At 32.9% G+C, this 72089-nt stretch overlaps 5 protein-coding genes and 1 long non-coding RNA gene across 6 annotated transcripts; 2 read left to right on the top strand and 4 right to left on the bottom strand.

Moving 5' to 3' along the window:
- Window positions 1-15665: 15665 nt before the first annotated feature.
- On the top strand, window positions 15666-17082 carry LOC139492321 (uncharacterized). The gene is made up of 2 exons (XR_011656792.1): window positions 15666-16328; window positions 16980-17082. It is a non-coding gene; the product is annotated as an uncharacterized lncRNA (long non-coding RNA).
- A 2825-nt stretch (window positions 17083-19907) lies between these two features.
- LOC139492206 (uncharacterized) lies at window positions 19908-20666 on the top strand. The gene has a single exon (XM_071280389.1). It carries the CDS (start codon window positions 19908-19910, stop codon window positions 20664-20666), a length of 759 nt encoding a protein of 252 aa, XP_071136490.1.
- Window positions 20667-33754: 13088 nt separating this feature from the next.
- LOC139492205 (uncharacterized) lies at window positions 33755-34546 on the bottom strand. Its single transcript, XM_071280388.1, has one exon. It carries the CDS (start codon window positions 34544-34546, stop codon window positions 33755-33757), a length of 792 nt encoding a protein of 263 aa, XP_071136489.1.
- A 120-nt stretch (window positions 34547-34666) lies between these two features.
- On the bottom strand, window positions 34667-36269 carry LOC139492204 (uncharacterized). Its single transcript, XM_071280387.1, has 2 exons — window positions 35531-36269; window positions 34667-35466 (listed from the first exon to the last, which is right to left on the bottom strand). Exons 1-2 carry the CDS (start codon window positions 36267-36269, stop codon window positions 34667-34669), a joined length of 1539 nt encoding a protein of 512 aa, XP_071136488.1.
- Window positions 36266-37075, bottom strand: LOC139492202 (uncharacterized). The gene has a single exon (XM_071280386.1). It carries the CDS (start codon window positions 37073-37075, stop codon window positions 36266-36268), a length of 810 nt encoding a protein of 269 aa, XP_071136487.1.
- Window positions 37076-37486: 411 nt separating this feature from the next.
- LOC139492201 (uncharacterized) lies at window positions 37487-39400 on the bottom strand. Its single transcript, XM_071280385.1, has one exon. The coding sequence runs from the start codon at window positions 39398-39400 to the stop codon at window positions 37487-37489; it is 1914 nt and encodes a 637-aa protein (XP_071136486.1).
- Between the last annotated feature and the right edge of the window lie 32689 nt (window positions 39401-72089).

The raw sequence follows: 72089 nt of genomic DNA, 5'->3' as shown, positions 1-72089 counted from the left end.
ATTCGGATAGTACCTAACAACGTTTCTTTTTAATAAACAAAGGCTGCGGATCTTTGCTATATTCTTATACTGCTATTCCGAGAAGTCCGTGGTAAGTGTGGATGTTCCCACGCTATTCCAATTTTATACCTTGAAAGATTAGTTCAACACTTTTATCATATACACGAACATAGGCAACTCTCAAATAGGATTTTTACTATATACTAAGTCTGCAATTCAGAAAAGGCCGTGGTTAGTGTGGATGCTCCCACGCTATTCCAATTTTATACTTTTAAATATCAGCTCAATACTTTATCATATACATGTACACAGGCAATTCTCAAATAGGATTTTTGCTATATACTAAGTCTGCAATTCAGAAAAGGCCGTGGTAAGTGTGGATGCTCCCACGCTATTCCAATTTTATACATTTAAATATCAGCTCAATACTTTTATCATATACATGTACACAGGCAATTCTCAAATAGGATTTTTGCTATATACTAAGTTCGCAATTCAGAGAAGGCCGTGGTAAGTGTGGATGTTCCCACGCTATTCCAATTTTATACTTTTAAATATCAGCTCAATACTTTTATCATATGCATGTACACAGGCAATTCTCAAATAGGATTTTTGCTATATACTAAGTCCGCAATTCAGAGAAGGCCGTGGTAAGTGTGGATGTTCCCACGCTATTCCAATTTTATAATTTTAAATATCAGCTCAATACTTTTATCATATACATGTACACAGGCAATTCTCAAATAGGATTTTTGCTATATACTAAGCCTACAATTCAGAGAAGGCCGTGGTAAGTGTGGATGTTCCCACGCTATTCCAATTTTATGCGATTTATGCTTCTATTATCAACCTAACTATTTTACCAATTATTCGTGGATCAAGATTCATATCAGGAATATCTATTTATAGCATTTGGTACAGTACCCATCAGTGAATTATTCTCCTAGGTAAGTGTGGATGTCACCACGCTAAACCATACATCTGGCTTAAATCTATACCAATTTTTACAAAAAGATTGAATACTTCTGTGGCTCTATGTTCGGTTCAACTATTATAATAGGAAATTCTACATAGAAACTTTGGTATAACGACATAATCTATACTACTAGGTAAGTGTGGATGTTCCCACGCTATACCAACTTTAGCTTTAATCCACTATAAGGAAAAGGATAATGTAACTAATATATAATTAGGCAATATACTACTACTGCAAATTCATATATAAAGCAGCTTCTTAAAAAGCTGGAACAGGATACAAATAAACAATCGCACCAAGATCTCAAAAGCATCTGTACCGGTCTCCACAATCACCCTCCTAGGTAAGTGTGGATGTCACCACGCTATACCAATTTTTTAGTCGGAAATTCTTCATATCAACTTCATCATCTCTATACTCCATAGAAATCACGCTTCCATCATACAGGAAAGTAATAGCTTTTATAAAAAGCTGGAAATAGGAAACTAATCAATACATAAGATATAAAATATAACCATCAGACCGTATAACACTTATATTAATAGGTAAGTGTGGATGTTTCCACGCTAAACCAATTTCTTCATTGTTGGAAATTCTTCATATCAACTTCATCATAACTACATCATCTCTATACTCCATAGAAATCACGCTTCCATCACACAGGAAAGTAATAGCTTTTATAAAAAGCTGGAAATAGGAAACTAATCAATACATAAGATATAAAATATAACCATTAGACAGTATAACGCTTATATTAATAGGTAAGTGTGGATGTTCCCACGCTACACCAATCTTGGCTTTAATCAAAGAAATTACTAATCATAACCAGTCAATATTTATATAAAGAATAATCTATACCATCTAGTACGCTAGCAAATTACTACCTCTCCTTATATACAAAAGACCTAGTAGCTTCTCAATCCAGATTCTTACCAAGTATTCTGCTCATCAATATTACATAATCTTGCGTGGTAAGCGTGGATGTTCCCACGCTAAACCAATACAATCAACATACTCACCTCACTGCCTGTGGTCAGTGTGGATGTTCCCACGCTATACCAATTCTAACCTAATTTCACATAAAGACTACAACACTTCTGTAATGGCAACCTTAAGGCCAACAAGAGACAGGATACCAACACAAGTATTTACACCATCAAAGGTCAATGTGTCAGTCAAAAACTACTTACTAAATGGACAAAAAGCTGTTGAAAAAATATCAGATGCAACCAGCCGATCTTCTGATGTAAATTTACAATACAAACATGGCAATATAATTTTGGAATTTAGTGCTGCATTTTACCTTCACTTCAGCAATACCTTAGTCCAGCATTTTAACAGCAACACCAAGGTTACATGTAACATTCATGAAAAACAAGACCAGTCGGGAAAGGTGGTAGAACAATCTATATCAGTCAAATGTTGTCTAAACCAACGTCAACAATATAGAATAAACTTGTACAACACAACGTGTAGAGCAGAAGTTAATGGTCGTAATCATAGAGCATTCTTTGACGAACTTCAAGATATATGCAAACAAATGGACAATAACAAAGACTATTCTTCTATCAACCAACAAATTAGAGAAGAATGTGCCAAGCATCAGAGAACATACTCAAAGGAGATAATCAAACCCTCCATTGCTGGAAGCCAAAGCGATAACCAATCAACTGACTTATCCTTGGCAAAAAGATCAAACCAGAATACAGTCAACACAAACAAACAATCGACTGATGATAACTGTCCAAAATGCAATAGAAAACTCTTATCTAGGGGAGTATTTTGTATCAAAGGAAACCACTGGATCCACTATGCTTGTGAGAAACTAAAAAAAGAAGAAATAGAAAAACTTGAATGCGACAAAAATAACATCCAGTACATCTGTACTATATGTAGTAAAGCTGACTCTATCTCATCAGAGATTACGGACATGCAACAACATCTCCCAAGGAATAGAAAAAATGGAAACAACCAAAGCACTGACCAAATCCAACAACAAAAGAGATGCATGCCAGTTGTTGTCCCGGAGATATATTCAACTGATGCTTGTGGAGTAACTGGTGCAATGGCAATTCTTAATGAAGAGTCAACTATCAGAAATCAACTAGATGATAAAGCTCCTCCAATCGAACAACACTCTCCAATAGCAGCAAAAACAACTCTAGCAGCTCCGATCTCTAATACATGTATCAGAAATAAAACAGATATATCAAGCTCTCAATCAGATAAAGAATTGCGACAAAAAGAAAATAAGCTTCGTAAAATGGAAGAAGAGCTGAAAAAGGAGAAGGTCATAATTAATGATGCTATAAAAGATCAATCGCATCTCAAATCTTATTCCCTAAATCTAGAGGCAAAAGTTAAAGAACTTGAAAATTCCAATCGTATTTTACGAATGAAGATTGTAGGAACACAACCACTAGATGTAAGCAGTTCAACAACCGGACAAAAACCATCAAATACACAAGACAATGGTCCATCATCATGTGCTAATGGACATACATCCAATTTTGCTAATGGGCATGCATCCAACTTTAATACACATATCTCAACTTTAGAGAACAATATTATTAACGATCGTATAACTCACATAGAGAATACCCGTCAATTATACAGACAGATGCATGACATGGAACTTCAATCAATTCAGCAAAGACTCAAAAACTTAGAAGCATCTCTACAGCAACAATCCTTTAGACCAGAATATCAACCATGTCACTTTAATCCACTTTCAACGCAGCATCCTACATCTCTTGGTTCTACATTCATGACAAGAATGCCAAGTCATCTTCCTCATCATAGACCTATGCATCCATATTGGCCAGGTTCACCGCAATTGGTGCCAACTCATCAACCTTACCTACACAGGCCACTCCAATCACAAATGCCACCACATGTATGGAATATACCACCTCCAAATTATCAGTACAGACAACAAACAACTGATACTTCAAACAAACAGCACTCAACGCATCAAAACTTGCAAGGTGCAAATTTACAATATGGACAAGAGAGTGTCAAAAACATCGACAGTAGTACTCAACACAAATTAGATCATTCTGCACCATCCAGTCATATCATGAATCAAGAAACTTCTATCCAAACTAAACCCTATACAGAGAAAACATCATCAAGCCTAGATAAGGATGTCATCATACCTTTAAATAAGATAGAACAGGAAAAGACTATATCAGAAGCTCAGTTACCGCAAATTATTCAAACAGATTCTAAAAAAGAGTCTTATATCTTGGTCCCTGACCTTCCTAAACCTATCTGCATTATTGATGACTCGGATATGGAAGAGGTACAACCTCAAGGAGAAGCTACTAGGTCCGATACCCATTTACTGGATAATGTTACTGATACTAAGTCGAATTGTTTTTTAGAACTTTGCCAGAAACCTCCGATGATCCCATAGCAAATGAACATTCTGCGCTTCTAAGAATAGCTACGTTCAACTGTAAAAATGTATATAACTCTCAAGCGTGTATAAAGAATATTTTAGATTTTAGTGATTTTATATGTATCCAAGAACATTGGCTGTTTAAATTTGAACAAGAAAATATTGGTGACCTGTTTAGCAAAACTTCATGGACATGCAAATCCGTTGATGAAAACAATCCAATACCACCAACACAAAGACCAAGAGGATATGGCGGAGTAGCTATTCTTTGGAAGCAAAGCATGGATCATCTCGTAGAACAAATTGAGGATGGATCAGAAAGAATCATATGTATTAAACTGAAAGTTAAACCAAAACCAATTTTACTGATATGTGCTTATATGCCCTGTAATGGATCAAAACAAGCAAACACCCATTTCAAAGAATGTTTAGATCAACTTCATGAGATAATTACCAAATACTCAGATACATGTACCCCAGTTTTATGTGGCGACTGGAACTGTGATTTGATGAAATCCTCAAAGAAACTGGCAAGATCAATCTGGATGGAAGAATTTATCAACTCTAAAAAACTTGCATTTAAACCTACTCCTCTAACATTCATCCATCCGAATGGCAATGAGTCATCTACAATAGATTATATCTTTGTGCATAGCAACTTGGCCGACAAAGTCAACAACACCATTAGGCTAGACATGTTACCAAACAATACCTCCGACCATTATCCTTTATTAACAGAAATTGAAATAGAAATGGATTCGGGGAAAGAAAAAGATAAAAATTTTACTTCAAACAAAATTAAATGGGATAAAATTGATTTACTTCAATATCAAGAATGTTTAACCAAAAGCCTCCAAGAGAATATAATTGATTTCGAAAATGATCCAACTGCAATAACTAAACTAATGGATACCATCATAGCTACTCAAGAAAGTATTGTACCAACATCAAAAAAGTCATCACAACGTAGCAAACATATATGGAATGATGAGATTGAAAATTCCTTAAAAACGAACAAAAAAGCACTCTATGAATGGAAAATGGAGGGGAAACCACAGATTGGTGAAACAATGCAAGTCAGAAAAAGAACCAAGAAACAACTGCGAAAAGCCAGAAGACAAGAAATTGCACGACAAAGGGATGAATCATTACAGACAATTATGAATGCAAAACAAAGAGACAGTAAAATCTTCCACAAACTAGTTAATGCACAGAGGAAGTCGAAAAGAAATGGCATATCAGATCTATGCGTAGAAGATAAAACGTATTCTACAAGAGAAGAGATACTCCAAGGCTGGAATGAGCATTTTAGCAAGCTTGCAACACCGGAAACTACTGATCTCAAATATGATACCAACAAGAAATTTGATATTGATATCATTGAAGAAATTTGCAAAGAAAATGCAGAACCTCTAGTCTTTACATCAGAAGAAGTTGACAAAGCTATAAACCAGCTTAACACCAACAAAGCACCAGATATATATGGCATAACAGCAGAACACATCAGATATGGTGGTGATGCTTTACTACAAGGAGTTACAGCAATTATTAACAACATCTGCAAGGAAGCCTCAGTTCCAGATTGCCTAAAACATGGAATACTAACCCCAATCTTCAAAAATAAAGGGTTATCAAAAGATGCAAAAAATTACCGAGGTATCACTGTACTTCCAATTATCGGGAAAATACTAGAAATACTCCTCAGACAGCTGATCCGAGACATTATTGATATTCTTCAAAATCGTCTACAAAGAGGCTTTACTCCCGGAGTTTCTCCACTTTACAGTGCTCTCATACTATTAGAATCAATTGCGGAATCCATGGACCAAAAACTACCTATTTTTGTTGCTCTACTGGATGCTAAGGCTGCTTTCGATGTCGTCAACCATGATAGCTTGCATCGTAAACTCTTCTTATCAGGAGTAGGTGGAACACTCTGGCTCTTAATACGCCAACTTAGTACTTATGCCATAACCTCCATCAAATGGAATGGTTTAATATCAAATCCATTCCCTGTTCACCAAGGAGTACGACAAGGTGGAATTCTCAGTACCGAACTCTACAAAGTTTATATAAACGACATTCTAGACCAACTGGAAAATAGCGGTCTGGGTTCCTACATTGGGAATATACATTGTGGTTCGCCGACCTGCGCTGATGATGTCGCCCTGGTTGCAAATTCACCTTCAGATCTCCAGTCAATGATAAGTACAGTTGAAAACTACAGTATAAAAATATAAACTCCAACCCACCAAGAGTCTTGTACTGAAAAATGTGCCCTCCACACGAAATACAGACTTTGAATTTGAGATCAATAATACAGCTATGCTTCAGCCAAGCTCGGCTCTTCATATAGGAATTAAACACAGCTCTGACTTAAAGAAAACAATCAATATTCATATTGAAGGAAATATATCTAAAGCCAGACGGACAATGTATAGCCTAATGGGTGCTGGTCTTCACGGAAAGAATGGTCTCAACCCAATTACTTGTCTACATATCTTTCAAATATATATCCTACCTGTCCTTATTTATGGACTAGATATATTACTTCCAGACAAAAAACACATAGAGCCATTAGAAGTATTCTATAGGAAAGCAATGAAACAAATCCTATCACTGCCAAATAATACTGCAGATGCAGCTGTCTATACTATGACAGGAGTAATTCCAATACAAGGAACAATATATAAAGCTGTCATAAATATTTATAACAAAATATGTGGAATGGAATCCTCAATAGAAAAGGAACTAGCTGAACGACAACTACTTATGTCTGGTTTCAACTCTCAAAGCTGGTTCTCAAAAGCAAGATGCATTCTAGCACAATATAATCTACCTTCAGCTCATGATCTAATGCTCAATCCGATCAACGCAAATCGATGGAAAACACAAGTAAAAAAAGCAGTTGACAGTGTCTGGCATGATCAATTGAGAACAAAAGTATCCCTATATAGTTCTCTCAATTATCTATCCACTAACAATATACTCTGGCGAAACACTCATCCTTGTCTTGCAAGTGTAGGCACATCATCTCAGGATATAAGTCGTCTTCAAACAAAACTAAAGCTCCTTACAGGCACCTACTATCTTCAAAGCAACAAAGCTTCATTTAATCAAAATAGCGTAGATCCAACCTGCTTACTATGCAAAGAATCTGCAGAAACGGTACATCACTTCCTTCTGGAATGTAAGACTTTGCATGATATCCGCATACCATACCTGCATGAACTTGAAAGCTTTCTTTGTAGCTTTAGAAACTGTACCAAATGCTTTAATCTTACTAACGTTGTAATAGACGCACAGCTCATTTTAGATCCGAGTCACTTATTATGTGCTTGTGGTTGCAGATGCAAATGCACTGACAATTGTTTTATGGTAGAATACATATCCAGAAAATTATGCTATGCGTTACATGCCAAGAGAAACGAACTCTTAAAGACCTTACCGTCTAGCAAGAGCAAGAGTCAAAGACTGTAGCCAACGTACACCCCACGGGGCGTACATTTATATTTATATTTTTTATATTTTCAAACTAAGTGTGTATAGACATATATATTCATTGTGAAGTGCTCCTTTGAAGGAGGGATTTCCTAATACAGATACAGAGATACAGATACAGATCGCGCGCTTGCCGTCCAACCAAATATTTGAATTCTTCAATAAATTACAAAAATCACAATAATATACAATTTAAGTAACCTTTACATAATAAACAAAGTTTGCATGGTACTAAACGAATTTCTATGGTAACTAAAAATACAACAATATATACAGCGCCACCGGAAGTCACAATACGTAAACAACATTGCGAAAAGTTATGTGTGTCACCGGCGGACCAAAATGTTAAATATCAAGGAAAGTGAGCATTAACATCTACAAAACATTGAAGACGTTGACTACAAATACTAAAAGGAATTACAAGAAGTATGTGAAAACAGTTGCCAACACGTAAAAATAGTGTTTTTATTGAACAATCGTTCAAAGTGACACATGGGTTCTACTGCGCATGTCAGTACATTTCATTCATAAAATTCAAGCACAGGTGCGTGGAATTTACTACGATTTACTACAGTTTCTACAATTGGATCATCACAAAAATACAAGACATACAGTTGGATTATTAAGTGGATTATTACTATGAACTGGTAAATTATTGTACATGAACTTCAACTGGTTTATCAAATATATTCAAATGACAGTAATTCAATATTTCTACAAGAATCATAATATTATAATTGTTCTTACTATACTTATTAAATGTTAATTAAAACTTATTTGCTTTAATTATCATATGTTCCAGACTACAAGTATTACAAGTAGTATAATACAAGTTATTTCGCACAGTTACTGTTTCCTACATAATAGCTTTCGTAAAGAAATACAGAATATTAAACAGTATGCTATATTAATACCAATTTAAAACATGCATCAAAAATATCTAATTACATGTCTATCACACGTCACAATAAAATACATGTACCCTAGTCGTCGTACTCTACACTGTATACGGTATTTAATACTTTCTTGTATCGTGCAATTCATAGTGCGTTAGATGCACAAATATATATGCCACAAATAAATCATCTTCAAAACGTTCTGACATTACTCTCTGAATTTTCACAATTTTTTATAGGAGGTGACCCCAGTCGAAAAATGTGAAGAAAAAAAAATCAGTTTTTTTGAGTAAATGCGGTACTGCTAAAAAGGGCCGTAAGATAATGCCCACTTTCTCCAATGATTCTTTATATATCATCAAGTACTGATTATATTGATACCAAAACCAATCCAATATGTAACTACTACGGTGAATTTTGAACAACCGTTTTAAATGAAACCATTTTCGTCTAAAAGTACATTTTTGAAACAGACTATAGCATTTCAAAATATGGAATATGTGTAAATATTTGTGTTTTAACATCGATTACTGTTTGTTAACTACAAAATGGCATGCTTATTATTGTTCTTTTAGTTTGTTATTCGTGTGAACACTTCAATGTTCGAAGGGGGTCATTTCCGCACATTTTCGCTGAATTTGGTAATTTCGAAAACAGCACTTGGGTCGAGATTGTTATGTTTAAAAATCGATTTATATTCACAAACTCTAGACGTGTAATTACTCTTTTCGAACAAATCAGCAGAACTTCAGAAATTGACATATTCGTTCCTCAGTAAGTCAAAAGTCGAGCCCACCCTTGTTTCTAAAGGTAAAACACAATACAAATACGAAACAGACTATAACTTAAAAACTAGATAATCAATATTTCATTTGTCACAAAAAAATTCGGTTTCACATCAAATGTCAAGTAAAATGACTGTTTTTGACACTTTTTGAGCACTATGATAAAGAAATGTCGATGCTGTATACGGTATTTAATACTTTCTTGTATCGTGCAATTCATAGTGCGTTAGATGCACAAATATATATGCCACAAATAAATCATCTTCAAAACGTTCTGACATTACTCTCTGAATTTTCACAATTTTTTATAGGAGGTGACCCCAGTCGAAAAATGTGAAGAAAAAAATCTGTTTTTTTGAGTAAATGCGGTACTGCTAAAAAGGGCCGTAAGATAATGCCCACTTTCTCCAATGATTCTTTATATATCATCAAGTACTGATTATATTGATACCAAAACCAATCCAATATGTAACTACTACGGTGAATTTTGAACAACCGTTTTAAATGAAACCATTTTCGTCTAAAAGTACATTTTTGAAACAGACTATAGCATTTCAAAATATGGAATATGTGTAAATATTTGTGTTTTAACATCGATTACTGTTTGTTAACTACAAAATGGCATGTATATTATTGTTCTTTTAGTTTGTTATTCGTGTGAACACTTCAATGTTCGAAGGGGGTCATTTCCGCACATTTTCGCTGAATTTGGTAATTTCGAAAACAGCACTTGGGTCGAGATTGTTATGTTTAAAAATCGATTTATATTCACAAACTCTAGACGTGTAATTACTCTTTTCGAACAAATCAGCAGAACTTCAGAAATTGACATATTCGTTCCTCAGTAAGTCAAAAGTCGAGCCCACCCTTGTTTCTAAAGGTAAAACACAATACAAATACGAAACAGACTATAACTTAAAAACTAGATAATCAATATTTCATTTGTCACAAAAAAATACGGTTTCACATCAAATGTCAAGTAAAATGACTGTTTTTGACACTTTTTGAGCACTATGATAAAGAAATGTCGATGCTGTATACGGTATTTAATACTTTCTTGTATCGTGCAATTCATAGTGCGTTAGATGCACAAATATATATGCCACAAATAAATCATCTTCAAAACGTTCTGACATTACTCTCTGAATTTTCACAATTTTTTATAGGAGGTGACCCCAGTCGAAAAATGTGAAGAAAAAAATCTGTTTTTTTGAGTAAATGCGGTACTGCTAAAAAGGGCCGTAAGATAATGCCCACTTTCTCCAATGATTCTTTATATATCATCAAGTACTGATTATATTGATACCAAAACCAATCCAATATGTAACTACTACGGTGAATTTTGAACAACCGTTTTAAATGAAACCATTTTCGTCTAAAAGTACATTTTTGAAACAGACTATAGCATTTCAAAATATGGAATATGTGTAAATATTTGTGTTTTAACATCGATTACTGTTTGTTAACTACAAAATGGCATGCTTATTATTGTTCTTTTAGTTTGTTATTCGTGTGAACACTTCAATGTTCGAAGGGGGTCATTTCCGCACATTTTCGCTGAATTTGGTAATTTCGAAAACAGCACTTGGTTCGAGATTGTTATGTTTAAAAATCGATTTATATTCACAAACTCTAGACGTGTAATTACTCTTTTCGAACAAATCAGCAGAACTTCAGAAATTGACATATTCGTTCCTCAGTAAGTCAAAAGTCGAGCCCACCCTTGTTTCTAAAGGTAAAACACAATACAAATACGAAACAGACTATAACTTAAAAACTAGATAATCAATATTTCATTTGTCACAAAAAAATACGGTTTCACATCAAATGTCAAGTAAAATGACTGTTTTTGACACTTTTTGAGCACTATGATAAAGAAATGTCGATGCTGTATACGGTATTTAATACTTTCTTGTATCGTGCAATTCATAGTGCGTTAGATGCACAAATATATATGCCACAAATAAATCATCTTCAAAACGTTCTGACATTACTCTCTGAATTTTCACAATTTTTTATAGGAGGTGACCCCAGTCGAAAAATGTGAAGAAAAAAAATCTGTTTTTTTTGAGTAAATGCGGTACTGCTAAAAAGGGCCGTAAGATAATGCCCACTTTCTCCAATGATTCTTTATATATCATCAAGTACTGATTATATTGATACCAAAACCAATCCAATATGTAACTACTACGGTGAATTTTGAACAACCGTTTTAAATGAAACCATTTTCGTCTAAAAGTACATTTTTGAAACAGACTATAGCATTTCAAAATATGGAATATGTGTAAATATTTGTGTTTTAACATCGATTACTGTTTGTTAACTACAAAATGGCATGCTTATTATTGTTCTTTTAGTTTGTTATTCGTGTGAACACTTCAATGTTCGAAGGGGGTCATTTCCGCACATTTTCGCTGAATTTGGTAATTTCGAAAACAGCACTTGGGTCGAGATTGTTATGTTTAAAAATCGATTTATATTCACAAACTCTAGACGTGTAATTACTCTTTTCGAACAAATCAGCAGAACTTCAGAAATTGACATATTCGTTCCTCAGTAAGTCAAAAGTCGAGCCCACCCTTGTTTCTAAAGGTAAAACACAATACAAATACGAAACAGACTATAACTTAAAAACTAGATAATCAATATTTCATTTGTCACAAAAAAATACGGTTTCACATCAAATGTCAAGTAAAATGACTGTTTTTGACACTTTTTGAGCACTATGATAAAGAAATGTCGATGCTGTATACGGTATTTAATACTTTCTTGTATCGTGCAATTCATAGTGCGTTAGATGCACAAATATATATGCCACAAATAAATCATCTTCAAAACGTTCTGACATTACTCTCTGAATTTTCACAATTTTTTATAGGAGGTGACCCCAGTCGAAAAATGTGAAGAAAAAAAATCAGTTTTTTTGAGTAAATGCGGTACTGCTAAAAAGGGCCGTAAGATAATGCCCACTTTCTCCAATGATTCTTTATATATCATCAAGTACTGATTATATTGATACCAAAACCAATCCAATATGTAACTACTACGGTGAATTTTGAACAACCGTTTTAAATGAAACCATTTTCGTCTAAAAGTACATTTTTGAAACAGACTATAGCATTTCAAAATATGGAATATGTGTAAATATTTGTGTTTTAACATCGATTACTGTTTGTTAACTACAAAATGGCATGCTTATCATTGTTCTTTTAGTTTGTTATTCGTGTGAACACTTCAATGTTCGAAGGGGGTCATTTCCGCACATTTTCGCTGAATTTGGTAATTTCGAAAACAGCACTTGGGTCGAGATTGTTATGTTTAAAAATCGATTTATATTCACAAACTCTAGACGTGTAATTACTCTTTTCGAACAAATCAGCAGAACTTCAGAAATTGACATATTCGTTCCTCAGTAAGTCAAAAGTCGAGCCCACCCTTGTTTCTAAAGGTAAAACACAATACAAATACGAAACAGACTATAACTTAAAAACTAGATAATCAATATTTCATTTGTCACAAAAAAATACGGTTTCACATCAAATGTCAAGTAAAATGACTGTTTTTGACACTTTTTGAGCACTATGATAAAGAAATGTCGATGCTGTATACGGTATTTAATACTTTCTTGTATCGTGCAATTCATAGTGCGTTAGATGCACAAATATATATGCCACAAATAAATCATCTTCAAAACGTTCTGACATTACTCTCTGAATTTTCACAATTTTTTATAGGAGGTGACCCCAGTCGAAAAATGTGAAGAAATAAAATCTGTTTTTTTGAGTAAATGCGGTACTGCTAAAAAGGGCCGTAAGATAATGCCCACTTTCTCCAATGATTCTTTATATATCATCAAGTACTGATTATATTGATACCAAAACCAATCCAATATGTAACTACTACGGTGAATTTTGAACAACCGTTTTAAATGAAACCATTTTCGTCTAAAAGTACATTTTTGAAACAGACTATAGCATTTCGAAATATGGAATATGTGTAAATATTTGTGTTTTAACATCGATTACTGTTTGTTAACTACAAAATGGCATGCTTATTATTGTTCTTTTAGTTTGTTATTCGTGTGAACACTTCAATGTTCGAAGGGGGTCATTTCCGCACATTTTCGCTGAATTTGGTAATTTCGAAAACAGCACTTGGGTCGAGATTGTTATGTTTAAAAATCGATTTATATTCACAAACTCTAGACGTGTAATTACTCTTTTCGAACAAATCAGCAGAACTTCAGAAATTGACATATTCGTTCCTCAGTAAGTCAAAAGTCGAGCCCACCCTTGTTTCTAAAGGTAAAACACAATACAAATACGAAACAGACTATAACTTAAAAACTAGATAATCAATATTTCATTTGTCACAAAAAAATACGGTTTCACATCAAATGTCAAGTAAAATGACTGTTTTTGACACTTTTTGAGCACTATGATAAAGAAATGTCGATGCTGTATACGGTATTTAATACTTTCTTGTATCGTGCAATTCATAGTGCGTTAGATGCACAAATATATATGCCACAAATAAATCATCTTCAAAACGTTCTGACATTACTCTCTGAATTTTCACAATTTTTTTTGAGTGTTTTGAGTGTTTACAAAAACAAAAAATCATAACGTTTAGGATAATTTTATAGAACATAATTTTGCAAAAATATTGATAATTAAAAGTAGAGAATATTTGTGTGAAGAAATGTTTTTAAATCTTTACAACAGACAAAATCAACCAAAACAAATATTATAACTATAAATTAATAACAATAATTTTACGAGGTTTAATTTGTCAAAAAGGAGTGAAACTAAGGAATTTCAAAGTCTTTGATTTGAACTTTTCTACACCTACAAATGATATGTTAATTCAAAGTAAAAACTACTTTTTTATATTTTACACATGCTCTTCACAAGGAAGCTATTAAACTAAGAGTTCTAAGTGATGAAATTAAAATCACTGTTGAAGTTTTTACCGACGCCATCACGAGTTGGTTGCTCGTTTTTGAATATTCGTTACTCTGATGACTTTTATGTATGTGTACTGTTGTTTGTCTGTTTGTGATTTCTATTTAGTCTTGACGTTGTCAGTTTATCTTCGACTAATGATTTGAGTGTCCGTTTGGTATCTTTCGTAGTTCTCTTTTAGTACAGTGGTTTATGTGATATCCGTGTGACGTGGCTCGGTACTTATACATCTCGTCAGTGTGTTTGTATTGTCTTTCATTTTTTGGTGGTGTGTTTGGTATATGACTGACGTTGTCTTTCATCTTAATAACGTGTTATATTATTTATTTATCTTTTTTAATATTACGTTTACTGTTAATTCTGTTGGTTTAGATATCCTTTTGACGTAACTCTGTGCTTATGTATCCCATCATACTTTGAACGACAAAATTATTTTAAGATGTGACTCTGTACCTATGTATCTTGGCATACTTTAAATGACAAAATTATTTTATTTATTAATATCACTTTTACTGTTATGTCTGTTTTTTGTGATATACATTTGACGTCACTCTGTACTTATGTATTTCGTCATACGTTGAACCACACTATTATTTTATTTATTATTACTTTTACTGTTGAGTCTGTTTTTGTTATATCTATTTTACGTGACTGTATTTATGTAATCCTTCATACCTTGAACGACAAAATTATTTCATGTCTACCTGTGAGAATTTCAAACGCGCAATTTACACAGTACTTAAAACCCTCCATCCTGTATGGGTGCATTTTCCATAGATAAATTAGATCGTATAATTTAAACAAAATGAGGATGTTAAATTTGATGTATGCCTTTTTGTGCTTCTTCGTTACATTTGTTGTTTTTTAGTGATTAAGATGATAACACAATGTTGACTGCTGTACCCCTATTTTTTTGACATTTTTACCTATTGTGTCTGTTTGTTTTGTTCACGCATCGGTGACAATATAATGGAATTTGATGCGATTGTCATACAAGTGAGAGGTTTAGCTAGCTATAAAACCAGGTTCAATCCACTATTTTCTACATTTAAAAATGCCTGTACCAAGTAAGGAATATGACAGTTCTTGTCCATTCGTTTTTGATGCGTTTTGTTATTTGATTTTGCCATGTGATTATGGACTTTCCGAATTGATTTTTCTCTGAGTTCAGTATTTTTGTGATTTTACTTTTTTCCAGTATACAATTAATGATTTTGTTTTATAAGCTCAAGATAATCCAATTTGCACATTTTGTAAAGAACAATTGAATATGATTATAAATTTACTTTGGGAACTAAATAAAGTGCAGAAGCTTTATCCCATTTCACATTAGATTATTTACTAACACTTCCATTTTTTGGAATTTATAATAATCAGTAAGCAAGGGTCCAGAACATGGTGAATCAAAATAAGGATCAATTTAACATTACAAAATGTACAAATACCCTTTGTTTTCTTGAAGATCTCTAATTGTTGTTCAACGTGATTATAACGTGGATTTGAAAACAACCTGATAAGAATGGGATATTTGAAAAATATTTTAAGAACTTGATGATTAACAAACCGAATATGCACCCTCTTATCTGATAGATAGTCATCACTGGATTGGTTTGACAGATCTCAAGGAAGGGGTATGGCGCTGGTCCTATGATCAGTCGAAAGTTGTGTTTACAACGTGGTATCCTGGTGATGGTTCCAAGGGTACATCCAGTAATTGTGTGATGTTACATCAAGGTAGAACAGATTGGTTTGACTACGACTGTCATTACAAGGGTGCTAGATACATTTGCGAAAGCAATTTCTGTAAGTTATTTTTTCATTTATTTTCTACTCCCGTTGTTTTCATTGACCAATAATACACCAATTATTTCCTTCTTTACTCCTAATTTAAAAAGATGCTTAACTTACTAATAAATAATTATGTTTTATATACTTTTTTTTGTCTTTTCATTGTATTTCTTTTTTTTTACAATTGTTTTGTCAGTTTGTTCTCCGTTTATGACTTTGCATATCCACTTTGATATCTTTCGCTAATTTTTGAAATATGTTACTTTATAATTCAATTTTAAGCAAAATCACGGGAATAATTTCAATTCAATTCATCTTTAAATAATTCTTATTAGTTATAAAATCGTTATGCAAGTCTGCATCCAGATTTTTTACCTACATGTATATCTGGAAATCTCAAAGACAAAACTCCAACGATAAGCAAAACAAAATTAAAACCAATAGAAAAATTACGAAGGATATGTAAAGAAATATTGAAGTTGAAACGAAAAGAATAATCAAAGTTAAAAAGATTGCCGTAATCTTATGCATGTATATATATCTTTACTTATATACAATTGACACTGGAAATGCTAAGCATATTCTTTCTTAAAGTTCTTTTTGATAAAGTTAGTTTAAAATGAATCAAAAATGTATTCTTGATATTTTTACTATTTCCCCTTTCAGGTTTTTAAATGATGCACAGAAGAAAGCCCTCAAAGCCAAGAAAACAGAAAAAAAACTCAATTTCAAATGTTGAATAAAAGTAAATAAATAAATTAGAAGCCTTCTCTATACATTCAACTAAAGTGAATATATACACAGTATCATACACAACAGAAATGGTTTCGTTTATCTATTGGTTGTTTTGAAAATCTTTACATTTTCGTATTTTTTCATGAGTTTTGTTTCCCCTTGATATTTTCCCCCTTTTTTGTTTGTTTAACTTTAAACGAAACCCAACGAGTAACACGGATATATGAAACAATGAAAAGAAATAGCATGTTTTGAAATTACAAAATCGTATTAAAAAAAAAATATATATCAGTATAAAAACGTTAAATTTGAATAAAAATGCGAAGTCATATGTTATATAGGACTAAACATCAGCCCAACAATGTCGGATCTGTGAATTTGCGGAAGCAAATTATTTGTTCTTCCCTGGCCAGGATTCGAATTCCTACTACTGAGATATCGTTGCACCTAATTGCCTTGTACTATGCCCGTCGCGCTAGACAACTCGACTACCTGACTTCTACAAATAATACAACTTTCAGTGGCAGGAGGTTACATTTCCTTTTCGATTTTTTCATGCTAAATTAGACATGACGAATTATTACAGTATACATATCAGGTGTTATATAGATATTTTAATGGTTAGTAACACTTTAATAAAAAAATTAAATATCTATCTAATCAATCTAACAGATTATATATTTTTTATAAGATTTATTCTGAAATAACCTATCGAAAATACTTATTTTTATCTAAAATTAAAGCAAAAATAATCTCTCAAGTTAAGAAATAAAAACATTATATATACTCAGTTGATATTGTGATATCTCTTTGATAATCCCAGCTGTCCACTGCTGAACAAGGCATCAATATCTGCATCAGTTAACACATCTGCCTTGCCAGCTCCATTTACCTTACCCATTTTTTTTCAAGTCCACCTGTTCAGCTGTAAGTGCATCTCTAGTTTTGCAAAACTCTATACTTTTGGTAAGATCATGTCCATAATCATGGCGCTAAAGGAATCGGATGAAACTGAAAAACTGGCCTTTCAATGTTGCTGGTTCATAGTTTTCTCCGTCACTTTTTCTGGCTGATATGAAAAATTGGCTAATTAAGTTGTTCAATTTTTTGGGTGTGAGGTGCCGTTGGATGATTGATACACCGGGAACCAGACAAGCTTACCCTCGCTCTCAATATGATGGAAAACGAAAATAAGGGACCAGACAGGAACCATGCTGAGCCTCACTTCTTTTCCAAGCTTCAAAGAGTACACTTCGCCTTCGTAAATGACTGCAAAGTTGTGTCAGCATAAGCTTAGTTATCCAAGTAGAACCTTGGCTATTCAGGTAGTAATTGCCTTAAACGCCCAACCATAAACGCTACATTGGGGTCAGATGTAAAAACATCTGAAACCGCAAAAAACACCTGAAATTGTCATTTGAATTTCGTGCGAGTTTTCGCGGGGAAATTGTCAAATTTATCGGATTTGAAATTTGAGTTTCTCGCGATTTTTAATTCGTATGCAATACATATTTATGTCCCAATACACATAAAATATTATTGTTTTGCTCCACTGTAGTTATATAAAAAGTGAAGTGAAATTTGTTGCAGAAAAAGCAACAGAAAATGGCAGAAGCAAAGAGCTGTATAACATTACTAAAATCCTAACAGGTGAAAAAAGAGGCAACACACAGGAGTAAAAAGTAAAGAAAGAGAACTGAAAAGTGAAAAAAAATGATATATTGAATAGATGGGTAGAACATTTTAGTGAAGTTTTAAATAGACAAGACCCTCTTCATCCAATTTCAGAGGAAGATGTAGGTATGGCCGAAATTATAATAGACGAGATCGATCTAGGAGAATAGACAGTAGCTGGTGTTAAAAGAGCACTGAAGAAGACACAACATGGGAAGTCAATAGGAATAGACAGTGTAACACCAGAGCTTATAAAGGCAGACATCGACCTTACAGCAGAGAAAATGGCAGAAATATTTAACAGCCTATGGAAAGAAGAAAATTGGCCATCAGACTGGAGAAAGGGATTAATTTGTAAGATCTTTAAGAAGGGCGATATGACAGATTGTAACAACTGGAGGGAAGTGACTCTTTTACCTATTTTCAGTAAAGAATTCTGCAGAATGCTAATAGAAAGAATAAAACAAGGAATAGACAAGAGATTGAGGAATGAACAGGTAGGATTTAGACCAAAAAGAGGAACAACTGAACAGTTTTTCATCCTTCGAAACATTCTCGAGCAAACACATGAATTGAGGGCAGCTTAAATGATACTTTTTATTGACTTCGAAAAAGCATTTGACTCAGTCCACCGAGAGAGTCTATGGTTTATCATGAAGAGCTACGGAATACCAGATAAGATCATAAGAACCATAAAGGAGATATAATATATAAAGGATTTAAAAGAGGGACGAAAGATACCAAAGGGACAGTCAAACTCATAAATCTAAAACAAACTGACAACGCCATGGCTAAAAATAAAAAAGACAAACAGAAAAACAATAGTACGCACGACACAACATAGAAAACTAAAGAATAAACAACACGAACCCCACCAAAAACTAGGGGTGATCTCAGGTGCTCCGGAAGGGTAAGCAGAGTGTTCTGTAAAATCAGGAGTGAAACAGGGATGCATAATGTCAGGTTTTCTTTTCCTTCTAGTCATAGATATAGCAAGATGTGGTGTGAGTGCCAATGAGACAACTCTCTATCCAAATAACAATTTAAAAAAAAACATTATAGGTCAATGTACGGCCTTCAACACGGAGCTTTGGCTCACACCGAAAAACAAGCTATAAAGGGCCCCAAAATTACTAGTGTAAAACCTTTCAAACGGCAAAAACCAACGGTCTAATAGACTGGATCATGCGGAAAACAACTGCAGACAAAGCCAGAGGGATACGATGGAACTTTAATACTGTTCTAGAAGATGCACTTCTTTCCTCAAAATTTAGCGACCTTGATGAAAAAACACAGAAATTAACAACTGAAGCTGAAAGAGTTGGATTCAAACTTAACCCCAAAAAGTGTAAAACTCTGAGATCCAAGCAAACAAAGAGTATAGAGTTGATAACACTATACGACCAGAAAGTAGAAGATGTAGACAAGTGCACATACCTGGGAGCAGTCATGAACAAAGAGGAAGGGGGAAGTTGTGACATCAAAAACAGAATACAGAAAGCAAGAGGGACATTCCATCGCCTAAGAAATATATGGTATGATAGAGGAATTGGCCGAAAAACAAATATACACCAATATAAATCATTAGTTAGACCTGTATTATTGTATGGATGTAAAACATGGAAACTAACAAACATTGAAGAAAAGAAACTAAATACCGTAGAACACCAATGCATAAGAAAGATCCTAAAAATACGATGGCAAAGTAAAACATTGAACAAAACAGTAAACGAAATAGCTAACACCAGAAACATCAGTTGTGAAGTCAGAAAGAGACGGTGGACATGGATAGGACATATATTAAGGCGTGAAAGAGACAACAACAGCTATGTAGCTCTACAAGGGCACCTGAAGGTAAAAAAACTAGAGGAAGTCCAAAAACTAAATGGAGAAGAACAACAGAGAGAGAAAGGAACCAACAACGATGGACAAGTTGGAACGTAGCCAGCACAGCGGCAAAAGATAGAAAAGAGTGGAAAAGCAGCGTGGAGTCCTTATGCTACTTCTGACGCGGATATAATTAAGGTTAAGGTTAAGATATGTTTTTTAACTCATAAACCGTTAACCGTATAACCCTGGAATCTTTTTATTTGAGGTCCCTTGGTCCTGACTTAAAAAATGAGGTCAGGGTCAAAGGTCAAGGTCAAGTTCTAAATTGTGACTTTTGCTTGTTTTTGTATTTTAACCAACATTTTGAAAGAAACATATAAAAGAACAAGTGCAAAATGTTTGCTTTATTGTAATGAAGATATGTTACATTTCGTCTGATACAATTTAATGGTATCTTATAGGAGTTAGTGCCCCTGAAATGTCTCTATATAAGGATATTTGAATATAACTTCATCTTTGTTCATTATAAAGCCATATGACCTTTAACAAAAAGTAAGGTGACATATGACCTTGAAAAATGGGAACCGGAAGTACCTATTTTTGCACTTTATCCATATAAAAGTACTCTGAATCCATATATTTTGTAATATCGATTCATAAACTTATCACTCAAGACTAGAAATGACTCTCAATAAATTAAACCTGAAGTGGCCAATTATCTCCCGTTCTACACACAAAAGTACATATAGAAACTATATATTTTTGGAATCAGTGTGAAGGAAGCTATCTTATGAGATCGCAAGTGACATTTACTTCACCGGAAGATGCACATTATCTCCTTTATTTCATTGAAAAATATATAGAAACCATAATTTTATTTATCCTATCAGTATAAGGAAACTTATGATTGGATGCCAATTTTTACATTGAGTAAACCGGAACTAGAATCTTTTCAATAACTTTGATGTGGAAAGACCTTAGAACAATTGGTTTTTATTTTATTTTTTCTTCCGCCTAATTTTGGTCTTGCGATAAATATTTGTTTCGCAATATATCGTTTAGATACATTTTTTTGTATGTGGTATATGATATCGAACAGTTTATGCGACTTTTCCTTGTAGGAATTATCTACCCAAACACTGTTTTCCTTTCGTCCACTACTCCTTCTCAACCGTGAAAGATTATGACAAAATTATTTTATAAAATTGCTCGTTATATCTTTCGAATTATTTGTTGTATTTTGACAGAATCGATATGAACACTCCATATGAAAGTTATTTCCCCTTATGCATTTGATATTATTGATATGCAATTCTATCTTGTAAACCATAAGTGATAGAGACCTAGGATCTTTTGATTTTAGGTCCTAAGTCCAAAACAAAAATGAAATTAGGTCAAGGTCAAAGGTCAAGGTCATATTCTAAATTTTGAATTTGGCTTATTTTTACTCATTTCCAAAAACCGTATAAGATATCAACAAATTATTTTACTAAATTCTTAGTTGCCACATGTCGTAAAACGTAAACTTTAATTGCAAGGGTATGTTGAACGTAATAAGGAGTTTTCTCCCCTCTATGGTCTTTTGATTTGAGGTACTTGGTTTATGACCTTGAAATTGATCTCAAGGTCATAGCTTTATTTGATGTTCTAGATATTGACCTTTGATTTGACCTCATATGTATACATGATAAAGCAATAAGATCAATTGCAATAGGTTTAAAACCAGTTAACCATGTTTGAAAAAACCGGAAGGTCCTAAGTCCAAAACAAAAATGAAATTAGGTCAAGGTCAAAGGTCAAGGTCATATTCTAAATTTTGAATTTGGCTTATTTTTACTCATTTCCAAAAACCGTATAATTGTTTTAGTCTTGTATTATTTTAATTTTAGTTTCTTGTGTACAATTTGGAAATTAGTATGGCGTTCATTATCACTGAACTAGTATATATTTGTTTAGGGGCTAGCTGAAGGATGCCTCCGGGTGCGGGAATTTTTCGCTACATTGAAGACCTGTTGGTGACCTTCTGCTGTTGTTTTTTATTTGGTCGGGTTGTTGTCTCTTTCACACATTCCCCATTTCCATTCTCAATTTTATTTTTATTGTGTTAACCGAAAGTAGCTATTTTGTGTACTTTATCAATATAAAAGTATATAGAACCAGATATTTTTCGAATCTGTGTCAAGTAAATATTCAGATAGTATCGGAAGTTACATTTTTCAAACAAGAAGTAACATATTATCTCCCTTATAAAAAAAAATGCTGTAAAGAAACCTTATATTTTTGGAATCAGCGTACAATAAGCTATCATTTGACCATTGAAATGACATTTTAAAATTAATTTTACTACTTTCATATTAAAATTCATGGTTTTTGGTGGAAAGACCTTCAATTGTTCTTTGAACAATTGGTTTTTAATTATTATTTTTTTTTATTTGTTCTTGCGGGGTATTGTTATTTCAAAAGATGTCACTTATATATTACGCATATGATATCAAACAGTTTATACGCTTTTAAAACTGACAACATTGAACCGAAGACTTTACGTTGTAAGAGTTATCTGCCCAAACACTGTTTTTCTTGTGTCCACTTCTCCTTCACAACAGTAAAAGATTACGACAAAATGATTTTACCAAATTGCATGCTACGTCTTCAGGATTAAGGTGACTATTGGGACCTGAGCTATTCATAGACTTCATATGAGAGTTAATCTACCCCTATGCATTTTATATAAGTGATAAGTGCATTTCTAACTGGAAAACCATAAGTGATATAGGACTAGTTTCTTTTGATTTGATTTGAGGTCCTTGGTCCAAAAAAAATGAAAAATTAGGCCAAGTTCAAAGGTCAAGGTCATGTTCTAAATTTTGATTTTGGCTTTTTTTTCTATACCCGTACACGATATTGACTTCATATTTTTAGGCAGTTAAGCTGCCTTATGCGAGCACCCTAGATTTGTGTTCTACCCAATACATGCTGAAATACGTGCCATTGTTATTATCTAGCTGAATAGTATGTTATTTATAACTAATTGAACAGTTTTTTCATACTTTTAAATCTGGATTACAAAAAATATGACAAGAAAAACCTTAAATGATCGTCGATTTATCCAAAAGTTTTGAAGATGCACGTTTGGAAGTAGAGCACACTAACAATCCTTATGTAGTTGATTATCCTCTGAGCTTTTGACTAAATTGTCAAAGAACAAATGAATGAAATATTTAATCACCGAAAATTTCTAAAGACAGGTAGTTTAGATTTCCCAAATGTCGTAGGAATATTGTTTGTCATCAATACGTAGTCAACTACGTCAGTAGTCTATCAAAATTCAAACTGTTGGCGGCAATTTTAAATTAGAAGACGAAATTTGCGTATCTTTTCAATATGTAGACAGGGGTTCAAATAAGGGGTGATCCGAGGTCCGCGACCGTACACTTTTGCAGTCGGACTTTCGACTTGGTTACTAGCTACGCCACTTGAAAGAAAATAATGAATAACTTTGCAAACCTTTGTACCAAGTCTCCAAATAAACGGTCTCACATCTTATTTTCATCATTATCATTCATGACAGCGATGTTCATTTTGTTCAACCGGTAGCTTTATACAAAAAATGTGTAAATTCGAGTAAAATCGTATCTGACTGACAAAAACAACATTGAAAACAAAATTGATGCCAAATTCAATATAGGATCCGAAGCGGATAAGAGTAATTCCGGATTGGGCGATCAACTAAAAAAATTCCATACAGGTGACAAAATATATCTATGCATGGTAAATAAATATAAACACTAGAATTGAAAACCAAAAGACATATGTTAAAGAAAGAAAAATCAGAAAATATTTTGTACAGAAACTCAAAATTTCTTTTTGACAAATTTGAATGTCAAAATCCAACAGAATGTGACAAACGGAAACATTATACATGTATCTAACAATAAATATGTTCCTGTTGACAGTATAAATTCGATAAATGTTGATAATGCACGTGAGGTGATTTTAAAGTCTAAACATATTCCTGCAATTTCAATGGGTACTTTTTTTTCTCAATTTTGTAGGGTTATTTAAAATAGCTGAAAGTTTCTTACTTTATTTTCACAAATAGTGCAACTAGATTATATGATACCCGAATGTTAGCAAATCATATGATATAAAGGTGGTGTCTTTTGGGTCACTCTAGCCCCTCCTGATTGATAACTTTGAAACGGATGAGATCCCTACCCCTCAAACATATACATTAATCTATGAGACTATGTAACTAAACAAATGAAATATAGGGGAAGTCCCTAGGGTGACCACCCCCTCCTGTTTTAGAGCTTGGAAACAGTCCAGATACCCATACATATTCATGTATGAGACAATATAAATAATCAAATGAAATACTGGGGGAGTCCCTTGGGTCACTCTACCCCTCCTGTTGTGAACTTTGTAAAGGTCAAGATCCCCAACCCTAAACCATATATATTCATGTATGGGACTATATAATATTATATATTGAGAATTTGGAAACAGTTGAGATCACCACCTCTAAATCAAACGAAATATAGGGGAGTCGCTGCGGTCACCCCACCCCTCCTGTTTGTGACCTGGTATACAGTCGAGATTCCCAACTTTTAAATAAACCATATATATTCATGTATGGGACAAAATAACTAATCAAATGAAATATAGGGAGAGTCCTTAGGGTCAACCTAACCCCTCCTGTTTGATAAATTGGAAACAGATGAGATCCCCACCCTCAACCATATATATTCATGTATTTGACAATATAACAAATCAAATGAAAATATTATGTAGGGGAAGTCACTGGGGTCACCCCATCCTCTCCTGTTTAAAAACTTGATAACGGTTGAGATCCCCACCCCTAAACGATATATATTCATGTAAGGGACAATGAAAACAAAATCAAATGAAATATAGGGGTAGTCCCTAGGGTCACCCCACCCCTCTTGTCTGTGTTTTGAGAACTTGTAAAAGATTGAGATACCAACCCATAAACCATATTTTTTCATGTTTGTCATTTCTAAAAGATTGAATGACATCCAAGGTCAATCTCATAGGTGTCACATATGCATTTCACTTTGCTAGACTTAACCAATGTGTACTAGCTAGACTTTGCCCAATGACAGGCTGCCATGGGAATTAATAATTATGGGAGCTTTATTTGGGAGACTACGTAACAGCATTATATAACAATTATTTCTTGTTTATTATCAAATTTTATTGATGGAAAAAAATGAGTAGGTTTAAAGAATTTACCTTAATCATATTTGGAATTATATCTCTCCCTATAAAAAATTTCATTTTGATATGGCTCATTTTTAAGAAAACATATCTTTCAAGCCCAAAATGTTTGACCAACTGTTTTATAATTACCTGCCATTTTATTCCAAAACTTAAACATCATGGATTTAGGGTGAAGGTGGGGGTCATTTACATTTACTATGGGTAGGTCAGTTAGACCCCACCTTTGATCTCTGTTATAGTAAACATTTGTCTGATTTGGGTCTCGTAACTTTTGTACTGTAGAAAACAATCTCAGTTTTCTTTCAAGGGAAGCAAGTCTATTCATACTTAACAAGCTTGTACTTTAGTTAACTTGAACTACTAACAGTCAACTAATACCAACGTTAACTATCAACTAGAACAACTGCAATCATTGCGAACTTGTACCACTGTAGACCATGAAAAACATATACTTGATATATGTGTTGCTTTTGAAAACCTTGATAAATATGAATGTTTTGCCTTAATGGTTAATTCATTAAATAAACATAAATGTACAATATACATGAATGTTTAATGTTTGTTCTTTTTCAAATATCTTTAAAAAAAATTGAAGCAACCTTGCCAGTTTTCAGATTGTGTTTGCCTTGGTGTTTGGTTAACTGCCTACAGCGCTTACCGTGCTTTGATTTTTATCAAATTGTCATTTGCGACATATCGTTACTAAATAAAATTGGTTGAAAGGGAACATATTCAATAAATGGGACTTTTTGCCCCTCTTATATTTAAACTTATGCGTAAAGTGATATAACTCATAAATCATGCATACTAAAGGGCTAGGGTTATTTAATTGAATGCTCTTAAATCATGACCTTGAAATTGAGGTCAAGGTCATAGGTGAATTGGACATTCTAGATTTTGACCTGTGCTTCAAATCCATATTTATACACGATAAAGCCATAGGAGTCTGTGCTTTAGGTAACTAACCAAAATGAATTAAAAACCAAACAGGAAGTGACCTTTTGTAAACCAAAAGTAGCTATCATTTTTACTTATTTCATACAAAAGAGTGTAGAAACCATATATTTTTGGAATCAGCATATAATAGGCATATATTTGACATTGGAAATGACTCTAAACCTTTTAATTACCTTGAGTTTAACGACGCATTCAACATTCATTAAGAATTCCGGAACTATACACATTGTATTTACACAGTACGAGGTGGAAATGTTTGCTAGGCTGAGGCAAAAGGTCAGAATACAAACATGCATCTTTAATACACTATCAAGCATGTCAGTATCATATGTTTGTTTTAAGTATTTGTTGGAGAAAAAAAATCATAAAAATGTTTTATTTATATAAAATTCGGATCAGAAATCCTTAAAACATAAATCCTGCAATCACTTTACTTTCTGAATTTTTAGTTGGTCAACACAAAAAGTCGCCGAAGCGCTTTAAATCGCGTTATAACATGTGTATAAGATGGTTAAAAAACAAGATTTAAATGAAATTCATTCCACTCCCGGCATGCAAAAAGACTTAAACTTTGTCACAGAAGTCAGGAAATTCGAATAAATAAAATTAATGATTCCCAATTGTTTTCCTTATTAGTTTTCATATCCAAATAAAACTTGCTGAATATGTGTTTTATTGTATTATGAACATAATAAGATGATAAGTAATAAATTGCGAATTTTCCGTTTATGCATTAAATTTAGCCCTCATATTCTCGATTGTTACATTTCGTATTTATTATTACCATAATCAACATTGCAGCAAGTTGACAATTATGGTTAAGAATTTGCTCAAACTTCGGAACACCTAAGGTCACCACTAGTTTTTAGTATGAAATTCAAAACAGTGTAGCTGTGGCCATTGATTGACCCATCAAAATCATCCATTGACTGGGACAATTTACGTGAACGTTTGTCTGTAACAACCACTGTTCATGACGTACCTACGATAGACATTTAAACTGTGGGGTCAACAAAGGTTTCTTAACGCCTTTAATTATAAAATAATTCGAAAAATTAATCAGGAATAACCTTTGTGTTTTGTTTATATAATTGATATAAATCAAAATATCGTGTTATTTCTGATTAATTTTTCGAATTACTTTATTTAGGTGTTGAGAACCTTTGGTGACCCCATAGTTTAAGTGTCTTTAAAAAGTACATAGTGAGCATTGGTCGTTACATACAAACGTTCACCTAAATTGTCCCAGTCAATGAATGATTTTAATGTGTCAATCAATGGCCACAGCTACACTGTTTTGAATTTCATACTATTTGGATTCGAGTTGTCTGCTTAGTTTTGTATGGATTGTTTTGTAGATTCAAAAGTCTGTTTTTTCTTCGTATTTTACCATGGCGTTTGCAGTTTAGTCTATTTTAACCTAGATAACGTCCCCCTTTTTTATTTGTTCAGCTAAAAAATAAAACAAACCATAAACTTTCGGCAATATTATACAAGTAAGAGGAATACTTCGTTTTAAATAATACACAAATATATAGTTTGGAGAGTAACACATAATAAGAACCCAGCCTCAACCATGGACATGGAAAGACTGAAGACACGTGTTTGCAAAAAAAAGGATTGTAACAAAAAATGACAAAATCTTCACCGAATGCAACGAAATCAGCAATTAAAAAGACATACAATATAATGGTCAATGAAAGATAAAAAGACAGAATGAAAAAAATATTTCCACAAAACAATTTGATTGACTCCTGAGAAAAATTTATTAACAAAACATTGCGATAACATTATGTGGTTTGCAAGGCTAGTAATAACTCACCTCCGTATCAATGCTGAAGAGAAAGTAGATAAACACGCTAGTTTCGACTTAAAAGGGGGAGGGGAGTTTATCCACGGGATCTCCTCCTTCAAATTGATTAACAATCATTATAGATATTAGGATATTTTATAACTCTACATCATGACAACATTTGATCTACTAGTGACGCCGGTCGTATGAAAATTATTTTCTCCATTTGTAGGATAGTTATAGCAGTGATAATGATGAAAGGATGTTTAAATTAATGTTCATTTTTGAAAAATAAAATTCACTATTTATAAATGTAATTGCCATTGTTGCCGTATTTGACACACTGTTTTGGAATTTTGGTTCCTCAATGCTCTTCAACTTTATACTTTTTCGCTTTCTAATTTGTTTTATCTAAGCATCACTGAAGAATCTTATGTAGACGAAACGCTCGCTTGATGTATCAAATTATAAGCCTGGTACCCTTGATAACTTATCTAAATAGCGCTATTTTCACTATTGTCATGGAGGAGGTTTTGCTAGCAATTTAACCAGGAACAAATGTCCTGTACCAAGTCAAAAATATGGCAGTTGTAGTCAAATAGTCTGTTTCTATGTATGTTCGCGTTTGTTTTTGTTGCAGTTCATTGCTCCTCATGAGGTTTTGGTGCTCCCTTGTTTTACTCTTTGAATTGATGTGTGTTCTTTGGTTTGAGGTTGTAACACGGATTTGTGTTCTCTTTATCGATTTAGGACTATTGTACTACTATGGTAAACTACTGTTTTCTTTATTTCATGCATCAGGCTGATTTTTCTGAAGAAAAAAAGGTTCAATATAGTATACAAGCACATTGTTAAATATTTATAGCATCTATAAGCGAAACAAAATCAATAAAAAATTCTGATATATACATGGCGTGATTTCATTATTTAAGATAATGTAGTTATGTTGTTAAAATCCGTCAAGGGTCCGTCATTGAGTATTGTTTTTTTTTCAATACCTTGTTGCTTATGGTTGTGATCTTTGTCATCTTTATCAGCAGTCTTTTGAGAATCCAGATTCTCCATAGCAGCTGGTGGAGTTTTTACCCGGTCGACGTGTGCTTTCTTTGGCTGTTTCTTTTCCCTACAAAACATTCCTCTGAGACTTTCTCTGAACTGCTTAGACATTATGATGTATACCCAAATATTGAGGAGGTAACTTAAGGTCAAGGACATATTACAGAACTTAATTCCGTCACCCGTCTTCAGCCATATTTGAACCTTTGGATAAAATGAAATAAAGAAGAAGAGTATTGAAGACGGCAACTCTCCAAGGACATATGATAACATGATAAGGATAAGCATTGTGGTGGTTCTCACTTTATTCTTTTGTTCTGAGGACCGACCAGCTCCTATCTTCTTACGATTCACGGTGACGGCACATATTATCATACAAATTATGATTATTGCCTGTGGTGCGAAGATTGTGAGAAAGCGAAGGATGTTATCCACGTTCAGATATTCCAGAAAGGCATCATCACTTAAAATAAAATCTGTGTCACACAAATATGATGTTTGATTTGTCAAAACTTTCAATTCACCCAATCCCGAAATGAAAATGCGTGGACAGATGACAAGGACTACTGCTATGATTGACACTAATCCGCATAAAAGTGTCGACTTCATTCTGCAATAACGTGGTCCAGCAAACGGAAAGACACATATGACACAGCGCTGCACCGCCAGGAATGTTGTGGTATATGACGATAGAACGTGAAATACCCTCGCAAAGTTAAAAGTCACAAACGCTAAATAGCAATCGTTGCTGTGTGACAAAACCACGAAAAAATATCCAACAATGGACCATAACGTACTGAAAAGCATTGTCAAGGTGTCGTAAAAAGCAATCATGGACAGTAGAACCGTTATAGCAGTTCTATTGGTCGGTGATAACCACGTGATAGCTACAATAGTATTAGAAACTAGTACAGCAACAAGTAAAATGATCTTTGTAATCGTCATCTCGATGGATTCAGGAAGAATATATCGATAATACATGTCGATTTGCTGAAATAGAAGTCATGACTACCTTAAAGTTAACAAGTAACTTATAACATGGAATATAATTATCTGTTTATTGCCGTCGCAACCGTATCACACATCCAAATTATAAATAAAAATTGGTGTTAATTTCAATCACATCTATAGAACAAAACAAGCTGATGTTAGGTTAATTACACCCTTTAAACAGGAGTTTATTAACTTCACAATAAAGACATATAAAACACACAGCCCAGTTTGAAGAAGTATGGAACGGCAATGTAAAATATTGGGAATTATAATTTTTAAGAAATTGCGATTTAGTTTATTAACACGAATACATCTAATATGCTATATTAATTTAACAGCGAATTTTTAAAAACAAAATATGTTTTATAAATGTTTGGCTTTGAGCTTTTCTGATGAAGGTTAATCCAAAAAAGCGTTTCGGGCGGATGAAATTATTAAACGTTTTGTTTCAAATATTTAAGCCTTTTGTTGTGTAGATAGTTGTTTTACACTAACATCGGAAACATAACAACAAGTAATCCTTTTTCATATTTAATACGACACTTGAACATCAACATATATATCAAGAATAATACAATGATAATTTGAAATTGCTTTTATAGTCAAATATAAAACCGGTTGCATGAAATTCACATGAAATGCCTGATAATTTTACATTATAATACAATTACCGGAGTCAAATTCACAAAAGGACGGAGAAATATCTAAAGACAATTAGCGGAGTAAAATAATATTTAGCGGAGATTAACAAATCCATACAGTCCATAAATTTGAATACAAAAGTTTTCGCTATTCGCGACACTCCCAACCACACAAATGTCACTCGAAATGTTCAAAGTAGTCATTTATCACATCATATGTGCTGCCTGTTTCCTCTCCATCTATAAAGTGGGTTCTTTTTCTCATGGAAATCATTATTGTTTGAACATACGTTCCCGATCGTCCAACGGTAGTGTCTTCACACAATTCTTCATCACTAACGGTAATGACACTAATGTTGTCCTCCTGGTCATTGGCGTCCGTCTCCATATTATCAGCTGATTGTACCTCTTTTGATGATCCACTATTAGATTCTCCTAGAAGTTGCCCAACACTGTCATCCTGTGATTCGTTGTTGTTGATGTCTGGAATAATGTTATCAACATCAAATGTTTGTGAAGTATCACTAAAATCAAGTTCTTCAATCAGGTCAAAAATGGTGTCATCCTCACTTATATCTTCGTAATAGGAAGATTGCTGATTAGTGTCACCTCTTGTGGAATCCATTGCCAATTTTATTGATGTTACCTTATCTAAACCATGAATCTTCTGTAAATGTCTGAATAAGTATTGCCGATGTATGAATTTTCTTTTGCACATACTGCAATTCCAGTGTTCGTAATCTGGATGGTGTTTTTCCATCATATGTCGCGACAGGTTTTTCTTATACTTGTATTCCCTCTGGCATGTATCACATTGAAACATTTTGACTGTTGTATAACTAAGGTAATGAAATCATCTTTTATATAGTAAAATTATATTTTGTTACATGAAATTCTCGTGCATTTGAATTTGACGGTATGTCGTTAAACTACTCCGTTCACTATAAATAAATCAGGTAATTTAAATGTCTCCGTTCACTTAAAATAATCTCAGGTAAATTAAATGACTCCGTTAACTATAAATAAACTAAGGGTATTTCCAAATTTACTACATAAAATTGAGAAAGGAAATGGTGAATATGTCAAAGCGACAACCACCCGACCATAGAGCAAACAACAGCCGAAGGCAACCAATGGGTCTTCAATGTAGCGAGGATTCCCGCACCCGTAGGTGTCCTTCAGCTGGCCCCTAAAATATGCATAATAGTACAGTGATAATGGACGTCATACTAAACTCCGAATTATACACAAGAAACTAAAATTTAAAATCATACAAGACTAACAAAGGCCAGAGGCTCCTGACTTGGGACAGGCGCAAAATTGCGGCGGGGTTAAACATGTTTATGAGATCTCAACCATCCCCCTATACCTCTAGCCAATGTAGAAAAGTAAAAGAATAACAATACGCACATTAAAATTCAGTTCAAGAGAAGTCCGAGTCTGATGTCAAAAGATGTAACAAAAGAAAATAAATAAAATGACAATAATACATAAATAACAACAGACTACTAGCAGTTAACTGACAAGCCAGCTCCAGACCTCAATTAAACTGATTGAAAGATTATGTCTTCATCATATGAATATCAGGTACAATCCCTCCCGTTAGGGGTTTAGTATCATACTATCATAAAATATATGGGAAGAACATAACCCGTGTCATGCCAACAACTGTTTTTTTAGAAATAAATGTGTTTAGTTCCGATGCAAAGACCCTATCAGTGAATCAATGTTAAAGCCAAAATATGCAATCTTTAATGACCTGACAACAGTATCGTAACTATATCCCCTTTTAATAAGTCTATTTAAAGGTTTTGTTAGTTTCTGAGGAGAATACTGACATTTTTGTGCTTTATAAAGAATATTTCCATAAAATTTTGGATGTGAAATACCTGAACGTATAAGATGTCTGCATGTTGAGTTATATTTACGAATTATTTCCTTATACCGGTGATAAAATTTAGTAAATGTTTTGACCAGTTTGTGATATCGAAAACCCTGGTGTAATAATTTTTCAGTAATACATAAATTTCTCTCGCTAAAATCTAATACATTGTTACATACACGAGCGAATCGTACAAGTTGAGATATATAAACACCATAAGATGGTGACAAGGGAACGTCACCATCTAAAAATGGATAATTAACAATAGAAAATGAAAAATCATCTCTTTTATCATAAATTTTTGTATTAAGATTCCCGTTTATGATATAGATATCAAGATCGAGGAAAGGGCAGTGGTCATTGTTATCATTAGCTTTATTTAAAGTAAGTTCTACAGGATAAATTTCTTTAGTATACATACTGAAGTCGTCATTATTTAGAGCCAATATATCATCCAAATATCTAAAAGTATTGTTAAATTTTTGTATCAAATGTTGTTTTGATGGGTCTTTGCTAATTTTAGTCATAAATTGTAACTCATAACAATACAAAAACAGGTCCGCAATAAGTGGTGTACATTTTAGCATGATTTAATTTTACTCTGTTTGGCAAATAATATAAGTCCATTACACTTTATACATTAAACTGAATCACATAATTCCTTTATTTTTCTTTTGGCAATGACAGCTGCCCTACGAGGTGCTCTTTTGTTCTCATTCATCATGTCCGTTGTGGATTGAATATCCTCTGCTCCATTGTCAACCTCTAAGGGACAGAGCAAATTAAGTGGACGACCGAGGATATTTCCAGAAGCAACTTTAATTCTCGCTGAACGAATTTCTTTATCTCTACTTTGAATCAATTCTATTATTTTCCCTAGCTTCCAAATCCCCCTGGGAATATTTTCCTTTATTATCACCACATCCCCGACACTTGGTGAATACTTTGACTGAATTCTGCTTGTTTTGAGTTTAGTCTGCATTCTTTCTCTCAAGCTAATAAGATATTCTTCTCTCCATATAGACCAGAAACTGTTAAGGAGTCTTTGTCCTTTCTTCCATAGCTGGAGTAATTTATCTGAGGAGCTTTCACATCTCTTGTAATTTGGATCTTTTATATCCAAATCAATCTCTGGAATACCAACTTTTGGATTGAGCGATAGAAAATGGCTTGGTGTTAAGGTAATTGTAGAGTTAATGTCGTCACCTACATAAACTAATGGTCGGGAATTGATGATTGCTTCTACTTCTTTTAATACAGTCTGTAATTGTACATCAGTAAGTAACTTCTTCTTTAAGGTTTTCCGAAGAGAACGTTTCACAAGACCTACAAGTCTTTCGAAGAACCCTCCCATCCATGGCGAAAGTTCGATAATAAAGCTCCAACGAATACCCGTGTTAGAGGCAAAGTTCTGTACATCTTCATCATGCATCACTTGTGACCAAACTGACTGTATAACATTGCTACTTAATTTGAATTGCGACGCATTGTCACTGACAATAGCACAGGGTGTACCTCTTGTTGATATAAATCGTCGTAACGCATATAGAAATTATTCTGATGTCTGATCATGAACCATTTCTAAGTGTAATGCTCTAGTTACAGTACACGTAAATAGACATACCCAACGTTTTCTCGTTGCACTCTCTAATTTCACTTGAATGGGTCCTAAATAGTCCAGACCAACATTTGAAAACGGAACATTTTGCGAAACACGATATGTTGGTAACGGAGCCATCGCTGGCATTTTATATGCACCACCCTCTAATCGTCGACAAATCTTACAATGCCGAATCACCTGCCTTACTGTGGCACGTCCTTGGGGAATCCAGTAAATTTGTCTTATTTTACCAAGCGTCTGAGAGACTCCACTATGTAGTATCCGATTGTGAAATCTTTCAATTATTAAATTTGTAAGTATGTCTCTTCTTGGCAGTAAGATGGGGTTTCTAGCTCCTTCACACAAATCAGCATTTTCTAATCTGCTTCTACAACACAATATTTCGTCATCTCTAACAAAAATTCCCAGTTGTCGTTGGAGGTTATTAGTCTTTCCTGTGGCAAGATCACTATATACACAAGGGAAGTGTTTTCTTTGAATGTACGTTATCCATTTCTTTTCTGCACTGATTAATTCATCAGAAGTTAAAGTTGTGGGGGAACACACTGTTTTCTTCCTAATCCGAGAAATAAACCTGCTACACCAAGCAGTTATACGAATCAAATTTAGAAATGAACTATATCTATCACTTTCAATTCCAAAGGGTGCATCAACTGAAGGTTCCCTTGGTGAATTGCATTTGTTATCTGTACCCAATAAGGAACTGCAAGTTTTGAGACTGCGTCTTACCTCTGAAATATAATCTTTTTCTATTTTGTCACTACATTTAATATTGAATTTTTTTCCATGACTCACTTTTGTTTTTTAACCAAATGGGTCCATGCCACCAAAGTTTGTCTTCACACAGTTTCGTTATATTTGTCCCTCGTGTTGCAACATCAGCAGGGTTTTCATGTGTTGAAATGTATCCAAATTGTATTTCTGAATAGTTGTTGATTTCTTTTACTCGATTTCGAACAAAAACACTCAGATCCTTTTCTGAAGATATCCATTTAAGCACACATTGTGAATCTGACCATACGTATTTCTGTTCTATCGGTAACTTTAGCTCTGTTTCTATGAATTTTAAACATCGTACTCCAATTACAACTGCCATCAACTCCAATCTTGGTATTGTTAATTTCTTGATTGGGGCGAGTCTAGATTTGGAAAACACTAAATCACATCTGGAATGGTTTTCATCTCTTTGGTGTAAATATATCTCAGCTGAGTACGCACTTCCTGAAGCATCACAGAAACACAACAACTCGTACTGGACATTTTTTGAATCAGAATCCAATACAATGCTTCTAGAAATCGCACATTTAGGAATTCTTTCTAAATCACATTTAATGTCATTCCATTTAAACAAATCTTCATCACAAAGTGCATCATCCCAGTTCATTTTTTTCTTCCACAAACTTTGTAGTAGTATTTTCCCTTGTATTAAAACTGGTGAAAATAATCCAAGTGGATCAAATAATTCTGCAATTCTTTTTAAAGCTGTTCTTTTGGTAACCTTTTCTGGAAATAACACATCATCTGACGATTTCATACACAGTGTATATTTTTTATGTCCCAAACATGTCCAAGTACATTATTTGAGTTCGAATTTATTCTATCCTCTTTTGATATGAATTCATTTACACATCTGTCATTTGTTATCCATTCTCTGAGATTCATTGACGCCTCTCTGAATATTGCCTTGGATTCAGAACAAATACTTATAGCATCCACCACTGAATTTGCACCGGTGATCAAGTTATCAACATATATGTCATGTCTGATTTGTTCTGCACACGGTGTCTTGTAAGTCATTAAATGACTGTCAATCGTAGCTCCAAGAAGGAAGGGGCTGAAAATAACTCCAAAGGGAACCCGACAAAACCGGTATTCCTGAATGTTGTCCTTGTTTGTAGTCGGGTTTTCACAATCCTTTAACCATAAGAATCTTGTTACATTCCGTTCACTTGGCTGAAGTCCAACTTGCAAAAAACCCTTTTCAATATCTGCGACGATAGCTATTCTATATAATCTAAATCTAATCAACATCCCACACAAGTTTTGTAGAAGAACTGGGCCTCTATGTAAGCACTCATTTAGACTTTTCACCTCCTTTTTCGTCTTTGCGGAAGCATCATACACGATTCTCACTTTCGTTGTAGTCTTGAGGGGTGATATAACTGCGTGGTGAGGAATATAATGCACTAATCCCTCAGTGTTGTGAATATCTACTTTCTCGATTATTTCCTTCGACAGTTGATCTTGTATTATCGAGTCATATTGTTTTAAAAGACCTTGTTTCTTCTTCATTCGATCAATATTGGATTTCAATCGACCAAATGCTAGATTCCTATTCATTGGTAAATCTGGTGAGTCTTCTTTCCAGGGTCACTTTACTTGATACCGTCCTTTTTCGAATGTCAGTGTGTCCTTGAATATCTTCATCGCAATTTCATCGTCTGTGTTGTCTGTTTGATTTGTGATACCAATAGATTCTAATTTCCAGAAATCTGTTAAGTCTGGAGATGACAATACTCCGTACTCTTTCTTGCTGATACTGTTTTGTTCTTTTAATTCATTTCCATTGGTATGAGACATGATCAACAACCCTGTTTCATTCGCTTGGTTATCTTTGTCCTTAACTCTTCCGGTGACCATCCATCCCAATTTAGATGCAAGAAGATACAATCCTGGTTGAACTTCAAGTCTACGAGCCAGTATCAAGTCTAGATAGTAGTCATTTCCAATCAGTAAATCAATTTCTGAAGACTAGTTCTCAAATGGAAGATCGTCTGCTAGGTAGATATCATTCACATATTTCTTTAATTTTGTCATGGAAAAACTATCAAGTTTTCTTCTATTTAAACAACCACTTATAACTGGTACTATATTTGCTATGATACTGAAATATAGACCATTCTTGAGTCTGATATCAAGATTGGTGTGTGTTGTCTTTACTATCTTTATCTTTTCACTACCAAAAGTCATTAACCTGATTTCCTCTTCATGGTAACTTTTCAACCCCAATTTTGATGCTAGACGTTGAGATATATAGGTTCTCTGTGATCCAGAATCAAAAAGAATTCTAGTCTTCTCTTTCTTAGTATAATTTGGGTTTGCTATTTCAGCTGTAGCAGTCTGCATAAGAACCATTTCACCGAACGCTAGCATAGAACTCTCTTGTTCACTTTCATTATTTGTGCTTTCAAATTCTTGTAATACATTATCAGAACAATATTCACTAATTTCTTCTGACAAATAAACACATGTGTTTTTCGTGTTGAACTTTTTTGGACACAGGCTTCTGTGATGAGAATTAACTTCATTGCAATGAATGCACAATTTGTTTCTTTTACACTCAAAAGAACCATGTCCAGCTTTCAAACACTTAAAACCACTTCCTTTCAGCTGACGTTTTCGTTCTTCAATCGTCTTAAATTTTTGGCATTCATCACTCCAATGTTTACTTCCACAATACCTACACTTGTCAAAGTATTTACTTCCAGGTTGTGATTTGGATGAATTTGCTATCAATGCTTCAGCAGAACTTTTCGGTTGATACACACGGTTTTCACTTCTATTATTGTTGAATGAATTGGTTTTCCATGGGTTTGGAGAAAATTTATTTCCAAAACCATTCGGTTTTACAGAATCTTTTGCCTTCTCTGTGACACAGGATTTCTCTCGTGCAACCACATAATCGTTTAATTTTTCACAAAGACTTGATATTTTCAACTTCGCCTTAGCTCCCTTTTGAATTTCTAATTGAAGCAATACATCTTCGGGTAGTTTTGATCTGATAATAGATACAAACACGTCTTGGTTCACGTCCTGTTTCAAAACTTCGAGACTTCGAATATGTCTGTTAAATTTGTCTATAAAATCTCTCAAACTAGAAATTTTGTTCGATGGCGTTGGAAGATTTATTAATTGATTATAATGAATATCAATCACATCTTGTTTGTTTCCAAATCGTTCCTCTAATATGTTAATGGCCAAAGAATAATTATCACTAGATAAAGTTAAACCTGACACTGCACGTTTAGCTTCTCCTTGTAGCTTGCTCCAAAGATAATTGAATTTCTCAATATCTGTCAACTTTGTATTTGAATGTACGGAACTTTGAAATGAATCCCAAAACTCCATCCACTTTATTTTCTCACCATTTAAAAAAGAAAGATCTAATTTTGGTAATTTTATAGAACACGTAGAATTTTCATTTTCATTTATCAACTGTTTCTTAAAGATTTCATGTTGTTGTTTTATTTGACTTTGCATAATATCTTTCATTTCTCTTTGTAACTCTACAATTTGGCTAGAGAATTCGCTTTCTTTAACTTCTATGCTCTCCTTTTTAATAAAGTCAACTAACCTTTCTTTAAATTGTATCAGATCCAAGTGACAATCCATAACATTTGAACACAGCTCACAATCTTCACCCACAATATCATCTATGAATTCTCCTTCCTCTTCCAAAGCACTAGCAAGTTTCCCACTTTGAATTTCTAATTTTTCGGAATACATCTTAAGCTTGTCCGCACATTTCGTTGCCTCCAACACAAAACGTTGTTCATCTATTTTATCTACCTCCGAGGATAAGATTTGCTTCCCGTTCAGTATTTCTGTCTGAATACTGTTCCTGTACCTTGTTCGCACACCTTTGAGGAATCGAACATTTGACATTTTGAATTTCCTGAATTAAGATCCAATTTCGGAATAAACTTAATCCCGGGTTCCGGCACCAAACAATGTTGTGTAGATAGTTGTTTTACACTAACATCGGAAACATAACAACAAGTAATCCTTTTTCATATTTAATACGACACTTGAACATCAACGTATATATCAAGAATAATACACAATATATTGATTTACTGTATAACTATATCATATAAAAAAATGTTATTTCAGCTTATTAATTTCCTCAGTAAGCTTTCGGTTTATCTAGATAATTTCAAATCTCTCATCCATATAAGTTGTAACAGCTAATCTAGCAAAAAGCAGAATGGCTTGAAATAATTATTCTAGTGATAAGTTTTTGTCTTAATGCTGTATTTGTTATATATGTAGGCAAACTTTTATAAGAATTATTGTCAAACATTGTCTTATAATATGAGGCAGGCATTACCTGTGAATGGGGACGAAGTCTGTATGATTATTTTTTTTGTAACTTTTTAAAATATTTGTGAAAAAAAAGAAACGGAAATACCGTAACGTTTCCGATTTTGGTTCTGTTGTTAGGGATTTTACTTGTGACGTTATTTAAGTTATGACGTCATGTTCAATGTAAACAAAATAACGCAATGCATCAGGTAACGTTTATTCATATCAAAGACAAAGAATGATTAAAAATGAAATATTTGTATTGTGTTCCTCGAGTTCCTTTATTTTACTAGTCTAATCAAAGTATCACGACAACAAGCCCGGAAAAAGGAAGTAGATTTTTGCGTTCTGCGCAGATCTGGAAATTAAAAAACACGACAAAAAAAAAATTGAACAATTTTGAGTTCATTAGTACAATGAAAAATTCGGGAAAATTTTCCCGATTTTTTTATTTTATTGATTTTTCTACTGTTATTGGGGACTTCGTCCCCATATAATTAAACAGGCCTGAGTGAATAAGATGAAGTAGCAAATATATCTTAAGGGAAGTTAAAAAAAAAGGGGGACGAACAATACCAGAAGGACAGTCAAACTCATAAATCGTTAATAAACTGACAACGCCATGGCTAAAAATGAAAAAGAAAAACAGACAAACAATAGTACACATGCCACAACATAGATAAATAAAGAATAAACAACACGAACGCAACCACAAACTAGGGGTGATCTCAGGTGCTCCGGAAGGATAAGCTGATCCTGCTCAACATATGACAACTGTCCTGTTGGTCATGTTATAACAAATCCGATAAATAGTCTAATTCGGTAGGTCACAGTCATAAAAGGAAATGGGATCGTAGTAACGACGTAAAGAAACATATCCGATATCATCTGTGAAACGGTTATTCTATTACGGTCCACCAACTCCTGATGGCGTCAGTAAAATTAATGAAAGGATGATTTCAACTTCACCATTTCAGGCATTTGGTATTAAAAAGTTTCAATTGTATATTTCTGTTTATCTTTTGACAAGTTCGCCTTTGTAGAAATTAACAAAAAAATATATAAAGAACCTCTTGTCTACATTAACCTTCAGTAGAATCCATAAACCAACAATTATTTGAAAGCAGAGGTATGTAATTACACATGGATACTTTAGATGCTACTAGTTCATGACTAAATATTATTTCCGAAACATTTGCCATTGCCGGATGCAGTTTGGACCTAGGTTCATGATAATTTCTAAACTTTTTAAAGAAAACATTATGAAAATACTCCCTTTGTTAGTTAATTGTACAGACGCCATGCAAGTAAATTGTACGTTATAAAATATCTGATTCATAGATGAAGAAAGAAATGTTCCAATTGTTGTAATCAAAATCCGGCATTCTTTTCGTGAAATGTGACCTCCCGAGTAAACTCATCATAGATACCAGGATAACAATTTTCTTATTTACACTATACAAGCGTTTCGTCTATTAAAGACTCATCAGTGACGCTTGATTCTAAAAATGTATAAAAGACCAAAAAAGTACGAAGTTGAAGAGCATTGAGGACCAAAAATTCCTAAACGTTTTGCCAAATACAGCTAAGGTCATCTATTCCTGAGCAAAACAAGCCTTAGTTTTTTTTTAAATTCTGTCCTGAGCACCTGAGATCTCCCCCGGTCTTATGTGGACTTTGTCTTGCTCAGTGAGCAGTTTTGTTTTATGTTGTGTTGTGTATTCGGCTTATCTTTTGGTTGTTTTGCTTTTGATTTTTTGCAATAGCATTGTCAGTTTGTTTTCGACCTATGAATTTTAATCTTCCTTTGTTATTTTTAACCTTTGTTTTATAAAAGTAATTTGTAAACTGAATTTTCCACAAGCAGTATTATCAAACAATTCTTGTCATTACTACCCTTTCTCGGTATTATTTGAATGATAGTATTGCTTGTAGTTTTTTTCGCCAATAGGCATTTTGCCACACTTTCAGTAAAAACCAATAATAAAAAAAAAATGTGGTATGATTGTCAATGAGTCAACTGTCCACAAGAGACCAAAATGACACAGACATCAACAACTATAGTATAGGTCACCAATTATTCATTTAAAACGCGTTATACTATATAATCATCTCTCGATCGCACTGAACGTTTACATTGGATAGGTCAAACTATTTTCAACATCAATCTGATTAGTACTAAGTAATATAAATAATTAAACATATCTCCAAACCAAGGGTCTAAAAATTAAGAATCTTACCTGTGTGATATACCTCGGAGTGCTCTGTAGAAAGTATAAAGTTGTCCTATGTGATATACCTCAGAGTACTCCCTCTTTTATATCTAATGAACATAAGTTCCTGCATACGAACATTTTTAAACAGATCGATCTTCTCTTAATGATGAAAATCAGATGAATACAAATGAGGACTTCAAGAGTTAGTTTTTATATTTTTTGTCTGGAGAGAATGTTTTTAACAATTTTACTGATATAATTGAGTATTTCATTTCATGTCAATAAGTAACTTCTGAACAAATACTAAAATGATAAGGATTTTACCTTCATTGATGCCTGTAATAATATGTTATCTTTCAAAAATGTTCTAAATTGAAAAAAACGAGAAGAAAAAGAATTATTCAAATGAAGATCGATTTATTTTCCAAGCTGTAAAACTCTCAAGAAATGACATATTGATGCTTGGTGTATGAAATTAACCAAAATTAACAGAGGCGGCAGATACTAAAGTGCCAATCAGACTTTGAATTGGAAAGAAACTCTAAAGAATCAAATGATATATTATTGTTATTCCAACTCAACAGTGTCATCTTTTCGCTTTTGAAAACAATACATTAGATTGAAAATAAATATAGTCACATGTCTGATGTGCAAATTGAGATTATAGTATAATCTGTTTTGATCGCTAACCGCCTCGATGATATACTTTTGCACATGAACTTTTCTTTATTTTGAGATTTCTAAATACAGTAAAATTCATAAAATGCATACATTGTACATTTATTTATAACTTAAGATGCGATGTTATTAACAACATTGACAAACCATTATCAGGCGCGATAGGTTTGTCTTCATTCTTTACTGCTGATTTTCATTTTTTTCAATGTTGATCATTTAAATGAAATTGCAAGCATTTGTACTTGTTAGCATTTATGAATAAACAATAAGTATGGAGGAGTTATTTCATCTTAAATCTGTACATACACAATTAAGGAAATGTGATATGATTATTCAATTTAACATTAAGAATATGTGGCATGATTGCCAATGAGACAACTCTCCACCAGAGACAAACTGATCTAGAGGTTAACAATTATAGGTCACCGTACGGCCTTCAACAATGAACAAAGCTCATACCGCATAGTCAACTATAAAAGAACCCGAAATGAAAAATGTAAAACTATTCATACGAGAAAACTAACGAGTTAATTTATGTACAAAACAATGAACGATAAATAACATGATATATAGCAGAAAGTAATAACCACTGCATTACGGGCTTCTGAATTGGGACAGCAACACACAAAAAGCGGCGTATTAAAAATGTGTACTGGCACCAAACCCTTCCTCTTACATGGGACAGAGGCATAACAGTACAAAATATGAACACACTTTAAAAACCAGTGGAAATAATTCCTTAGTTTATTCAACAACAAGCTCACAAGTAATTACCGTCTAAGGATATCTTACCATGCATGAATCGTATTGGTTATTTTTGTGATTTCTATGTAATGTACAAGACTTTTCTTTCTCTCTTATGTAAAAAAAATCATGCTAATTTATCGGCAGTCGTTTAATAACTTTTAAACTAACAGTTATATTTTTAGATAGGCATATGTGATATGACAGCTACCAAAGAAACTTTACAACACAAAAAAACAATTCTGTTAACCTATGCTGTCTTTTTGATTTCAACATTCTAATTCTCTTTAAACTATAATTGTAAAAAGTTCGAAAGAAATAAGCCGAACCTAGATTTGATTACAGAATGGTTTTGAAACGTTTAAATATTATCAGAATACAAAATTAGACTCGATGTGGTCATTATACTATGTTAATAAGTTGACTATAATGAAAAAATATAATGATTCGTTGATGTTATCATGGCTACCTTGGTTTCTCATTTTACGAATTACTGTCATGTTGGTTTAATGAACGAGTCTGTTCAAGTTAATCGCAATAGAAAATTGCAGGCCTTTGTTGTGTTGAATTTGCTATGTGGTTTCATTGGAGAATTACACACAAAACGATTGATGATGAACGACAAGTAATGTCATGGGTTGATGCTGACATATTAGGAAGTATGTCTAAAGGCTAAAATAGGTCATCTAGAGTTAATGTCATTTCATGGAATTATGTCAAGATATTGATATAACATAAAGACGTTACGCACGGTATTGGTGCCACTTATCGTTACACGACGTTCCCTAATAAAACGACGATTTTGACGTTGTTCCACGGAAAGTTTCAAACGTTGACCTTATATTCTACTCATGTGAAAATGCCGCTTAAAGTAAAGAGATGTTCGAAGTTGCTTCTTTATATGTTTTATTTTTTCAAGCCGGTGCAAATGCAAAATTCCATTGAATGAAAACAAAATTTTAGATACATGAACAATTTTTAATTTTTGCGAAGAATTGTCTGCAACAATAGCACAAAATGACAATTTGATGTCTTGTAAAATGATTTAAATATATAAAAAGAGGATGTGGTATGATTGCCAATGAGACAACTCTCAACAAAAGATCAAAATGACACAGAAACTAACAACTATAGGTCACTGTACGGTCTTCAACAATCAGTTAATTCTATTTCTTAAAATTAAGCAAATAGGAATGCTCTCTCTGCCAGAAGACGTCTCCTATCTTTGCTAGTGAAATTGTAAATATTTCGTTTCTTGTTTCTGTCTCTTTTCCCCAATTACACGTTTATATATGTTTGTTGTAATTTGGTAATTTTGCTCCCTCAATTAATATTTAAATGCTTCTTGATTTGTCTTTGATTATGTGAAAGATGTAGGTAGTATATCGCAAGCTATTTTTTCTTTTCATAATCTTATTTTATCAACACTTTAATCCTGGGACTATTACACTAACGTTAATATAAAAGTCCAAGAATTTGGTTTTATTTAATTTTTCTTAAACAGTGACTTATAATTACATTATAATTCGTATTATTTATTTTAACGTAGTAGTAAGTCAATATTCTTAACATCAATCCCGATTTTATGGAAAATGTTAACTTTATCATTATTTCAGAAATCTCTAACAAAAAACTTTATAAAATGTGCATCATGTTTGAAAAATAAATATGTGCTCTTGTGCTGCCGTTGCCAACTTTCAATGATTTAAAGTTGGTCGGGGTCTAAATTATTTTTTTAAAAAGAAAACGTTTTCTTTGATTAAATTTTTTAAATCAGGATTGTTTTACCAGGCAAATAATTAAGAAAATTCATGTTATGTAGGAATTTACACATTTTGCACATAAATCAGGCCGTTAGTTTTCTCGTTTGAATTGTTTTACATTTGTCATTTCGGAGCTTTTCATAGATGACTATAAGGTAAGGGTTTTGCTCATTGTTGTTTGCATATAGAAATTATTAATTGGTCTTATACGGCCGCATCTTCTACTTTATTGTGAAAATGAGAACCGTGATTTTGTATTGTTTTGTTTTTTCTTTCGGAAACATATTTTGCAAGCTATCCTTTCATCTGATATTTTTTCACAAACTCAAGCTTCAAGAAAGGGTCGGCAATCAATACTTTTTTTTTTAAATATTTGAAATTATAGAATTTGTCAAAGTATGGAAAACTTTTACACAGACCAATACCTTAGATACATCACAGATTACTAGCAGGTCGAAATCCGATTTTGAATAATACATTTTTTTTTTTACTAGATGTGATTTTTTTAAGTAAATGCTATATGTCATATTTACATAGATTAGTGTTTTCTCAAGCGAACAACTATGGACCGTCAGGAATGAATTTCATGCATTTTTTATACTATACAATATTTTTGGTTCCGCGCTTCCATTTTCAACATATAACTGAGTATCGGTTTACACAAAATCTTCTTTGACATTCATCTGATTATTTTTATGTTTTCGGTTTCAATCTTTTTGGTTTCGTTTTTACATTGTTTTAAAAGTTTAATCAAAGTACTGAAGTACTGAACCTCGGATGACCGCAAGTTCTTGTGGATGGTCACAAGCACTTGTCTCAGAAAAAAAAGATCACATTTCTATACCGGAAAACTGAGGTTTATGTACAGAGATATATTTTTTCTGAGACAAGTTCGTGCGTGGATGATGAATAAATTACAAGGAATTCAACTTCACTGCTTTAATATCTATTATATTGTGGTGATACAAATACGTATACTCTGGTTTGTTGTTATATATTATATTTATAATTGTATATAGTAGTTACATGTATGTATAATTTTCATCCAATTGTATATCATTCTATTCTACGATTCTAAAAAAAAGTGCAGTACAAGTGCATGGTGGACACTCTTCTATAACAATTCGATTTTTCCAATAGATTGGATTTGAGTAGACATTCATATTTTCCAAAAAAAACTTTCTTGTGATATTCTTCCGCATACGTTAACACAATTTTTCTGTACGTGTGCATTTTTCAAAACATATAAATATTTGTAACGACATAATATTTTCGTATTATAAATTTCTGTTCTTAAGAGTATTCATTGAAGAAGTGAATTTATAACAAGCGATAAGAAATGTTATTTTGCACTCGATGATATCCGCGTATTTATACGATCGGTTACCAGTCAAAAACGAAAGTCAAATCTCTATGACAACAATACATCGGAATGCCCTCACGGTCATCGCGAAGTAAAAATTAAGATCCAAGCTATGTTTTGTGGCGTTCTGCGAAAAAAAAAATCTACTTTACACCGCAGATTGATTGGTTGATTTGTTTTCTAGAATGAGTTGGGAGTGTCTGTAAATTAATACCTTGGAGCTAGCTGCTTTATGTTTGTGTGCCATCCATCATATATGTCGGACAACTACTCTCTCACTCTCTCTCTTTCGTTCTTTCTCAAATTATGGTAAAAGAAAAATTTCAATTTCAATATACTAGTTTCATCACATGCCTATGTACCAGGTACGTACAATACTTCTAAATGTAATAACCTTATTTTTCAAACACATATTGCTAGGTAGATGACTAGGAATTGTTCTACTCACAGTAGATAAAAAAAAAATGATCGTTAGCTATACTGAAATGTTTATGACACAAGTATTTCTCTGATAAAAAGTTTTGTTAAATGAGTCGATGCGACAAAAAAAATGATTGCACGTTTTTCTGAAATGTTTACGACTAAGATGTACTTTTTCTCATAAATTTTTTGCGAGAATTTTCATTCATGTGTTTAGCTTCAAATCTTTTGATAGCAACGCTAGGAATTACAGATACTATCTGGCTTAGAAGGATAATTAAGAAGATCTCACTTTTGATCGCATTTTCTTTTTCAATGTATCTTGCTTTTATAAAGTGGGAGTGTGGTCATTAGTAAGTTATCTCTTTGTTATACCTCCGGGGCCTTGTCTTTATGACGTTTCCGAGTTAAATATTTCGACATCTTATATCCTTGAAACAATGCAGATCTATATGATAATGTTAATGCATATTAAACGAGAACTTTATTTTATATAGATCAGACCATATCATGAAATTATTTTATGCCAAATATGCAAGAAAATTCGTATACAGTTTAACGTTATTATAACGCGAACGTCAAATTACGGTTACGGGGACATTTCATTGGACATCTTAGATCCTTTCGGATTTTTTAACTGCAACTCAAACAAAAGTACATATCATATCATTTTAAAGGAAATTAAATGTATTTTCCATTCATATCAGTTAACAGGTGTTTAAAAATTGAGATATAGTAGAATTTCGTTTGATAAAAAGCCTCTGAATTATTCTTTGTGTTATTTTGTCATTCGGGACATTTTATTGGACACGGGGAAAATGACGATGTTTTTAAAATAAGACCGCAGTTACTTAATGATGACTTCAGATAGCTTCTTCGGGACATGTATAATTTTTCTGATATTATTAAAATCCATTTTCGTCCGTAATATCTTATGAAAGTGAAGACAGAAAAAAAAATTACGGGTTGAGCTGCTAATTGGGACATTTTTTCTCTTTTTTATTTAAACTCTTTTGACGATCTTCCTTCCCTTAAAGTTAAAAACGTCTGTTACTTCATTTTAAGTTAAATGTATACAAAACAATTGCAAAATTTTTAACCATTCTACTTACTAATGAATCCGCACTGGGATTTTAAAGACTCACATAAAACAAAATTGTAACAGCGGGACACCCTTGAAATGACGTTATAGGCATCGAAATGAGCAAAGTTTTTCATTAAAAAATAGACAAAGCACAAAATCATCTATTTTATTGATTTCTGTAGTTTATTTCCTTTCGAATGATATGCATAACATGGATATTTATTGTATAGGATAAGAGCTTGAATTTGAATAACCCGCCTTCTAACCAATATTTCCAAAGTGACACCAATATCGTGCGCAACGTCATAGTCATTATGGCTGAACACTTGACAAATTAACTATTTTTGACAATTTGAAGATAGAAACCTGTTTTATTGGAGGTAATCATATATTTATTTGCAGCTAGATTCTATTATCTTGCTTTCTGTTTTTTTTTTTTGTTTTTTTTTTTGTTTCAGATCAGATGTTTTTTTTTTGTTTTTTTATAATGATGTAAACGTAAAGTTCGCGATTATTCTACTTATAATTTTGATAGACTTCATGTATGGTTCTTGAACACTCGTTTAACCCTATGCAATTATACAATGTATGCTTTTAAAAAACAAGACCTACTTAAATAAAATATGATATATAGATTAAATAGGGTGCATCTCGCGAGGTTGCATTTCATTTCTTCCTTGATTGCAATAAAACACTCTGATGCAAACTGATATACTGCATGTAACTTACATAATACTCATCTTCAGTTGCTCGCTTATAGTCGCCGTCACATAAAATTAGTAGCATGGCTTTTGTTGAAAAAAATTAAACTAACAACCGCCTTCATTCAAAATTCAATTAGCGGAATCAAATATCATTCCAAAAATCAACTACTGTCATACCTTTTATTGTGTTTGCACTGTATAATCCTTACCTTGACATAATCCAAGATTATTTTGTAAGGTGAAATCCGGCATTGCTTTTACCGGAACTGTTGCTAGGGAGTTCCACGTGCTGTTTATATTCTCGGGTATCTCGGAGTTTTTCACCATCTTTATTGTTTAAATGAAAAAAGTGTATCACATCGATGTCAAGGATAATTATAACCGGAGAGTAACGAATGTTGTGTAAATAAGGGATCCTTATAGAAACCAAGATGGCGGTTTTACAATGTTAATAATCTTGAAATGTGAAGATCAGGATTATACAGTGCAAACACAATTAAAGGTAGGACAGTAAGGGATATTAGGAATGGATTGTTATTCCGCTAATGGAAAAAACAACATCTCGAGCGAATGCAGCTGATATTTTTTTTTCAATTACCAAAAATCACGGTGCCAATTTTTACGTGACGGCGACTAAATGGTAGTCAAACTCTGACATATGAGGAAAAGAAGTCTTTAAATTCGTAAAAATTCGTAAAAAAAACCTAAGTATTCTTTGATGTATGATAGAATAAAAGTTATAATCAAATATTGTCCTTAAACCAAATTATTTTTTCCTTACTATTGTTTTTTGTTTTTATTCATATTGTGTGAAATTGCATTCATTTGCTTATACCTTAAGATAGATATACTTAACTGCGCATGATCCGTATAAATGTTAAAAAAAGGTAAAAAAAGGAGGCTTCATAAACTGTCCGATCTTATTTGTCTCTAACAGCAAACAAAATTGTTTTAAGCAAAACGAAGAAAAAGACATGATTAAATCAGGTCAAAACTATCAACGTTAATCAAGTCAAACATATGATATGTGATTTTGTTACAAACTAAGTAGGTTTGGACATAACAAAAATCCGCTTTGTAATCAACTTCCAAGTGGTCTACTTCCTATTTAATGTAGATCGGGTGTATTTTTCAGAGCATCCCTTCTTGGCATGATACAAACACAATTTGTATTTTACAAAAAGTTTACTTAATATTATTCAATATACAACAAAAACATCTAAAACTTGAAATATAAGGATTAAAGTACAACAAAATGAAGTGTAGTTAAGCGTATTTTAAACTTTTCTCGGAGATTTTCCAAGTTAATAAGGCTCGTGACCCCTAATTTTCTTTCATATTTCTAAAGTATTAATGAGAAGCAATTCTCTCAATAACTTTTAACCAATACTATTGCTTAGTGTTTCCTCAATAAGGAAAAGGTAAATTTTCTATGTATAACTCATGTAAAATAACTGATGTCGTTAATTTCAATGTATTTAAACGAAAAAACAAATTTAACGTCTGTCAAATAAATGAGACATAATTAGACATCCTTTCCCAAAGCTTTTTCAATGTCCACTCCCTCTTCAACGTTTATCAATTTTAATACATCTTCCGGATCGGAATATTGTGAAGGATTTTCCATCACAAGATCGTAAAACCTGTCTATTGCTGATGGTAAAAAATAGCCATTACAGCCACGATGTGTTGGTGAAAATTCTGCAAAATATAAATGATCGTCAAAACCGAAGAAGTCTGTCCTCATCATACTGAAACGTTTTGATAAAACTGTAGCATATTGTAACATGTCTTCTAAGAATTCTGGTTTGTTTATATAACGGTTGTTTGGTATATTAGCTGGTAATTCTCTCAAAGGTATATGGTTCCATTTAGGGGTGAAATAATCAAAGGTATAACGACCTTTTAAGTTTCCGCTAACCCCAATAAAGTAGGGTTTACCATAGAAAGTGAATATTTTGTAGTCAGTTAGCGTTCCATTATAACTTAGATACTCTTCGAACATACATATAGGAGGTATATCCTTATAGTATTGTTCATACTTTGGTCTGTATACATTGTTTAACCAATGTTAACATATTTGCCGCAAACACTGCAGAAGATTTATTCCTTTACAAGATGGGCACCTTCCGAATGGTGAGCTGCACTTTGTTACTTTATTTCTTTGAATGATAGCTAATGCGGCTGCCATGTGGTTCGGTTTAAACATATATTTATTTGGTAATTGATCTATGATATGTTGTGTTATATCGATCGAATTTGTCACGAAAGCATACTCAGTAGCTGTCATAAGACCTGGAGTTACTTTATGTACATATTGCTTTGCCATATGTTTGTTAGCGTATTTAGTATATGTTAAATTTTTAAGGTTTTGTAAACACCACTTGTGCACGTTTCCATAAGCTTTAACCTTATTTTTATTACGATTATGACTCACAAGTTGCATATCGTAGATACTTTTCAGTTCCTTACTCCTCCCTGGTATCTGATGTTTTCCTGCGTTGATATCAGTAAACTTTCTGATCTGGTCTTTGTTGTCATTGCCATTCTTTCTCATTGGTATTTGATCTTTTTTGTCATTGCTATCCCTTTTCATTGACATTTGAGCTTTTATTTCGTTGATATCCTTTCTCATTGGTATCTGATCTTTTATTCCGTTGTTATTCTGACTTCTTGGTTTCCTATAATCCAATTGAGTAGTCTTAAAACTAATAATAGCACAAACAAGAGCTAAACTCCAAACAATAAAAGAGAGCATTTACAACTTTTACAATGTAGATTACATCTCTTAAGGTTTGGCAAAACCTTTTTGAATGTCGATTTCGCAATGCTCTTTAACTTTGTACTTTAATTGGTCATTTTGATTCGAGCGTCACTGCTGAGTCTTTTGTAGACGTAACCCCCGCGCTTGGCTTATATTTTTTATTCTTGTCTCTTATATCACTTTAAAGTTTGTATAGGTTTTTGGATTTTAAAATAATTTGGTCTCGGGCATCAATGAAGAGACATAAATTGAAATGCGCAATTGGTGCAGTAAATTTGGTACAGCTAATGTTAATATGAAATCTCTGTATCATATATGATGGCACACCTCGCCCGTTGTTGTGAAAATAAGAGATGCGGCATGTTTCAAATCAGAAAACTATCTAAAACAGACCAATGTAGAGCCAAAGATGTTAATTGTCTTCTAAGACAGTTTTGAAGTTCCACGAATTATGTTACCTTAATCTTGATACATGTAATAAGTTATTAAATTGTATTATTACGATTTCCTGTTTAATTTCTTATTGATATTATACGTTATTCGGGATCTTCACAGGGGATGTGGGCTCGTATTCGAATTCCCGGTCGGTGTTTTATATTTCCTGAACCGCAAGGCGAAGAAGAAATAGGGCATTCACAGGGAATATGAGCCAAAGTCCTTTGTGAAGTCCGAATAACAATTATATTATACTGGAGTGTTCTGATTTCAACACTAATTACCATTTTTATCTTTAGTTTTCCTTTATATGGGATATAGACTCGTATCCCCTGTTAATGTAACCAATCAAATTGCAGGATTAACTGTTCATAGGATATTTCACTTAATTATAATATGTAAATGTGATTTTTATATATATTTTTGTATCCTAGAGAAGTTAATTATTATACGTATGTCAATCCAAAGATAAGCAAGAAAATACAATAAAATTGAGATAAAGTTGCATAAACGGGGTACAGTATTGATGTGTGATTAAATAACATTTACAACGTAAAGCAAATGAAGTTGTAGAGTTATAGTGTCATTCAATACATCTACAAACAATTTTAAGTTGGAGGACATCACACAGAATGATGATAGCAAACGATTTAAATTTTGGACACTGGCTAAATGTAAAATAATTCATTTAAACACAAAGATGGTGCTCTCGAAAAGCTCTTTAAGATCTTGATGGAAAGTTCAAAGCAAAAATTAAATGTCCTCATATTTGCGGTAAAAATGAACATCGGACAAAATCAAAGTTCTTTTACGATAACACTTGAGAGATGTTGTTTATTATCATATACTTAGCATTAATATGATAGTTTACCCATATGTGTAACGTGCGGAGGTAAACTAGTCACAAATTCAAACCCAAATCAACCCTATGTGACGTCACGTGGTTGGCTGATATAGGGTAATCAGGTTGGGTGCATTCGCACATCGACAGTATATGATTGTGTCCATATCGATCCGGGTATCATCTTTCTACCCATATCAGACCTCGACTTACGTCTCGGAATGATTCCCGGACCGATATGGAACAGGCCATGTATTTATCTGTATATACCGTCTTACTACATTTATTAAGAACTTGGCTTTAGTTTGATATTATACAGTTTTTTTTATACAGGCAACATTGGAAATCATTAATTAGAAAAGCCACATATTCTTTCTTCAGGAAAATTCATTACTTATATAATTCTATCTATTAGGTCCGAGACCACAACAAATATAGTCCCTAGTGTTGACAATGGGTTACTTGCCATTGATTTTTATAACCCTTCCAAACTTATTTCTCCATGTTTAATGCCTCAAGTTGCAAGTAGGGGGTGAAATTACACTGTAAAAAATTTGGGTCCAGAATTTTAAAGGAAAGTAGTGATTTGGTCCAGCTGGAAAAGGTTAAAAATTAGCACTTCGGAAGCTGTCAAAAGATTTCAAGACGCCCTCAACATAAAATGTCCATATGTTGAGTTAGAGCCGATGAAGTTTTCTATAATTTTGATATAATTTGTCCCAAAATTAGTACAATAAATTGTAAAAATTTCATTGAAAAGCGCAGGTGGAATATTTTAAATTTTCACTTATCTTCTAAAAGAAATGCACTATACGAAATAATTGTGGTCTCGGACCTAAGAGTAGGATAAAATTAAAATCAATTCAGTGTTGTCCACGACGAAAATTTATTACTTCTATAAACCTATCTTTTGTAGGATAAAACAAAAATCAATTCAGTGTTGTCCACGACGAAAATTCATTACTTATATAAACCTATCTTTTGTAGGATAAAATTAAAATCAATTCAGTATTGTCCACGAGGAAGATTCATTACTCATATAATCCCATCTTTTGTAGGATAAAATTAAAATCAATTTAGTGTTGTTCACGAGGAAGATTCGTCACTCATATAATCCCATCTTTTGTAGGATAAAATTAAAATCAATTCAGTGTTGTCCCCGGGGAAGATTCATTACTCATATAATACTATCTTTTGTAGGATAAAATAAAATCTATTCAGTGTTGTCCATGAGAAAGATTCATTACTCATATAAACCTATCTTTAATAGGATAAAATTAAATTCAATTAATTGTTGTCCCCGGGGAAGATTCATTACTCATATAATACTATTTTGTGTAGGATAAAATACAATCTATTCATTGTTGTCCACGAGGAAGATTCATTACTCTTATAACCCTATCAAATAAAATCGAAATCTTGGTGATATTTGATATAGCATGTTCATGTAATATAAATAAACGCTTCCTCCTGTTTTATTTAGATGCTTGCAATTTTATTATTCTGAATTAATCGTTTATAGAACAAAAGTATAAATCATGTCATTTTCATGAAAAAAATACAAATGTATGTATGAGTTTTGATTTACATAATGATTAAACTTACCAATTTTACATGTATTATTATTTAATCTGGAATCGTTGCGATCTTAGTTCCAATAATCATACACGTATCATATCATTGCTGCTCAATCTAAAGATGATAGTCAGAAATATTGTCTTTATCGCGTATTTTTTTCATCGATTTTAGTTATATGAAAATATAAAAATGAAGAAGAAGTCACAGCTGACAATTTGATTTTTTTTCACTGCACGCATGTTCAACAAATAATAAATGAAGCCTAACTTGTTTTTGAATCAAGATTTGAAAGCTACGATTTTAAACCTAAAAGTTGAAAGTATGTTTTATATTTACCAAAACTTGCTATTAGCTTGGTTAAATTTTGTTTAATTCTTTGCTGATACATAATTGTCTTGCTAAAAGAGGAGACACCACTGCAAGGGAGCATTCATAACTCAAAGGTCCAATAATCACAGAGAAAGGAGATACCAAGGGACATTCATAACTCAAAAGTCCAATAATCACAGATAAAGGGGATATCAAGTGACATTTATAACTCAAAGGTCCAATAATCACAGAGAAAGGAGATATCAAGTGACATTTATAACTCAAAGGTCCAATAATCACAGAGAAAGGAGATACCAAGTGACATTTATAACTCAAAGGTCCAATAATCACAGAGAAAGGAGATATCAAGTGACATTTATAACTCAAAGGTCCAATAATCACAGAGAAAGGAGATATCAAGTGACATTTATAACTCAAAGGTCCAATAATCACAGAGAAAGGGGATACCAAGGGACATTTATAACTCAAAGGTCCAATAATCACAGAGAAAGGGGATACCAAGGGACATTTATAACTCAAAGGTCCAATAATCACAGATAAAGGAGATACCAAGGGACATTCATAACTCAAAGGTCCAATAATCACAGAGAAAGGAGATATCAAGCGACATTTATAACTCAAAGGTCCAATAATCACAGAGAAAGGAGATACCAAGTGACATTTATAACTCAAAGGTCTAATAATCACAGAGAAAGGAGATACCAAGGGACATTCATAACTCAAAGGTCCAATAATCACAGAGAAAGGAGATACCAAGGGACATTCATAACTCAAAGGTCCAATTATCACAGAGAAAGGAGATATCAAGTGACATTTATAACTCAAAGGTCTAATAATCACAGAGAAAGGAGATACCAAGGGACATTCATAACTCAAAGGTCCAATAATCACAGAGAAAGGAGATACCAAGGGACATTCATAACTCAAAGGTCCAATTATCACAGAGAAAGGAGATACCAAGTGACATTTATAACTCAAAGGTCCAATAATCACAGAGAAAGGAGATACCAAGGGACATTCATAACTCAAAGGTCCAATAATCACAGAGAAAGGAGATACCAAGGGACATTCATAACTCAAAAGTCCAATAAACACAGAGATAGGGGATACCAAGTGACATTTATAACTCAAAGGTCCAATAATCACAGATAAAGGGGATACCAAGGGAGCATTCATAACTCAAAGGTCCAATAATCACAGAGAAAGGAGATACCAAGGGACATTCATAACTCAAAAGTCCAATAAACACAGAGATAGGGGATACCAAGTGACATTTATAACTCAAAGGTCCAATAATCACAGATAAAGGGGATACCAAGGGACATTCATAACTCAAAGGTCCAATAATCACAGAGAAAGGAGATATCAAGTGACATTTATAACTCAAAGGTCCAATAATCACAGAGAAAGGGGATACCAAGGGACATTCATAACTCAAAGGTCCAATAATCACAGAGAAAGGAGATACCAAGGGACATTCATAACTCAAAGGTCCAATAATCACAGAGAAAGGAGATACCAAGGGACATTTATAACTCAAAGGTCCAATAATCACAGAGAAAGGAGATACCAAGTGACATTTATAACTCAAAGGTCCAATAATCACAGAGAAAGGAGATACCAAGTGACATTTATAACTCAAAGGTCCAATAATCACAGAGAAAGGAGATACCAAGTGACATTTATAACTCAAAGGTCCAATAATCACAGAGAAAGGGGATACCAAGGGACATTCATAACTCAAAGGTCCAATAATCACAGAGAAAGGAGATACCAAGGGACATTTATAACTCAAAGGTCCAATAATCACAGAGAAAGGAGATACCAAGGGACATTCATAACTCAAAGGTCCAATAATCACAGAGAAAGGAGATACCAAGTGACATTTATAACTCAAAGGTCCAATAATCACAGAGAAAGGAGATACCAAGGGACATTCATAACTCAAAAGTCCAATAATCACAGAGAAAGGAGATACCAAGGGACATTCATAACTCAAAGGTCCAATTATCACAGAGAAAGGAGATATCAAGTGACATTTATAACTCAAAGGTCCAATAATCACAGAGAAAGGAGATATCAAGGGACATTCATAACTCAAAAGTCCAATAAACACAGAGATAGGGGATACCAAGGAACATTTATAACTCAAAGGTCCAATAAACACAGAGAAAGGGGACACCAAGGGAAAAGGGGATACCAAGTGACGTTTATAACTCAAAGGTCCAATAATCACAGAGAAAGGGGATACCAAGGGACATTTATAACTCAAAGGTCCAATAATCACAGAGAAAGAAGATAGTAAGGGACATTCATTATTCAAAGGTCCAAAAACACAGAGAAAGGGGATATCAAGGGGAAAGGGGATACCAAGGGACCTTTATAACTCAAAGGTCAAATAATCACAGAGATAGGGGATACCAAGGGACATTCATAACTCAAAAGTCCAATAAACACAGAGATAGGGGATACCAAGGGACATTCATAACTCAAAGGTCCAATAAACACAGAGATAGGGGATACCAAGGGACATTCATAACTTAAAAGTCCAATAAACACAGAGATAGGGGATACCAAGGAACATTCATAACTCAAAAGTCCAATAAACACAGAGAAAGGGGATACCAAGCTAGCTTTCATAACCTTAATGTCCAATAAACACAGAGAATGGGGATACCAAGGGGGCATCATAACTCAAATGTTCTATAAAAACAGAGAAAGGGAATTCCAAGGGGTATTAATAGCTCAAAAGTCTAATAATCACACAGAAAGGGGGATACCAATGGAGCATTCATCACTCAGAAGTCTAAAAAACACCAGAGAATGGGAATACCAAGGGTTCATTCATAACTCAAATGTCCAATAAACACAGAGAACAGGGATACAAAGGGAGCATTCATGAATCAGAAGTCTAAAAAGAGCAGAGAAAGAAGTTACCCCCCCCCCCCCAAAAAAAAAAACCCGCTTATTATTTCATCATGACAAACAAAACTGACTTAAAGACAAAAATCAACTACTCCTAACTCACTTAAAAAAACGATGGTGAAATCAAGTCACCTGCTCAAATATCAAAGAACATTTCAGGAGTTTTAAAATTTTAAATATAAAGTGTATGCAATGGAAGTTGGTTTGCGCTTGTTTGCGCGTCAAAAATATATTTCAAATAAAATTCAGAATGGAAATGGGGAATTTGTCAAAGGGCCAACAGCCCGACCATAGAGCAGACAACACATATGTATACATTTTCTAGAGCGTCATAAACTTGTTCATATGTATGCGCTTGTTTGCGCGTCAAAAACCTGTTTCATATATATGCGCTTGATTGTGCATCAAAAAACTGTTTCATAAAGTTTTAAATGGGCTTGTTTGCGTACCAAACACCAGTTTCATATAATGCACTTGTTTGCGCTTCAAAAACCTGTTTCATAAGTTTTCGTTTATAAAGGGCCAAAAACACTAAACGTTATTGCTTAGGTATAGATTTAAGTTTAATAAATGACTGCGATAGTGCCAGAGGTTTAGGCTTCAATTCCCAGTAATGAAAAATTGAGGACTATTGATAATCCCTACTTTCTTTCTTGCAGCATGTAGCATAATGCAAGCTTTTAAATAAAATGCTAGTTGATTCAGAATTAAACAATATGCTTGTAATAAACTCTGAAACGAATATACAAATATGTATAATATAACATGGATATATTGCCGATCGATAGTACAGCCTAGTACATCCTTGTGCAGGAAAAGACGCATCACATACTATTTCAGCGGACGTGTCATATATTAACTCTCTGTTTGTTTGTTTGTGTTTGAGAAACGTGTGATCAATATCTTTCATTAATGGTCCCGATAAACCAACTCACAAACGTTTTAGATCCCACTGAATCTTTACTATACCGGGACTAATTGTCCCTATTTCCTACTTGAGCAGGTTACTGGGTACATAGTTCCTGCAAAAAAAAATTAAAGAGTAAATCGGTTCTAAATAAGGCGACAAATTAACATGCTATGCAGTAAAGTGAATACATGTGTGACTCTCTGTTAGTTACTTTCTGTCTTTATACATGCATACATATATGTTAGCGGCAAAAAGTAAAATTAGGCATTAAGCTTAAATCCTAGGCAATAAGCTAACGCCTAGGCATTGGGTTAAAGCCTGAAATTTTCAGGCATTAAGCTTATTGCCTGAAATATGATGATGATTATTCATCCTATTGCCGAACATAAATTTAGGCAATAAGTAAACTCTGGAATTTATTCATATCGGGGGATTTATTCTTAATATAGAGTCTTTTTTTAATTATATTTCTAATTCTAGATTTATAAATATTCATTCATTTGACAGATCTTCAAATTTGGTAAGATTATTTAGTAATTTTAGCAGTTTAAAAAACAGAATTAACTCATACTTTTTTTCATGTTTGTGTGGTATTATTAAGTATCAAAAAGACTTAAAAAAGTAATTTTATCCAATTGAAAAAGGGAGGAGATTCTATAGAATAATTATAATTATATTTATTTGAAAATTTGTACACTTCATTAGTCGAGCTGGTTTGAACTGGTCAAAAGAAGACCAAATTAAGATATGATTTTTTTTATCACACCTTTTTCCATTTTTTTTATTGGATAAGTAAATTGTCTTTGTTAATAGTTCCACTATAACAAAATGATTTTTATGACACATATTTCTATCAAGTTTTTATATTTCTAAACTATTATTTGATGCATTTTAATATAAATAACATATTTTATTAGTGAATTTATTTCTGGTCTCTTGTGGAGATTTGTCATATTGGCAATCATGCCATGATCTTCTTTTTTGTATTTAGGATGACACTGGGCCTGTACTTTTGCATCGTTAAAATCGATGAAATTTGATTTTTTCTTCTGCTCATTTTCAAACTTATGTTATTTGCACTAATAAAATAAAATAGTTGAAGTATTCAGTATTTATATGAAAGATGCATGAGATTTTCCTATGAACTATTAAGTATGAAACCGTGACGCTTCGAATTCAGGTCCCTCAAAGCATAAAATGATTTTACCGATTATATATTTAATTTTAACTATTTACAATTATTTTGTTCAATTCTAATATAAAACGTAGTTATATTTTTTTACTTATATTTTGTTTCAAAGAGTTTAGATCTACAATTATAATATAAAAATTATTTATAACCTTTCATTTAAAACTAATAATTATTTTCTTATAATTAATCGGTTTATGAATTGAAGTTTTTGGTGGATTTTGATACAATATTTCATTTTTTCATTTGAAAATATAGAAGCTAATATAATCCTCAGATACTTCGCTGAGAAATGTCGTAAGTCGATCCTAACTATATTATATTTTCTGTCCTAAGAATATTTTATAGGACTAATCTTAGGACAGTTTCGATAAACAGGCCACAGTTATCATAATGTTATTATGTAACAAATGTAATTTAATTTAAATGAATAAATGTCTTTTATTTACTCGCATTCACATTTTAGGCATTACGTTTAATGCCTGTACACATTTTTCAGGATTTAAGCTTAAATCCTTGGATTTAAGTCTAATGCTTAACATCATTTAGGCAATAGACTTACTGCCTAGGCGTTAGCTTATTGCCTAGGATTTAAGCTTAATGCCTAATTTCACTTATTGCCGCTAACATATATATACAACTCGTCTAAACATTAACCCAACAATGTTAGATCTGTAAATTTGCCTTCGCCAATTTTTTGTTCTTCCCTCGCCGGGATTTGAACCCATGCTTCTAAGATATCGTGACACCAAATCGCCTGCACTGTAGCCGTCCTGCTAGACCACACGACCACCTGGGCTTCACAAAAATAAAGCTTTCGGTGGCCGTGTGTTACTTTTACTAGTCAGTTTTAATCTAGCGTCGTACTACAGTAAATGACATATAAGGCATGGAGATGTTATTGTTACAGATCAGCTCAATTATCTATAGTAAAGGATCCTACAAATTAATGCAAGATACAGTCACAGAAAATAATTATATTTATAAGTACGTCTGAGTCAGTGACAACTCTACAACAGATTTATCCATCTGATCACCAGCAATGATGGTGATACATGGTTGTGTACATTATGTATATACAACTCGTCAGAACATCAACCCAACAATGTTAGATCTGTAAATTTGCTTTCGCAAATTTTTGGTTCTTCCCTCGCCGGGATTCGAACCCATGCTACTAAAATATCGTGACACCAAATCGCCTGAACTGTAGCCGTCCTGTATTTTTTTTTATGGTTTTCATTATTTGAAAAAACTGGATAATTTATTTAGGGCTCAAATACCACGATTGAAATCTCAGTTAGGATTTTGTTGTTGTTGTAAAAGTACACACATGTTAACCGATGTACTTGTATTGCCATACGATATTTAAATACATTTTAAACCTGTTTCATCATGGAAGCACTGACTTAATTTTTTTTATTTTCATTCGAAATCATGGGGGATGTTAAATTAGTAGCAGACACAATGATTTCTATTCCTATCATATATGGTCCGTTTCTGTGTGTGTTACATTGTAGTGTTGTGTCGTTGTTCCCCTCTTATATTTATGCGTTTCCCTCAGTTTTAGTTTGTTACCCCGATTTTGTTTTTTGTCCATGGATTTATGAATTTGAACAGCGGTATACTACTGTTGCCTTTATTTATATATATCATAGATATCCTTTCCCAGTGGAAACCTCTTTTTGTCTTGCATTCACCACAGATCTTTTACTTTGTAGGACCCACTGAGCAATAGATTTCTTGTATATTGAATTTCAGAAGTCCTTAATCATGCATGAAATATTTGCCACTGAATGTTGAAAAGTTAACAGATTTTAAAGATATTTCGTGTATGTCAATTACAGTGTGTACTTTATCATAGTAAATGAAAATGAATTATTATTGATTCAGGTTCACTTGTAGACAATAGAAATTCATTTTAGAGAATTTCTTTCCTCGTTTTTACTAGTTTTTTTAATTCGTATTCTCTAAAATTTTGAGCTATAGGTGGTCAACAAAATTATAATAAACATGATTAAAAAATGAGCAAAATAAATATGGATAATAGTTTTTATATAAAAAGAATATTTCCTCGCCTACCTAAACAAGGATTGAAATAATGATAATTTTAATCTGACACGTTTGATACTTTACAACAAAAAGTAGTTCATAAAATCATACAACAGCTGCTCGGAGATTTTATTTATTTTTATTAATTTGTACACGCTTTGTTTTTATTTTTATTTTCATTGAGTGCCGTGGTTTTGCCGTTTATATAGTGATTTGAGAGATTTTTGTACAGTATTTATACCAGTTACCTAATCAAAAAACGAGAATAAATATTTTACTATTTTATAGGTGGTTCAGAATCATTTATGCATTTCACTTGACAAAGATCAAACAAAGTCGCCTTTAAAGCTAGTATAGCAATTGGTATATTAATTTCACTTTATTTTAAGACAAGAAAGATAAAAAAAAATATATGCCAAGGTTAAAAGTTGTATTTTAAATAATCTTGTATTAAAAACATCGTTTATGACAATCTTAGAGCATATTTAACTTCCGTAAAATTACTTATACATCGTTTTCATAATTACGGCTACATTGACGCGGGAAAAATTATGGACGGAGAGGCACACGTTTTGCAACGTCACAGATAAGAAACGTCAAGATGCTTTTGGCGCGAAAAAGCAAGAAAAAATACTCGGCAACAAGAGGGTTAAATGAGGTCGAAATTTTGTATATTTGCTCAAAATTCGGATTTGTGGCCGTATTTTCCCTTTCCAAAGAAACTCATAACTTTTTTGTTTTAAAAGATAACACAAATTGTTTTTTTGTTAAATAATTTGTAATTTCTGTGTTTTATAAGTATTCTAAATAATTATGCATTTTTTATTCAGAAATAACTCATATTTATCAAAGGGTCATGAATTAAGAAAAAAAAGTATTTTTTTGCTCTATATTTATAAAAATTATTTATTTACAGTTTTATAAAATTTGGTCCACATAATCTCCCTGCAAAATGAAACAAAATGTCGTTTTAAAAAATAGGGGGTCAATGCACTCGTTTTCAAATTGAATCAGTAAATAGTGCATTTTTTTTTTAAATCAGTGAATAATGCCGTTTTGTTTTATGCTTTAAAAGAAATTACAATTTATCATGTCGATGATTTTTATATCTTACTATACGGTATGGTATTGGTCCTTGTAGAATCAGGTATTATGTAGAATCATTAAAATTATAAGTGATTGTATATAATCTCTGAAAATGACAAGTGATTTTATATAATCACTGAACATTTTAATAGTTATTTTACAAATTCCCTAGTTTTTTTTCAGGGATTACCAACAATTGAAACAAGAACTATCTTTAAAAAAGATATCCGACGTATTTAAATTTGAGTATATGTTTAAAACTATCATTTCGATAACCTTCAGAAGGACAATCACTTGATGATGCAGGACCTCTTTAATTAAATCTCCATCTGAATGTAAGGCGATTGCAGTGCACTGAAAACCTGCATTGCTTGACACAATTTGTCCTTGGTGGCAACTCCCGTTCACTACCTTCATCTTGAGAGCAACAATGCTTTAACTGTCTAAAAATCAATGAATTACCAACAAAAGAACGTTACAAATTGTTATATTTAAATAAGTGATTTACCATTTAAATAACGTTTTCTCTGTGTGTGTGTTCAGTATTATCGGTCCTCGTATCTTTCTGTTTACATTCTCTAACACCCCGCGGAAATCTCACATGCGAAGGTGCGTTCTAAAAGTCATGTACGTTCGTACAACAAAGTTTACATTAAAAATTATATAATTGTCCCGAATAAACAGCTGTGATGGATGCAAAGAGCTATTGGAGAAACAATTATTTTAATAAAAATATAAATCTTTGTAAGATCTAGTTCAAATATTTATAGTTTTTCACTTGCTTTTTATCACGATATAATTAAAGAGACGTTTTTTCAAAGACAACCAAATCACACATCATGACAGCATTTTGTCCAATCACAGAAAGGATTTTCGAGCATGCGTATTCTGTTGCCATAGTTAAGCGTCCTTAAGTTCAAAGGGCACAAACCGAAACTATACCGACTACGTCAGAAAAATACAATATAGATAAATTTTCTTATTACATTGGTTGCAATGAATTGAATTGATTTCCCAGTTAAATAAAAACCGATAATTTCACATGTGAAATAAACGTGGTTATTTCACTCTCTGACGTCATACAACAATAGGCGTTGTCAAGACGTTGATATTAGCGTATCAAAACAAATTGTGAATGCGTAGAACAAAGATATAGTGCCTTACATGTTTTACATTAATTTCTTTGAAAAAAAGCCATTTGCCAATGTAATAAAAAGAATAACTAAATTAAAGAATTAAAATATCGAAAAATATTCAACTCGTGACCGAACAACACTGATAATTAACTCATGCGCTACACATCTTAGACTTAAGTGGGTTGATCAAACATGTCTCAACTTAGGAAAATTCTAGGAGTTGTCCTAACTTTAGGATACCAATTTAGGTGTCTTAAGATGGTCTTAGGATGGTCCTAACTTTAGGATATATTCAATTTCGTCTTTTGTTCAATTTCACACGTATTATTCCTTTTAGCAGTAGTAAAATAGTTGAAATTCTCCGTATTTATATGAAAAATGAACGAGATTTGCTTTTGAACTGTTAAATATTGAGTACTTGACACTTTGAATTCAACTCACTCAAAAATATGTATTGATTTTTACCGACTATATATCTCGAAAGTATCCTAAGATTCGTCCTAAGTCATAGATAAGACCGATTTTAGGATGGACTTAGGATTGACTATAACTAACAATGCTATGATTCCTAACCGTGATGATCCATAATATACCCCGACCGGAAAATTTCAATGCTTCGTTGATTTGTATAATGTAAAATCTAAACAATATTATACACCAAATCAATCCTTAAGCATAGACGAAACACGGAACACGGGGCAGGTCAATAATGATTCAATATGTACCCTCAAAGGCAGCGAAATTCGGTATTAAATTATGGGTGCTTGCTTAATCAATAACGGGATACATTGTTCATCTTAATGTATATGTTACAGGCAATATCTAAATTTAGGCATTTTGTAAAATGACTGAAATTTTTAGGCATTTTATAAAATGCCTGCATGATTTAGGCATTTTACAAATTGACTATTTTTTTCAGGCATTTTATAAAATGCCTGAAAAAATTGAAAGGCATTTTACAAAATGCCTGAAAGACTATAACTGAATGGAATGTACTCAAAATTTAACGACTGGAAATATCAAACAGATTATTTTATTCTATCATTAAATATAGCATGCAATTTAAACAGTTACAGTTTTATAATTGTAATTAAATCATTTACATTAACATTGAAGATGACAATCATTTTTGCTACATGTAATGATTGGATGACGGCAACTGTTATACATTTTTTCTGAGTTTTTGCAAAGACGTTTAGTGTTACATTTAGTTTCACCATTAGCACTACAGCCACATTTTGTGTAACCCTGACCATCACACAAAGAAACTTAACTGAAAGCTTTACTGAAGGATATTTCATTATCATAATTTACAGATTGAATAGCAAAAAAGTTACTGACCGACTGTTCAAAGTGATTCCTGGTGTAAGGTCCACGTAGTATTCCATCTTTAATTTCCAGTTGATAACCATGCTCTTCCGTTCCAGTAACAACAGTTGATCCACATGGGGAAATGCAACTAATACATTCGCTCCAATATCTGCCTCTGTCAAAACTCTTTCCGATAGATTTCCAAGCTGACAGCTTGTTTTGTCATTGAGTCTTATGCATGCCTTCTTCATTTTTGATAACCTCTTCATTTGAACACAGATAACAAGTAATAGTATCAGATATTGAATGGTGCATGCTTTTCAAGTGGCAAATATTTCATGCATATTCAATAGGCTTATGAGGCAACTTAATGGTAACAGAAGTCGTCAACTCAATCTTAATATGTGATTATGTCCTTTTTTTACTTGACCAATTTTTAAAATATTCCTTGAGTGAATCAAACTTTTATTTTCAATATTTTGCAAGATAAGCAATTCAGGCTTCTAGAAGCCTATAGATTCCCGTATTAACGCTTGTTACATTTTTAAAGAATAATCTTAAATTTATTTTAATTAACCCTTTTTGTAGCTTTACAATATCGTTTTCATCTATTTCATGTACTTCATATTTACACAATTTGCCTGAAACAGACCAGGCAATTTGTAAAATTTTCATTAAAAATTTCAGGCATTTTACAAAATGACTAGGTTTTTTTTAAAATGCTTGTCAACTTTAGGCATTTTAGAAAATGCCTAAATTTAGAAAATGCCTGTAACATATATAAAGGAAAGCGTTATGATCCAACCCCTGTCGGAATGTTACATGGAAGTTACGTAGTAAATTCACTTTTAGACTCGTGCAATTTAGCAAAAGAACTACTGCGGAAAGGGACATTTATGACTGGAACTTTACGTAAAAATCGTGCCATGCCAAGCTCTCTGAAAAACCCGACAATTAATGAAAAGGAAGTAAAGTTTTTAAGACGGGGACAGTTATTGCTATGTGTGTATAAGGAGGCTAGGCGTAGGAAACCTGTCCGTCTGTTATCCACAGCATGTAGAGCCGAACTTAATAATATCGGGAAACCAAAATTGATTGAACATTATAACACAAAAATGGGAGGAGTAAATCTAGCTGATCAGCTTGTCAGCGCATATGCGATGATAGAAAAAAAACTATGAAAGTAGGGAAAAAAGTTGTATTCAATCTACTACAAAGAATGGTAACAAATGCTTATATACTTTATAAACAAACTAGTGATGCACCACGTCTCTCTAGGTTATCATTTCTGCAAAGTATAATTGAGGATTTCGCACAAGGGCATCTTTTATCGCGTCAGCAAAGACTCCCTTATCGTGATCCAAAAAATGCGCGCATACGACTCCGTAAAATCCCCTACAGAAAGGAAAAAGATTGTAGCGGTTGTTCAGACAGAAACGGGTGGGATGGGAGAAAGAGAACGTGAACTGTTTGTGTTAGATGTGGGAATGGACTTCATAAAAAATGCAAACATAATCATGTATGTGTGGACGAATAATGAATATATCTAAAATTGTGTAATATATTTATTTATTCGCCATGTATATATGCTAATGACCTACCCGGCCTCACACCTCCACTTTCCACACCCACACACAATTTCTAAAAGAAAATCCAAAACAAAAACAGAATCTGTCTGTACTATGTGCAAAAAAAGAAAAAACCAAACACCAAAATTATTACAAAGCTGTAAAAAACATTTGAATCGTAAATAATCTTATGCAGGTAAAAGAAACAAATGGACTACAGCGTATCGATAGACAAAAAACAAACACGGGAGCAGATTAAACACACATTCAAGGTCATTCATCATTGTGTCATCAAAACAAACGAGAAAAACGGACTCAAAAACTGGGGCGACCTCAGGTGCTTCGGAAGTGTAAGCAGGTCCTGCTTCTTTCAAATACACCAGGCGTGTTTCTAAAACATAGGAAATTAAATGGAAATTGGGAATGTGTCAAAAAAAGACGAAAACCCATCTAGCGGGATCACTCATTGAAAAGTGAGAAACAGTGAGCTAATTTTAGCGACAAACAAATAAAATCTGAATAAAAAATTACCCATACGCTATTTTTGAAATGCAACGGCAAGTGCGCTCTTAGGTGGCGGGAGATCGACGTCACGGTTCTGTATTGTTGACGACGTTGGTAACGTCGCTTAAATAACATCGGCCTAAAATCGGCCCTCTGGCACTGAACGTAGTATGTACAGATCGGCCCAAAATCGGCCCTTTGGCATACAATGGGTTAAATTGCGTCTCGAAGCTATCTCAAACGTATCTTATGTTAAGACGTCCTAAACATATCTTATGTGCGAAAGTCTAAATAGTTAAAGTAATTGTTTGATAAAACATTTATTAGAGACGAAACCTATTAAGAGGGGGGGCTAGAGGGGGTCTCATCCCGATTTCCCGGTTTTAATATCAGAAAATCCCGAAATCCCGGACATATTTTGTTAAAAATCCCGATCCCGATAAACAAGAAATCACCATTTATTTAATAAAGAGGTCCTCCACTATTTTAGGTAACGAATAGACTCATCTGACATAACTTTTAAAGGAGGCCGTCCTGGTAAACTTTGAAAATTAAACCCTCTGAGTATAATGTTGTTCTTAATCATTTGCTTTCAATTTGTGCATTTTGACCAATATATTTAGTTCGTACATTTTAAACACGTCAAGTTGGGGTTTTCTTCAAAATTGCAGAATGCCAGAAATATTTTTATATGATATTCGATTATAAAGAAGACTGTGTCTGTGAAATTATATGTGTAGTAAGGCCAAGAAAAAAATACATGTGTTTCAGGTAACATCCCCTAAAAAATTAGGATAGGTAGGAAAGCAAAATAGTTTTTTTTCAAACGTTTTTGACTGGTTCATATGGGAGAAAAATTTTGACTTTACAAGTGCTTGTCCACATAACATCCAAAAACCTTTTTAGAGTAGAGTTATATAGATTATAGGTACTTAAAATTAGGGAAGATATACTAGTCAACAAAAGAAACGATACAAGACTTTTTTTCAAATTAAAGATAAAGTTTTCCGTTCATTGGACCAATATTGAAGGAAGTAATACTTAATCATTATGGAAATATAAATCCGTTTAAAAAAAAATTTTTTTTTGCTTTTGTGATGTTTAAAGGTAAAGACAGTGTTTGACATAAATTTGTTTTTAAAAATCATACAGTTTCTTCGTTCATTAGTTTAAGCAAAGTTCGGCCCCACGAGAAATCGTTAAAATGTATACATTATCAACTGATTTACCATAGACAGTATGTGTAAAGTGATTTTCAAAAAGCGGTAACAATCTTAAAACTAATCCGAAAGGTTCCAAATTTACTGTGTATTGTTTTCATATCTAAAGCATTGATTTGAGACGAAAATAAAAAAAAAAAAATTGCAATTTTTGAGATTTCAAAAAACACTTTTTTTCCCAAAAACTAAAAAAAAAAAAACAATATTTCAACCCATTAGCAATGATTAGTTACAACATGAACATAACTTGATTAGCATATTGAATATTTTTAAACAAATTTGAAATTTTATTTAGTAATTAGAAAATTATGTGTCGATTTTTTATTCAACTTTCCGCAAAACTAATTTACACCCTATGATCGTTTACACGGAATTTAGATACTTTCCGAAAAGTTTTGATTTTCATTATCACATGTGCATACATTGCAAATGAAAGCTTTTTAAAATAGTGTATATCATTTTGTTTTATATGTAACACTTTTTGATAAATTTTATTTCAAAGTCGTTTATCGTTTCTTTTGTTGACTAGTATATATATAGAGGTACCGGAAACACATGTGTTTTCTTTTAGGTCTTACATGATCTTACTCTTATTGAAAATATCCAAATCAAGTCTAACTTTTGGTAAGGGTTGTAAAGACCTTTACTACACTGTTTGGGTATACTGATACTCTAAATCAGAGCGACACTAATACCAAGGAGCTAAGACTATTAACATGAATTTTGGTTAGCATTTCATTCGCGTACAGTGGATATTAAATATGGCACTGGCTACGGTTACTTAAAAAAAAACGAGCAAAAAATAACAATAAGATCTGGATCTACTCTGTTTCAAGATGCAATTCTGATTGAAGTATAATAAAAATGGCACTTTTATCTGTCCAAGGTACAGTTTTTTGTCAATCCCGTTATATTTCAACATAAAAATCCCGATTTCCCATGGCTAAAATCATGGGTTTCCCGTATCCCGATGTTTTTCTATCCCGAATTCCCGATCTTTAAACAAGGCAATCCCAATTTCCCGTTGCTAAAATCGGCCAATCCCGACGTCCCAAAAATGGTCTCGCCCCCCCCCCCTATTAACGAGTTCTGTGCCACAGGGCCAATTTATTGGCCTAACCAACATCTGAAAAATGCCACAAGGCCAATATTTTGGCCCTTAATTGGTAAAAATATGACAAATACGGCTTTGTGTCTTTTAAAAATGTTGAAAACAAATTGGTTTGCTAATTACGACAGTTTAATTCAAATAATTTAACGGTTTATTTTTGTATACTGTAAACAATAGTTTGACGTTGACGTTCATAACGTCACTCTCACAACAACATGTTCCCGGGCTGAAACAAATAAAACGTTAGAATCCAAAAAAGTTAAAAGAAAAAAAAAGCCAAATAAAGTACAAAGTGGAGGAGCATTGAGATCCAAAATTCCCAAAAGTGTTGCCAAATACAGCTAAGGTTATCTATGCCTGAGGTAGAAAAGCCTTATTATTTCAAAAACTTCAAAATTTTGTAAACAGTTAATTTATAAATATAACAATATCAATGATAATTCATGTCAGCACAAAAAGTGCTGACGGCTTGTGATACCCTCGGAGAAATAAATCTCCACCAGCAGTGGTTGTAAATAAACTCATCATAGATACCAGGGGCCGTGTCAACGAAGCTGTCCTAGGACTAGGACATGTCTTAGGATGGTCTTAGGACACGTCTTAGTCCTAAGACAGGTTAACGAAAGTATCCTAAAATAAGATATGTCCTAAATTTGGTCCTAAAGTTACGACATACAAATAGGTGTCTTAGGATAGTTCTAAATGTTTCAATGTCCTTAAACGTAATAAAAACAACAAATATGGCATAAATTCAATACTAAAAATAGTAATACAGTATTAAACTATCATACTGTTGAAAGAATTAAGTTAATAAAACATTTTTTTTCAATTTTTGTTAAAGATTCAATTGTATTACATTAAATTATTTCGTGCTGCCTTTTTTTAAGCCTAAAAATACTATCACTAAAGCAACATTTTTGCAACCAAAACGGTGCAATATTAATTTTAGTATGGGAAATAAACTACTTCTTTTTTAACTGATCCTCATACGATACATGTAATGAAGACGAGGGGACCTAAGGACAAAACTAGTTTATGTACTAAAATTGCAGCACAAATATCGCGTTTAACAAAGTTTTGTGACTATTTACTTTTGTTTTGAATTTCGTATTAAATTCATGTATATCTCTTTTATCATGTTTTTAAATAACGTAGTTATTAGTATTACGTTAAATTTTTAACTTTTATTTTGCGTTAATTGTTTTCCATATAAAAGTCCTCCTCCCTCTCTTTACATATATAGATACTAAAATACAATAAATCTATGTCATAGAAATCTCTACATTTATTTTTCAATCAAATAAATTTGTTAGGATGGTCCTAGGACCATCGTAGTTAGGACTGTCCTAAGACAGCTTTGTTTTACATCCTAAGACATGTCTCAGATACGTCCTAAGACCATCCTAAATAATGTCATTATACATATCTTAGGACATATCCCAGGATACTTTCATTGACACGGCCCCATGACTAAATTTTGTACATACTCCAGACGCGCGTTTCGTTTACAAAAGACTCATCAGTGACGCTCGAATCCAAAATAAAAAAAAAAAAGTCAAAGCAAATCTGATTCTCATTTTTTGTAGCTTAAGATGTTTGTAAAAACTTTATCTCTCTTAGATGTACTGTAAAATCTGATTCTATATCTGAAGGACAAGATTTGTTAAATGTTGATGATGTGGTAAACACAAATGTGAATCAAATAGAAGTAGAAAAACAGGTAAATCTTCAATAGTCGATGCCATAAAACAAATATTTTTAGAAATAAATGATTGTTTTAAATATCGGGATCTAACATTTAAAATGTTGTGACATCTTAAAATATTGTACCAGAAGTCCCTTACTATGGCTAATGTTTCGATATAACGTGCTTATCATTTTTATATTGTGCTGAACATTTTAAGATATAGAGGTTATCATATGTAGTGCTCAACATTTAAATACATTTGGTTATTATTTTATTTTATTGTGTTTAATATTTTAATAGATTGCGTTTCAAATTGTAATAAACACATGTATTGTTCTTAACATTCTACAATTTGTGTTTATAATGATGTTTTGATATTTTATACAATAAATTGTTTAACTTTCATTCATTATCTTTATAAATAAAACTGTTTCTTTATTTTAGTTATTAGTCACAATCCCTGACGTTTTTTTCTAGTTAAAGTACATAATCCCTAAATATTTTAGTGTTTTTATATCACACCCTATACTAACCAGGGACTATATACAATTCCTGACAATTTTAGGGATTCTACACAATGTTTATACAAATTCACAGTGACATTCATAAGGCAAAAGTCTTGTATGCCCGTTTCTTTGACTTCTTTCAGTAGA

Source organism: Mytilus edulis, chromosome 10, assembly GCF_963676685.1.
Source record: "Mytilus edulis chromosome 10, xbMytEdul2.2, whole genome shotgun sequence".
Taxonomy (NCBI): domain Eukaryota; kingdom Metazoa; phylum Mollusca; class Bivalvia; order Mytilida; family Mytilidae; genus Mytilus; species Mytilus edulis.
The sequence above is the reverse complement of the archived record's forward strand: the minus strand, read 5'-3'. Positions and strand labels throughout refer to the sequence as shown.

Bases quoted from the DNA above. Each gene is read 5' to 3' on its own strand.
- LOC139492206 (XM_071280389.1), top strand. From the start codon at position 19,908: ATGCGGAAAACAACTGCAGACAAAGCCAGAGGGATACGATGGAACTTT.
- LOC139492205 (XM_071280388.1), bottom strand. From the start codon at position 34,546: ATGCATGATGAAGATGTACAGAACTTTGCCTCTAACACGGGTATTCGT.
- LOC139492204 (XM_071280387.1), bottom strand. From the start codon at position 36,269: ATGAAATCGTCAGATGATGTGTTATTTCCAGAAAAGGTTACCAAAAGA. The intron at 35,467-35,530 runs GTGAGTCATGGA...ATTATATTTCAG, and splicing joins CATTTGGTTAAAAAACAAAA to AGGTAAGACGCAGTCTCAAA.
- LOC139492202 (XM_071280386.1), bottom strand. From the start codon at position 37,075: ATGAATAGGAATCTAGCATTTGGTCGATTGAAATCCAATATTGATCGA.
- LOC139492201 (XM_071280385.1), bottom strand. From the start codon at position 39,400: ATGTCAAATGTTCGATTCCTCAAAGGTGTGCGAACAAGGTACAGGAAC.